Here is a 72,089-nt window from a genome sequence, read left to right on the forward strand (position 1 = left end):
ATGGAAGGCACCATATTTTTTTATGTTACTTCCCTAAATATATGTGCATTTTTAGGCACACTTATACATGCATTTTTGTACACTTTACTTGGCAGGAGTAAAGTGCCATCATCCAAAGTTATTACTTGCATTGTAAAATTCAGAGCAGGGCGGATTTCAAAGGATGGCTGGTGTTTCAGTCCTCATTATTTTTTTCAGAAAGTGTGAATTAGACAGGTTTGCCTTTAAATAGGAGCAGGTTAGAATTTCTTCCTCATCCCACCATCCCTGAGCATCAGCCATGCTGGCTGGGACTGATGGAAGTTGCATCCCAATAACATCTGGATGGCATCACATTGAACCAGTGAACTTTTGTATGGAAAGGTTGCACTCTGCCATTAAGTCGCAGCCCTATATATTTCCTATATCCTTGCAATGGCACACTGTACACTTTTTGGATTTGTTTTCTTGAAGAAACTTCTTTTAAGAATTGCGTCATCTAAGCCCTCACTTTATTCCCTTTTCCTGGATTCTCTTACATGCTTCAGAAACCACTGACCCATGTACAGCAAAAGGACCACACACATTTTTGGTACACCAGCTGTTCATTTGTTTACACTGAGTGTCTAACTGCATGTCATTAGAAGATAACTGGATATCACTTAAATACCTAGAGGAGGAGCCCCAGCATTCCTCTGGATTAACAGTGATCTTTATTAGTATTATCCCTCTTATTTAAATATACAAGTATTAATCATACCAAGTTGGTTGAAAATTTAAGCAAAAGTATTCTAGAAACATCCCCATTTCCTTGATAATCCAAAGTTATTACTTGCTTACTCACAACAGAATCAAGTTTTTAAAAATATGATGTTAATGTATCTTCATGTAGCAGATTTTATATATACAGGATGGTATACAAAGAGATTTTTAAAACTACAATGCAGTGTAAAACACAGCCAACCGTACAATAAAATTAAGAGGAATAAAACCACTAAATACAAAGGTAACAAAAAGCAGAAAAATCTGGCCCCATAGCATCATTGTACAGTCGAACTTCTACTTACCACGCCTCTTCTTATGGTCCTTCGAAGTCGTGACTGCGGCAAACCCCGAAGTAACCGGCGGATTTGCTGCTGTTCATGCATGCGCAGAAGTGGGCAATCGCTGCCTGTGCCTGTGCACAATGGCGCCTCTCCCAGCGACCTGTTTCGACCTCCGGACAGACCTCTGAAATGGATTATGGTCGCAAATAGAGGTTCCACTGTATAATAACTGGGGCTGGCATCACTTCCCCATTTCAAAATGAAATGAACAAACATGCCTTCCACTCCTTTCATGCTCTGTGGACTATGGTCTTGATCCCATTGTCTACTTCTCTGAACTCTAGAACATGGACAGCTAACATGGGCTTGATGCAGCCTCACAAGCAATGTTTTCTTCACCACAAATTTGGTCAGATGTGGAAAAAAGGAAAGAAAGAAAGTGGTCAAAGTGTTTGGCACTCCGAGGGAAATGTAAATCACCCCCTCCGCAATAATCAGAGCAGTCATTTGAGGAGTGGGTAGGGGATGAGCCATACAGATCAGCTGAGGAAGAGTGCATGCATGCATGTCTTGTATGTGTGTGCATGTGGGTGAGGACAGCCTGATAGCCACACCCACTGCCAACACCCACCCACCCACCCACACGTGTGTGCGTGTCTATGTAGAAAAGAAAAACTTGAGAGTAAATGGATATGTGTTGGCCCCAGTGAGCTCACCCACCCCGCAAGTAGTCACAGTTCAGAATCGTTCAGTCACGGAGCTTGACAATAACTTTATCATTTATTCCTCAAACAGGAATTCAATTGCTGTAGGAAACTCCAGGCTCCACCCAGATGTAACTAAGTCCAGTGCCACCTAGTGACTACCCTGTAGAACGACATTATCCATGCAATTCCTAGCACATTTGTGCAGCCACAGAGAAATCCAAGAAGCTGCATAGCACCGCATGAACAAGCTGCTCCCTTTCACATTAATTTTAAGCCAGAGAAAAATAATGTGCAGCGTTAAAAAAAAAAAAAAAGAGGCTTCTTCACCAGTCATCCTAGGTCACTATGACCTTAATAGCATAGCAGCTGTTTCATTTCTACATGGATAGCAGATGCTGAGCTGCAGTTCAAATGTACCCTGCTTGGGTCTTCTTCCAGCATAAGGCGATACACATTTCACACGCATATGTCTTATTTATGCTGGATATTTTGGTGCGTGTTCACAGTATGTTGTTTTTGTTTTTGCAAACAATATGACCGTCTCCATTAATGTCTAAGGCCTCTGCTATCTTGAAGCATGAGTTTAGATGCTGAACAAATTTCTCAGGACACAAAGTTCTCGCTGACTCCCCCTCCCTTTTACTTACGGTTCATTCATAGGCTGGATTTACACAGTGGTTTATTCCATTTCCCTAACTGTTAATTTCTGCATTATATTTGAGCTTTCACCTGACATAAAAGCACTTCTGGAAAACTAATGGAATACACTACTTGTTTAGCATTCATTTCCAGGTTGTTTGATTCCAGGAAAAAATCCATTTGCAGACTCTTTAACTTGGAAAGTAGCAGAAGTAAAGTGACAAAAGTTGGGGTTGTATACTGGCATACAGATATTTTCCGCTGTTTTCATATTAAATTCTATATGAAGCATTGTTTTTTCTTTCTTTTCCATTAATTTTTTTGCAGTGTCAGCCAGCTTTCAGATACATTGTATTTCCCTTAGTTCTGTTTTTAAGTATTTGAAACAATTTATCCCAACAAGTCTTTCCTACTAATGATTTGTGGACTGTTTTAAGTATTGCAGCTCCTGCAGGTACACCAAAATGACACTGACAAACATGTAATATGTGCTGATGAGGGAAAATGTTGCTTGGACCTATATATTTTACAAACAAACATACATACTGTACATACGCTATCTATTGGCTCTTGATCAATGACTTTCCATTTTTTCAAGAATTTGCCCATTTTACAAATAGCTTTTCTGCATTTATTAGGGGGGAGAATTCAGAATTCAGATTATATGAATTTGGCTGGAGTAGGGCCGTGTTCACCCATAAATAGCTGGTTGTTCTGCTTTTGTGTTGATTGAAAGAAGCAGCCTGCAGTGGTACCTTAGTAGTTGAACGGCTTAGATCAGACACCCCCAAACTCGGCCCTCCAGATGTTTTGGGACTACAACTCCCATCATGCCTAGCTAACAGGACCAGTGGTCAGGGGTGATGGGAATTGTAGTCCCAAAACATCTGAAGGACCGAGTTTGGGGATGCTTGGCTTAGATGAACAAATCGGCTCCGAAATGTGGCAAACCCGGAAGTGAGTGTTCTGGTTTGCTAATGTTTTTTGGAAGCTGAATGTCCGATGTTGCATCTGCTTGAGTGCAGGAAGTTTCTGCATCCAATCAGAAACTGCGCCTTGGTTTTCGAACTGTTCCGGGAGTCAAACGGACTCCCGGAATGGATTAAATTTGAGAACCAAGGTACCACTGTGTGGCGTTTGCCCGTTCTTTTGGAAATATCTGTACAGGGGGAGAGAAAGGGTTAATAGGTAGACCAGTAGAAAAGCCAGAGGTGGAGCCTACCTGTTTTTAAAAGGCTTAGCCAGAGGTTTAGACAGTTGGGAAAAAGCAATTGGGAAAGCAGTTGGAAGAGAGATGGAAATAGAGAGACAGTGCAGTTGGTTCTTGTGTGAGGGGAGATAGAAGAGTTAGAGACAGGACAAAATAAGACTAAGAGGGTAAAGGGTAACAGTGTTTCGAATGTGTTTAGAGTTTTTGTGTTTGCAGTAAACTACAATCTTCGTTGTTAACTTGAGAACCCGGCTGAGACTAAGTGTTTTACCAGGGAGAACCTGGTTGGTGGCAGCGGATTAGTGGTGTACAGGTCAATAGTCTGTGAAACGACTGGGGGCTCCATACGAACACCACACACTGTATTATCGTTTATTATCAGTGTCAAATGGGAGGACAAAATCCTGCAGAATGAATAAATCCGAACAAATTGATTTGCCCCAAGTGTGCCAAGTTCAGATCTTTCAAATGTCTCTGGCAGATTACCTCTGGTATGTATCTCTGGGTTACAATAATCTGCCATGAGGTGCTAAGATTGAGTAAAACCAGCTTTTAGTGTCCTGAACGGCATTCAACAAGCTGTTGAAGGATACTGGAGAATCTGTCTCATATGAGGATCCGTCTGAATCAAAATCCATCTGCCATTCTTTTTTGTCAGCTATCACCTGCCCTCATATTCTCTGCCAAGTTAAGACCTGCATCGTTTTCTGCCAGTTGTTGCAGTCTGTCAAACTATTAGTTTGACCAAAAATCTTTTCGGTACAACAGCTGTTGTATAGTTTATTAAGGAGACGGATTGGTGGCCTCTTTCCATTTTCTGTAGTAGAGAGGTGCTTGAGGGAAAACCAAACAAACCCTCAATGCTATTTGACTCCTCTTACAGATTGCAAGTTTGACTGAGGTGTAGACTACATGAAAAACCAATTGCATCAACACCAATCACATCCTGTTGCTGTTATTATTTTGATTATGTACATTGTGGCTTTATATTCTGATTTTATCCTGTGAACTGCCCTGAGTCCTGCAGGTATAGGGCAATACATAAATTTGATAAATAAAATAAATAATAAATGTACTACATGAATAGAGGACAAAACTGGATTTTCCTGGTGTGCTGAACCTTGTTTATGGAATGCAGGCTCCAAACTGATTTATTTGCCAGGTCATATACAGCTCCCTAGCAGGGCTCCAACTACAGGCCTCTGCAAGATTTCTCCTAGTCTCTGGGATGAGAGGGAGAAAGGCGTCTGGAGGACAGTAGTACACATTTAATTCACTGTTCAGTGCAAGCCATTTGGGTTTAGTTAGAACTGAGCAGACTTCCTGACTTCAGAGCATTTGACTTCCCTGCTGGTTAATTTCCTGATTTAAGCAAGAAATAGTTTTCTTTGCTTTATTTGCACAGTGTCAGGTCATGAGAAAACTCCACCAAATCATTCTTTACTAATGGAAGCGCTATGTTAAAATCATGGGAGCTCTTGCTCTCGCTCTGCTTGCTTCGTTGTTAGCAATGAGAGCCATGCTACAAAGTTCAGGAAAGGGCAACACAAATGACAGAGCTTTTGTAGTTTAGCAAAAAAAAGTAAGAGGTGGCATGAGAGAAGTCTGAAATTATGCATGGCATGGAGAAAGGTTTTTTCCCCCTAGGAGGGGAGAGTGTAGGACGAGGAGGTTAAGTCAGTTATGATTCACTGGGCCAAAGATTTTGGGTATAATATACAGCTGAGTGATTGGGTAAAATTATGGAAAGAAGGTTTAAAATTTACTGCATGCAATGCCCTTAAAGAAAATGTGATGAAAATGATGTATAGATGGTATATTACACCTGTCAAGTTAGCGAAAATGTATAAAGTCAGTAATAAATGTTGGAAATGTAAAGAAAAAGAGGGACCATTTTATCACATGTGGTGGGAATGTAAAAAGGTGAAATGCTTCTGGGAGATGATATATAATGAGATGAAAAAAATGTTGAAATGTACATTTATAAAGAAACCAGAAGCATTTTTACTGGGCATTGTTGGGAGTGATATAAATAGAAAGGAATATAAGCTCTTTTTATATGCAATAACAGCAGCAAGAATATTTATGCCCAAAAATGGAAGCAAGAAGAATCACCGACGATTGAAGAATGGAGGATGAAGTTAATGGACTATGCAGAACTAGATAAACTAACAGGAAAGATTCAAAACCGGCGGGACCAGAAATTCACAGAAGACTGGAGTAAATTTACGGACTATTTGAAAAGTATTTGTGAAGATCAGACGATGTTAGTAGGTTTGCAAGAAGTTTTGTGAGGAGTATTATTGGAAGTATTGCAAAAATGGAGAAGAGGAAGGATGATTTGTTAAGAGATGTAAAGGCAATATAAAGTTAAGAAATGCATAAGAAATGGTTAAAACGGTGGATCATCAGAGGTGCTGATGGAAGTCTAAAAAGATTGTATAAGTGATAAGTTTTGTGGTACATTTTATAATTTATATGTTAAAATCAATAAAAAAATTATATATGGAGGGAAGTGTCCCTTTGTGCTTGGGTCCTGCTTGTGAGTTTTCCACAGGCATCTGGTTGAGAAGACTAGTTGGGTCATTGGCCAACAGGCTCTTGTTGAGTTCTTAAGGAGCCCCAACCTCTTCCACTTTCTGTTCATTTCAGATTGCTCCTCCCACCCCACAATTAGAAATGGAGATTTTCAACTATTATTTTCAGAATCTTCCAGAACTGGCAAAACTGGAGTACGTGGAAGATGCTCATAGCCAAAATATTACCATTTGAATTCACTTCCTATATGAGATGTAGCATTGCGTTCAATGAAATTAAAATATTGTGCTTAATTTGCTTCCAAAACTGGGGGTTATAAGCATCTACTCCAGAGTTAATTCCCCAAAGCGTTCTGACTTGGAAAAGTCTCAATCCCTTTGTGCCAGATTTATGTCTGAATATTCAGATATGACAATGCTAAAATGTAATTAACTGTTCTCCCTTGCTTACTGTATGGTGTAAACCGGGGGAAAGTAATGTTTGAAGTTTCCCTAATGGGGGCATCTGCTGGGAAAGGGAGAAATCACCCCTAATTGGGCAAATGCCTACTCAATTTTTGGGTGATTTCATCTTTGCCCAGCAGCCCCTTGTTTGCTACCCCGCATTAAATTTGTTTATTTAAACCATTTGAGGTCTCCTTATAGGACACAGTCCTCTTTCGGAGGCCTAAAAACAAGCAATGGACACCACTCTTCGTATAATACAATTTAATATAATATACAGAATTTTCAAACCACAAAATGTCAATAAGCCAGCAAGCTTCCCTGTAACTTGAGTTAATCAACATTTTAAAATATTATTCATAAAAATGGCAAAAATTCAGTAATCAGCAATCTAAGCAATATTCTAAAAACAAAGGACAACAACCTTAATACAATCCTCTTTACCAAAAGCCAACTGGAATAGATGGGTCCTCAAAGCACATTATTCAAGAGATGCTCCTAATTCTCCCTGGAGACTTTTTGGGGGGACACAGATGTCTGCAGTAGGGAGGATGCAACAGGAAGCTCTCCTCCTGTGAAATTTCTTATGTTATCTCAGGATCCAAAAAAATTCCCATATTTATCTTCATGCCTCTCTTTCCGTAAATACCCAGTGCTAGAAAGTGGGGGAAATCCTAACGTCTACTCCCTTGTCCTCCTCCTGCCCTTCCTTTCACACTGATAATAAACAGATTGCTTCCGGGAAGGATAGTCACGGTTTGTATACACGCCACTCAGCTACATGCAGAGTGTTGTGGAGCCAGTGGGAATTGAATGGGGATCAGCATCTCATGCATCAAGAAAAGGGTTGATGTCATTAATCCTCTCTGACTCAGATAGAATCTGGCAGATAAGCACAAGGACTATGCTCTTTTCCAAAGGGTTAATGCAGCAATTTTTTTTCCACAGAAGGCTGCAGGATTTAGCTATTCAGCTCCCTGGGGAGAATAGTTGCTTTCAAGCAGGTTGTGTAGTGGCAGATGTGTATCGTCCTATTTACTGTTCCCCTAGACCAGCAGTTCTCAACCTGTGGTTCCCCAGATGTTGTTGGACTACAACTCCCATCATCCCTGATCTCTGGCCTTGCTAGCTAGGGATGATGGGAGTTGTAGTCCAACAACATCTGTGGGCCCACAGGTTGAGAACCGCTGCCCTAGACAGACATCGGAATGAAGGGGATGCATAGATTTATGAGGCAGGGGGAGGGAAGGGCTGGCAGAAGGTCCAGCGGGTGCACCTTCCTTGTGGCAAGGGGTTGGTCTTGATCATCTTTCGGTTCTTTCCAGCACTATAACTCTAGGCTGCTAAGTTGCTCTGGAATAGTTGCTGCTATTTCTCATATTCCCATACTAGAGGAAAGATGGAGAACTCTTGACTCACCCATATGATGTGTTGGGTTGTTATACACATGCATCATAGGTGGAATTGAGACTCAGGAGGAGACTTCCAGATAAGCAGGTCCCTTTGGCCTTTGGCCACACAATGGAACTTAGCATCTTCTCACATTTTGAGCCCACCCCCAGGCTCCCTAAGTATCTTCTCCAACCCTCAGGAGCAAATTTAGAGGAGAAAGAGGGAAAGTTGTGTAAATGTAAGAGCCATGCTCATCATTTCTCATTCTTTCATTTCATCCATTCCACTCCACTCCATTTCATTTGTATCATGTACTTTCTCTAAGTATCCAGAGCAGTGTTTTAGCCTCATAGCAACCTGGTGAAGCAGGCTGCTACAGTGGAACCTCAGTTGTCGAACGCTTTAGAAGTTGAACTGTCTTCCGGAATGGATTACATTCGACAACTGAGCTTCCACTGTACTACGGTCTTGCTTTACATAGGACAGCTTTCTCTCTGAAGGGCTGTCTATCTGAAGGAGTCTTCTCTTTGAAGGGCTGCCTAGTTCAAGTCCTGTTTGTAGGCAATGAACCCTAAGAAGGGGCAGTGGGAGGGGCCCAGAAGTTGCTCCTCCACAGTTAGCTCCTGGACAGCAAGCCGAGCCAACATAGTGAGAACTTTTATACTTCTATTTGAATTATCTTAATTACTTCTAAATGTGCCTCTATCCATTCAAATCAGCAGATGCAAATTCAGTGCAAAACTGCATCCCCCACCCAGGAGATGCATTTTGTTATGTGTGAGTGCCACTCTAGTCAGTTGAATTGTCTGAAGCCACTCTTCTTCACTGAGCAGGGATTCGAACAAAGGTTTCGGATCCAAGAATTTTCAACCTCCCAACCCAGCAAGCTACCTATTGAACCATAAGTTGGAGCAATATTTTGTTTTTGTATGGGACATTACTGACAAAGCACAGATGGGATTGTTGTTTTGTTTTCTGTATGCCGTATCATATCAGGAATTATATGAATTGGAGGAGTGGCGACAGGAGGGAGAAATGAAATATTCCCAGCAGGTCTATAGCCACATGGATTAATACCAAAGAGTTCTCAGCATAGAAAATTACATGTGTTTTTCTTTCTTCTGAGTGTCTAGAAAAGCTATTGTAGCAATTCCTTTGCCACCAGGGAGAAAGGCTTCTGTGTTTTTAGCTGCTTTCCAATTGCTATTTATTCAGAGATTAGCAGGGGAGTGGGACTGAATTTGGACCCAACAATCTCCACAAAGTTGGAAAAAGCAAACTTTGGGTACTCAGTTTACAGATGATTATGCAAGTCTGTGGGGGATATGAAATGCCAGATAGGATATACTTAGGTCAACATTAGAAATAATATTACGAGATAAGGCACTGGTGGGTGACACACACACATACAGACTTGGCAAAGCTATGCTGCAGACAGATGATGTTGTATCAAATCCCCATGGATGTTAATCCAACATCAACAACTCCTGAGCCATTGTATGGGAACGTGTGATGAGGGGAAAAGGTCGTCATCTTAAACAACAAAGCCATATTGATTTCAAATGATGGGAAGCCCATTATACTAGTCTTTATGTCTCTGCATTAAAAAATAAATAAGTTTGAAGATTGAAAGTTTTTGATTCTATAATTACATGCTTGTTTAACCTTTAAAGAGCCAAGACTCAACTGGGAAATATCCAGGCTCTATCATCAAGAAGTCTTCAAAATCCAGTGAGAAATTGAAATGCCCTTTCACATACACATCCCTGAAATCAAAATAAAAAAATTCCTTCCAGTAGCACCTTAAAGACCAACTAAGTTAGTTCTTGGTATGAGCTTTCGTGTGCATGCACACTTCTTCAGATACACTGAAACAGAAGTCACCAGACCCTTCTATATAGTGAGAAGGTGGGGAGGGGTATTACTCAGGAGGGTGGTGGGAATGGGTGATTGGCAGATAGCTGTGATGAGCCTGTTGACGACTCTTAACAACTGCAATAGGTCTTACAGGAAAAAGCAAGGGGTGAGAAGGTGAAAAATGGCTTTGTCATGTATAATGAGATAAGAATCCAGAAGTCTTTGTTCAGACCAGGTCTCTCCATGGTTTTAAGTTTGGTAATAAGTTGCAATTCAACAGCTTCTCTTTCCAGTCTATTTCTGAAATTCCTTTGTAATAGAACAGCTACTTTGAGATCTTGTATAGAATGTCCTGGGAGAATGAAGTGTTCTCCTACTGGTTTCTCTGTCTTGTGATTCCTGATGTCCGATTTATGTCTGTTTATTCTTTGGCGTAAGGTTTGGCCTGTTTGTCCAATATAGAGAGCTGAAGGACACTGTTGGCATTTGATGGCATACACAATGTTAGACGATGAGCAATTAAATAGTCCCGAGATGGTATGTGTGATGTTGTTGGGGCCAGTAATGGTGTTGTCCGGGTGTATGTGGCAGCAAAGTTGGCATCTGGGTTTATTGCAGGCTCTGGTGCCAGTGTCCATGTTATGTCTGGTTAAGTCTGTAACATCCCTGAAAGTTACGCAGTGGGGATGTCATTTATGTTATACACAGAGAGCATGGTTGATTCAGGACTATTTTCTCATCTTGGCCCTAGATCACTCTATTTGCTTCTGGGATAGATTACATGATGTGTAATTTAAGTAAATAAAAAGGAAGACAGCAGGATGGCAAAGAATGGGTGGTTGCACTTGCCTGGTGAAAACATAATGGAACATAAACAGCTGCCAAATTTCACTTAAATCTTTAATAGCTGCTTTTCTAAATAACTAATTCTTCCACAGCAACTGACAATAAAAATGATACAACACCTAAAACAAGCCAAGTGAAAAGTAGGACAGAAAAGTATGCCATAACCCAAAAACTTACGTTAAAGAAAGAAAGAAATGTTTTCACTTGCAACTATCTGGGTGGACTTTGCAGCTGCTTCCACACTAGCTGTGTGGTCTGGAATTGTCATATTTTGTTCAGTCACTTCTTCTAGAGAATCCTGACAACATGTTTGCTAGCCTGTTACATTGTAGCCTTTCTGCATAGTCTTCTTCTCTCCCGCCCCCCCAACATGATTTGTGGCAGAAATGCAGTGCAATTGTATCACCAGCCTATTCACAGTGTTAGAGCACTGAGATTTTTCAGGACTTCTGTGCCTTTCATTAAAAGCTTCTGCCTCATGTCTCTGCCCTCTTTAATACTTCCTGTTGAGGGCAGAAGCAGTATAACTGAAGGAAAGCGTCTTAAATATCCTCTGAAGGGTCACTTCAGTTACCTTTAATGGCAGTTCCTGTGATGGTGGTGGGGTCTGAGGAGGATACCATGTGGTTGGTGCTATATTTAACGGGGGAGATTCTATTGCATAGTACAAAGTTGCATTGCTGATGCCTTAATTGTCCTTCGAAAAAAGACCAGTGATGAATGAATGAAAATACACACACACACACACACACACGCTCACAGACACACAGTTTCTTCCTGGGCAAAGTGGATGAAAACCACATTGCTGGAAGCAATCAGAAACAGCTCCCCAAAAGCAGTAATATAGGATACTTGACATTCTGCCCATATACTTCTCATGGATGCCTGTCATAGACTGACTGGATGCAGAGCAGTGGTGGGAGGCACCAACTGGGGACCCTCCCAAGAGAAGAAGGCTCAGAGCTAGGAGATTGGTAGTGGGATGATGAGTGGTCAGAGGGAGAAGAGGGAGAAAACTGGGAGGAGTCGTCGTCCTGGAAGCTGAAGAGGTAACAAGGTTTAGTGAGCAGGAAGAGACTGGGGCAGAGAGCAGTCCAGAACCAGAGGCAGAAGAGGAGGCTGGAGAGGAGAGGGAGGCCAAGAGGCAGAGATGAGTCCAGCTGGTGAGGAAGCCAGGCTGTCTCCCACTCTTGCTGCGACCAGCTTTCCTGCCCCCTTGTCTTCCAGAACCCAAAGGGGTGTGAAGAAGGAGGAGCAAAGACAGGCAAGACAATGTAGCCTCAGATTGCTTGGGAAGGAACCAGGGAGAAGGAGACTTAGGGAGCTGTGGGAAAGTAGGGACCTTCAGTCCTCACAGCTACCTCATAGGGGCAAGATCTACTGGAAAGAGTTGCTGTGCTCTCTAGATCTGGCCTTCTGAGTTGTCTTGTTTCTTTCAACAGAGTCAACTTCACTGAAGCCATATGAGTTATAGCTGACTTGCTCCTGGCGCTTGCTCCTGACAATGCCTTATTTTATCAGTTAAAGCCATTGCTATTAACCATCACCACAGCTGGCAAAGAAAAGACTGCAGTTTGTATGATTTACTACTTGCAGCAGCTATATTGTACTAACGCACCCAATTGAAGGATAGCGTCAGATGGATTGCTGAAGAAGCAATTGCAACATGAACCAACGTGTCTCAGACTCCAGCCAGACACTGTGAATGTTTGTATCTGGGAAGTGCTATTCTAGCACATCCTGGAACTTTCCATTAGAGATGGGGCAAACACTGGAAGCAGAGGGGTTTCACTAACTGAGCACCCTTGAATATCTGTGAGCAGTGAGACAAGTCCACCCTAAGTCAGTTAAGTCAAATTTCAAACTATTGTAAGGTTACAGTGCCTGCTGTAGCTGTAGAGACTAATACAGGAGAGACGTGTTTTTCTTGCAGCTGTGGCAGGTGAAGGTATCCAGCTGTGCTGCTGCAGATGTGATCCTCCCAGTGGTCATTCTGTTAGAATTCCTGATCCATGATTGCAGTCATAAGATTGTTGTCTATCACATGACGGTGTAGGTTTTGACTTCACAGAGTGGGAAGTGACGGAGACAGGATGTAGAATCATAGAATCATAGAGTTGGAAGAGACCACAAGGGCCATCGAGTCCAACCCCCTGCCAAGGATGTTTGTGTTACTGTGTTCCGTGAAGTGGGACTATTGTCCTTTATTCTTTTCCTCTTTGCTGTCTGATGCTGGAGAGAGAGGGAGCCATGTTGCAGTGCTCCATGTGTGTTTATATGTAAATAAAGTAGATTAGCCAAAATGCTGAGTTGCTGAGGTCTGTTACGCAACTGCGAAGACTCTGCAGATCCCTAAGTGTGCAGGTGTCTGTTGGCATCGGTCGCTGTGATGTTCAGGCAAAAGAAAGCTTTTGAAGCTCCCGAACGAAAGACCAGGAGGGAGAGAACATGCCAGTTGGGCATGTGTCTCTGCCAGGGTCCTACTCAAGAGTAGACTGAGCTCCTGACACATTCATCATCTGGTCACTGCTCTGGATGCACAACCTATCTGTCTCCAGGCACTGTGGTCGTCTGCAAGGCATTCCCACATAGTGGAGTTGATGTTGCCAGCCTTCATATCTTGTTTGCCTTTGCAATGCACAGTTGGTCTGCCAACAGGCTTGGTGCCTGAAGCCAGCTCCCTGTAGATCAAGTCCCTGGGGATTCTGTCACCTTCCAGAAGGACTTAGGCTTTCAACTATCATTTATCACGTTAGAAAGCAAGAGTGTGCATCTTGCTGAAAAGAGTAAAATGGGAGTGGGTCAGAACTTGAAACTCTTACTATTGTCACTGGTTTGACCTATTTGCAGAAGGAAGTGGCACAATTTGATTAGAGTTCAGAGTGCACTGTTGCCAGGCTTTAAACCACAATGCCATATAACTAGTTCCCCAGAGCAATTTCAAAGTCGGTCTGCAACAAGACATATGGATGTTGGAGAAATTGGATTCCATTAGCAAGCTTACCTAATTCACACTTCCAAAACAATATATGAACTGAATCTTTTGAAATGTGCTCTTCTCTGAATTTTTTCGTGCTGTTCTTCTCTCAGGCAATGTGTACAAAAATGTACATACTAGAGAAAGTGTGCCTATAAAAACATATAATAGTAGATATACATTAGCATACAAAAATTCATTATATTAGGCAAAATTGCTTTGCGAAAAAACAAGGAAAAATAACACTAAAATGCTGGTGGGTTTTCATGAAACTTTTTCTTTCAGTTACAAACTGATGTGGAGAATTGAAATTAAAATAAGGAATTGAGAAACCTATATATAAATCCCTATATTTGACATATTCCTCCATCCCAACTTGCTGATGGCCATGAAAGGGATTTTCTGCTGATTGCTCTTTCTCTTAACTGTATTGCCCTGTAAAGCTTCTTCCTCCATTGGCACAAAGCGACTGTCAGTACAAATCACTGGAGTGTGAGTGCCTGAGTTGTGTTTGTGTCCACACTCTCTGGCACTGAGCTTTGTTTAGGAAAAGTTACTCAGCATCCTCAGCCTTTTTTATTTTCACAGAGGTGTCAGGAATCCAACCAGTTAAACCACAAGCCTTTGAGTTCATGCACTGACTCCAGCATGCAGCTATTGTAAACTCTTGGGAATCACGTGATGAAACCTCTCTTCAGAGGCTATTAATTCTGGCAGCGGACGGAGAAAGTTTCCAGAACTCAGGAAACTGCTTCGTGAACAGTCTTCTTGGGAGCTTTGGGAAGCACAAAATTATTTGCAGACTCACGTAAGTTGTTCAAGTCTCTTTTCCTTTGTTTCACTGCGCTAGATATAATAGTGTTTTCTTATTATTACCTTGTCTAGAACAACACTGATAAGCTATGTATTCAGATTCTCAGAGCTTTGATGCATTAAGCTTGTCTTGATAGTAAGCCTTCCCCTGAAACTTTATTTGCCTCCCACGTTTATATATTTCTTGTATTTTAGAATGGCTTTTTCACCCTTTGTTCATTTGTGATCCCATACTCTCTTTGTGGTGCTGTCTGCTGGATTATCTTCAGACAAAACCAAAGTATTGCTCTGGTAGAAGCCCAAGTCTGTGAAGCTCTGCATCTTTTTTTCAAAAGGAAAGAAAAATTGCCATATGATTTTTATTATAAGAAATAGCATTTTGTATACTTTTTCTTAGTAAGTCGTGCAACAGACTAGGGCAAGTATTATCCTCATCTTGCAGAACTGAGAGTGGAAGACTGATGCTGAGGAAACTCAATGGCTATGGTGACATTTGAACCAGAATCTTCTCAGCTCACACTCCCAGGCTGCGTAAACACTATACCTTTAGAACACATTCGAAACACATGTTTCCCTCAGAGTATTCTGGGCACTGTAGTTCACCTCTCACAGAGTTCCCATTCCCAACAACCTTCAATCAACTGCAGTGGTCAGAATTCCTTGAGAGGAGAACTGTGCTTTAAAGGTACCATGTGTATGCAGCCTTAGCCACTAAACATGACACCAGCTCTCATAGAATTAGGGGACGGCAAGAGATGCACACTGCATAAAGGATAGACTACACCTCAGGGGCACAACACCATGCTATTCATGCAGAAGATCCCAGGTTCAATCCCTGGGATCTCCAATTATAAAGGAGCAGGCAGCAGGCACTGTGAGGTGCCAGAAAGCTGCTTCCAGACAGGGTGGATGTCATGGGGCTAGATGGAAACATAGTCTGACCTGGTGTAAAGTCATTGAGATGGACCTCCTCTTACCTTCCTTAAAACATTCCTAACTGAGAAAACTGTTCTATTATTTCCAGCATAATAATATGATGGCCCTCTAGATATTGTTGAATTGCAACTCCTACCAGCCCCAACCACTATAGACAAAGGCCGGTATGATGGGAAATGTAATACAGCAATATTTGGAGGGCCACCCTGTCTCCATCCCTGGTCCTGAATATTAGCTCCCACATCCGTAATAAAGGAATAATAATACTTGGCATCTTTCCTGGGCAAAGTATATAAAATACTGATTATGATGATGGTGGTCGTTTGGGATTGTTCCTTTTCTTTTGAAAATAGATAGACCAAGGATTTCCCATTTGCAGCTATTTAGCTTTCTAAAAATGTTTGTATTTATTTTGTTTCCTGGGTTTTGATTTCTGGGTTTGATGTCCCGACCTATTTCCTCTTGCAGGTTCCTGGTTCCCCCACAGTGCTTTGATGTTCACGATGGATCATTTGAACATGACCCAGCCCATGCTTGCTGCTGAAAGCACAGGACCTGCTGCGTCCACTCTTGAGAAAGGCGGAGGGAATGGAAACGAATACTTCTATGTCCTGATCGTGATGTCCTTCTATGGCATCTTCCTGATGGGCATCATGCTGGGCTACATGAAGTCCAAGAGGAAGGAGAAGAAATCCAACTTGCTGCTGCTCTACAAGGATGAGGAGAGGGCATGGGGACAGGCTGTCAAGCCTCTGCCCACCATCTCGGGACTGAGGTCTGTCCAGATCCCCATGATGTTCAGCATGCTGCAAGAGAGCATGGCACCGGCTCTCTCCTGCACCCTCTGCTCCATGGAAGGCAGCAGCGTGAGCGAGTCTTCCTTGACAGACGTTCACCTCACTATTCAAGAGGAAGTGGCTGACGCCGAGCTGGGAGAAACAGGCGAAGTGGCTCTCCTTGATGACAGCAGCGAAGGTTCTTCGGAAAGCATCCACCAAAATTCCTAGCGCTTGCAGGACCTGGAGACACAGCATCTTTTGAATGAGTAGAACTGAAGGAAAACCATTTCCCACTTTGTCTCCTGTCTCGATTTGTCGAGCACCAGTGATGGAAGGGGTGCCTGGAAGCAGGGAGGAGAGGCAGCAAGCAGAAAAACAACTGGGTAGGCATTTGTTGTGCATAGGAGAATAGTTTTGTTATTAAGGACAGGGAGGGATACTTCTCTCCTGGCAAATGTGTTTGCGTAGCCTCTCTGTTTGCTTTAGAATGCTGCATATATCTGGGAAGTAGCTGAGAAACATCAGGGATGTTTTGTGAATGAGCTGCCAGCCTCATGGATCTGGTCTTATGAGTGTTTCACCCCCATAAGCAAGTCTAAAAGAAAGAGTTTCTGTGGAAAATGTGGTCAACAAGGGCAGGGATAATGCAATACCAAACAAAGAGCTTTGCTTCAGCCAATGACTAAGCAGGAGCACAGTTTAATTCATTATTGATTCTCAAATATGTGCAGCTGTGTCAGAAGAAGTAGGTCCATGTGCGAGTATATCTGAGCAAATATTTCTTTCAGAGTGTCCGTGAAAGAAATGAAGCTACATCCATTCATACCAGCAGACCATGATCTCAATCCATGGGGATACTCAAACTCTTTTCATTTTAGTAGCATTTAGAGGGGGTGGGGTAACACAATGAAACAGAGTGGGCACCATGGCAAAATTCTACAAAAACAGACACAGATCAGGCTAGGTCTGCATCATGATGCATGTATTTCTATGTCCTGATTTGCTGTAAGAATGTTTAACCGAATGGCTCCATTCAGCTATCATATGAAAAGCATGAATTAGAGCCCAAATCATACTTCAAGTTTCATAGCAGATGAGGGCAAATCATGGTTCAAATCTGCTTGTCTGCTTTTGTTTTCCATCTGTACAACACTCTTGTTCCAATGAATCAAGATATGGAACATGGCCTGTAACTGGCAATTTAGATTTCACACTGTAGCACCATTATCACAAAACACTGGGCTGGATTCAGACTAAGTTAGTCATGCTTGAAATCAGTGGGAGTTAAGTTAGTAATGATAAAATTGTCCCACTGATTCTAATGGGAACAAAGCGTTACTAGCTTAGCCTGGATCCAACCTTTGGTTTGCAAATGCCCTTCAAACTTAATTCCTGATTCTCATTTGCTGTCTGTCTGCAAACCATAGTTTGTCAGTTCAAATATCATGCTAAGCCATAGGTAAGCTTTTTAACCATAGTTTGGCACTGGTGTCTCTGAAGAACTGAACCACACTGTATGTTCATATTACAAACGCTTGAAACTTGCCAAAACAAAATAAAAAAATTCCTTCCAGTAGCACCTTAAAGACCAACTAAGTTAGTTCTTGGTATGAGCTTTCGTGTGCATGCACACTTCTTCAGATACACGTGTGCATGCACACTTCTTCAGGTGTATCTGAAGAAGTGCATGCACACGAAAGCTCATACCAAGAACTAACTTAGTTGGTCTTTAAGGTGCTACTGGAAGGAATTTTTTTAATTTGTTTTGACTATGGTAGACCAACACGGCTACCTATCTGTAATTGAAACTTGCCAGTTAAACCTCTGCACAATTTTCATAGAGGGTTTAATAGCACTGGGGCAGAGGGGTTTTGCTTCCATCGTGCATTGCACTGGACAATAACGTCAGATTGGTCTCATAAGTATGAGAACAGAAATGCTGCCAAAATGCCTCTCTGAGTTTTCTGAGTTAAATAGCTCCAGAACATATTCATTGCCATGGGATACGGTGTGGGAAAACAGAGCATGAAAAGGGGACAGGCACAAATGAGGCAAAGAGCTCTCATTTCCCACTCCCATCTGAAAGTCTCAGTTCCAAGTTCTGTATGAGTGGGGACAGACTAAATGGGACCTTCACCTCCTCTTTCTGATGTCACTGGGGATACTTTTGTTTGTGCAGAGACTTTGTTGCTCACTGACGAGTGGCTGCAGATCTCATTAAAGGCAATGGGAATATTTCATTGACTCGGCCGATCAACCCGCAAGCATGATTCTGGGTTGCTTTATTCCAAGAGGGACTGTTTTAAGTTTTCAAAGGAGCCAAATTACTTCTGGCATGTTGCCTGGAATCACTTGAATCCTGAAACTTTCCAACTCCGACTTTCGAGTTGTCATGTTTTTCCATTGCTTTCTCCTCATTTCTTTGATTTCCGTACAAATCTACTTGTCACTCTCTCTTTGCTTCAAAAGACAATTGTGTATATACTTTGATACCAAGCTGTATATATTTGTCTTACATATTTAAGTTTAACTGTTCCTTTCTGACAAACACTAATTTTTATTTAAATAAAGTGATCACACTTTTGTGAATTTTCTACGGTGTGTGCTCAGTACTCCAATGGGGTCTCTGTGACTCAGGATTCCCTGGGGCAAATCTCACCTTTGCCATGAACTCTGCCTTGAGTAAGCGGCTCTGTCTCAAACTCAGTCCTCCCTTGCTTTCCCACCACTTCAATATGGAGCTAAGGTTGTTGTAAGGATTGCAACAGACCAGAATTACGGTGGCATGACTTCGACATCAGTCAACTTCTTTCCTCCCCCATCTAGCCTGATAAAGAGTTCTGGGGAACTCAAAAGCTTGCACACAGCGTGTATTTTGAGCCAACATACCTACTTTTATTTTGTGCAACAAGATAATGTTTCTGAAGCACTTGGTAGCACAGAACAAGGCAGTGGGAATTCTAGTTTATGGACATTGTGGCTGAAATTGCCACTGAAAGAAGTGAACAAACAGGTCTGCTTTTGATGGTAGAGTAGGGAGCCTTTTTCAGCTGAATGACTGCATTCCCTCACAGGGAACCTTTTGGGGGTTGCATTCCAGTGGTGGGCAGAGGTAAAAATGTGTGGGGCAGCACCAGATTTAAGGTGATTCCCTTACACACGGTGCCAAGCCGAGCGGGCACAGAATTGAGAAAATAACTGAGAAGATCCATGTGGGGGCACCAAATTCTGGCCTCTCACAGGGTGCCATATTATAAAAGATTACTCTAGTCTTCCCCTGTGTGGGTCAATGAATAAGACTCTTACAACAGGCTGCATTCCAGTCATGCAAAATTCACTCTCTTTTGCACACATCTCTCTCTCTTTCTCCTCCATCAAGGCAGGAGGCATGATAATAGTTCGAGGACACATTTTGGCCATGCAAAACACAAAAAGGCATAGAGCAGGGCTGAGAAGAGGGAGGTCTGGAGTGGAGGAGGGCCAGGGGAGCATCCCAAAGGCCCGATAGATTAAGGGTGCTGCATTTGGCCAGAGGACACAAGGTTCCCACCCCAGGCCTGGGGAGAGTCCTGAGGGCTGGATAAAAAGGCTCAGAGGGAGCTGAATTTGGCCCATGGGCCTGAGCTTCCCTACCACTGTACTGCTACAAGTTTTCTTAACCTGAATGTGGAATGCTGTTCTGGTTGAGCATTTGGACTTGTATCTAATACACAACATGATCCCCTTGGAAGTCTGTGGCGGCACTAGCAGTGATAATCCCAAGCGGCTAGTTCCCAAATTGCCACCCTAATATAACTGGGACATTGCCTCTCCTGGGATTAATGCTGTCTAATGTGAAAGATTACCTTACAGCTTTCCAGCGATGACATTCAAACGCTAAGAGCATCAATATTGTCATCTTAGGACATAGCAGTGGTTGAGCCTGGAAGCTGCCAACCAACACCAGAGCAGACAGACTGAGCAGACACACAGGTCAACTGGTCACAATCTTCCTCACTATGTTATTCTATTTAAATTACAGTTTCTAAATTTGCCTCTATATGTAAGAAGAATAAACTTATGGAAATCCATTCCTTCTTTTGTCCTCTATTTGGGTGATGCATATTTTCTTTTTGGGCCATCCTACTTCTGATGATGTAAGTGGAGGAAATGTGACTGGGCTTGCCTTAGCTAAAGGACTGTTGGGCTGTCTTGGTACTCCTCTGAAGGCCCCACTTGAGTCACTGGACTCTGAGTAGCAGGCTGAAGGGGATGGCATGAAGTGAGGTAGGCTTCTGAGTGTGGCCCAGACTGGTCCGCAGGAAGCCAGTTAGAGACGACATCATTGCAAAACACCTCGCATATACATGCTGGTAGCATAATGGGTTTAAAGTGATTTAATTGGATACCAAAGGATTGGAAAGAAGCCTGCATGCACACTTTCTTGATTTCTGCAAGACAAGAGAACAGAGATGTGCTCTTTTGCACAATAAGTAATGAATATAAGAAAATGAGAAAAGTAATGGGGAAGTAGGTACAAGCAGCTGATGCAAATCAGAATCCCAGCAACCAGCTCCATTGATTAAATAAATAAAAAATTGATAAATGAAATAAGACATTTTTAATATTCTCCCAGATCAGTAATAGGAGAATTGCAATTTAACAGCCATGGCACAAAAGGAAAAAAGGCTGGGAGGGCAGAGGGGGAAAAGCAAGCTCATGTATTACCTGAGAGCAAGCCCCACTGAGTTCAGTAGAACTTACTTCTGTGTTGACATGGTTGCAACAGCACTGTTAGTTACTATCTGTCTTGCGCTCCCTGTTTCAAATGGCTAAGTTGTAGGATTTTAACCTTTTTGAAAGGGCTCCAAGGGTGCAGGATTGTAAATGATGGCAGCAAAGCCTGGAAATGTAGGGCAAGCAAGGCAGAGAGCAGTGGCTTCACCAACTATCTTACAGACCAGACCGATGGCTCATCTAGCCAAGTGTCCTGTTCTTACAGGGGTCAGTCAGATTGTCTGTGGGAAAACCCACAGGCAGGATTCATGCACAAGAACACATTAATGTATGCATTTTTAACAGTCTTTTTAAAACATACATCTTTTTGTATAGGTCTCTTTGGTCAGAAAATCACACTGCAAAATTCAGAAGTCAGTGAATTTTGAAGGATAGCTATTTTAGTTTGTATGTTGTTTCAGGAAATGCAAATTTCGCCATTAATATGCATTCCAAACTGAATTTCTTCTTCAACCCTCCTGCAAGGGACACACAGCTTTGCTTGTACTATGATCCACTGGAAGTTGTCAGGGCTGCGAAGGGAAAAGTGATGGCCCACTCCATGGCAAAACAATGGCTTTTGAGACTCGGATGATCAAAACGTATCATCTGAAAATGTATGTTTCTCTAATGTCTGCTCTTCTGACTCCCAACTGTGCATGGAGTCTTCAAACATTTCCATTCACTTTGATTTTGGGTTGTTATGAAATTAAGCTGGTGACCTTTAGCAACATTGGAAATAATACGAAATGAAAACAAACACTGAAGTTCAGCTTAACCTGATCCAGAAATTCTTGAAATATTTTTAACAAGGGACGTAAGCCAAAAACTATATAGTATATATGAATTAGCTGACAGGTCCACAATAAAATTCTCTCCAAGATCTAACATAGGCCTGACTTGCCCTGGCTACATGCCGAGGTGAGCTGGGGGGCGGGCAGGGGGAATGCAAAATGTGCTGGACTTCCATAAAATATGTCTCATTTGCTTGGGAGAAATAGGCCTTGGCACAAATGCAATGCATGTTCACATCTGGCCAGAGTAAACATTTAAAAAACCCTCTTGCTTAACTTGACTAGTTAATTGGCAATGACATGGAAAGCAAAGTGGTTTCCTGGATGCCTGTTGACCTGAATACCACCCCTTACTGTCCACCCCCTGTCCCCTGCCAGAATGAAGGCAGTTGTGGTACTCAGGGAAAGGGATGGCAAAACAACATGAGCCCAGCATAGACTTAGATTTCAGTGAGGTGATAAATTTAGGTCTCTGGGGACAGACACTTCAGACTATAGGCAGGGACTTCTGTGGTGGAATGCTCCTCCATGAGAAAAATATTCCTGTACATAGAAAATGACAATTTCAGGAAGAAGGCCAGGCTACAAAGCCTTCTGCCAGTCACCCACAAGGTGTGGCCAGAAAGTTCAGTGAATGGTCACAGAAATTGGACAGTGAGAAATATTTAAACATACAATTGGCATCAGAAACCCACAAAATGCTCACAATTGTGTGCGGAGATGAAGCTTGTTATGTACTGAAGTTCTCACCCTGGGCCAGCAGGGGGATACTGTAGATAGTTATGCAAATGAAGGATCGAAAAGTGACGTTCAGTGATTGGATAGTTTGTATGCAAATGAAGGATCGAAAAGTGACGTTCAGTGATTGGATAGTTTTAGAAAATGGCAACAGTTACATTGTTCTGGAGCTCTATATAAGCAGGCTGACTGAGCCCCTCAGCTCAGTTCTGTTCTGACATCTGAATAAAGAAGAGCTGTCTGAAGAATCGCTGTGTCGTCTGCTATGTTCGCCCACAACTTAACAAAGCTGCAACTCAAAAAACAGTGTATGAATGGTTTAAGCATTCCCGTGAAGGGAGGCTGAAATATACTCGTAGTCGAGGGTGGATTTCATGCTCTTTATTCAGCTCATAGTGGTGAGGAGGAATGGCAAAGACCCATTGCTGAAAAACTGACACACAAGATTTGCTTAGTCAAGGGTGTGGGTAATTTAGACTTTTACCTTGTGTATGGCATGACACTATAACCTACTCAAATGGAAAAGGGTCTATAAACACCTTTCTAAAATCTTGGTTTTTTAACTATGGAAGAGAGATTAAATGATTGATAGCATTGGTCACCAGTCTTTAAAATTAACTGCTTATCTGGGCACTACGGACATTAACCGCTGGGCAAACCTAGGATGGGAGAAGAAAAGCAAAGACGAATACAGAACTTAAGATCCTTGATGTACTTTGCTGTGCGAACCTATAAGCAATGACTTGTACCTCTTTGTTCTGTTTTTTTCTTTCATTTGTGTTCATTTTTATGCAGTGTTCGTTACTTAGCAAATAAATAAATAAATAAATAAATAAATAAATAAAGGTGGTTCACATGAAATGATTCATGACTGGATCTCCTACATCATCGTCATCATTAGCTTTAAGGGCCTGCCAAACCAGGTCAGGGCTGTGGTGCTAGAGGGTGCAACATAAACTCTTCTCCCCATTCACAATTCCACATCTAATGCTGTTACTGGCCCCATGGGGAAAACATACAGGTCTCTTCACACTAATGAATGCAGAAGGGACATCCTCTTATTTTGCCTGGCTTGGGATGGTGCAGTGAGTTGATCCTCTTCCGACAGCTAGCCTCTATGTGCATTGGGAGGGTTTAGGTGAGCGCAAACACCCCCCCTTAGCTTTGTCCCCTGTGCTCTTTTTAAATCTTAACATCCTTCATTGAGGAGACTAGCTATGTTTCTGTATGTGGTTATTTTTTTAAAAAAATCTACTGCAAATGCTAGATCAAGTGCTCTGGGCTTGCATGGAATAGTGTCCTTGACGTAGAACGAATTATCAAACCATATGAGACCTCATAGGGGACTGATATCTGTCATTGCAGAGGAAAAAACAACAACCATTGAATTACATTTCTGCTCTGAAGCATGGGAAATTTAAATATTTGAAGTTGGATCCAACTAGGTCATAGAGGAGACCCACTGAAATCAATGAACTTCACAGAGTCATTACCACCTTAACAGTTGAAAGCAGGCAATTTTATAGCTTTTAGTAACTTGTAGTTGCAGATAATATTTCAGAAAGCCAACATGAATATGCAGCAAAGGGAAATTTTCCTTGTGGGTTTGTGGGGCTGTCTACAGTAAAAGCCCTTTGTTTCCGGGGGTGAGAAATCCTATAGTTGTAGAGCGGGAAGGGACTCCAAAGGTCATCTAGACCAATCCCCTGGAGTGCAGGAATAATCCTTCCAGATTGTTTCAGAATATTGCAGGAGGTTGGACTAGGTAAACCTTGGGGTCCCTTCCAACACTACATGTATATTTCCTATGTTTTTGGGTTCAGCTAAGTTTTATTCAGAGTACACCCACTGAAATTAAAGAACATGACTAAGTTAGGTCAATGAATTTCAGTGCATCCACTCTAAGTAAAACTTAGTTGGCTACCACTATTGGTACGTGTGTTCCTCACGTTGCGTGGCGAGTCCCCCCCCACCCAGTGGAAATAAAGACACATGACACAATTATTAAGGTTAATGGGCTAAACAAGGCCACAACTTTATTGGTTACAGGTGATGAGTGGTATTGGCTTAGGCATTGGTCCTAACCTATTATATCCGGCTTCAGCCCGTCTGCTTGAAGTCCGGGAAGGGTTAACCACCAGTAGGGGGAGTCCTGCTGATGCACATCCATTAGGAACTCCCCCGGGGTTGCTGCTCGGGGGCATGCCTTAGGCCCTCACCTCCATAGGTTTCAAACAGGACCACGCCCCCCGGAACCCTTTATCAGACTACCCTTCAATATGTGGGGCAGGTGATGGTGCTTCCTCCCCTCTTCCATCTACAAAACAACACCAATACCAATGCCTAACCGCCAATACCAAGAAAGTTGTGACGATTTGCTATGAGGTAGGCGAAAACCAAGTGGCTGGTGCCAATTTGCCAAGTGGAAAAATTCCTACCAGGCCCCTCAATGGTGACCAACCAAGGTCCATAGAAGAAGAAGAAGAAGAAGAAGAGGAAGAAGAGTTTGGATTTGATATCCCGCCTTTCACTCCCTTTTAGGAGTCTCAAAGCGGCTAACATTCTCCTTTCCCTTCCTCCCCCACAACAAACACTCTGTGAGGTGAGTGGGGCTGAGAGACTTCAAAGAAGTGTGACTGGCCCAAGGTCACCCAGCAGCTGTATGTGGAGGAGCGGAGATGCGAACCCGGTTCCCCAGATTACGAGTCCACTGTTCTTAACCACTACACCACACTGGCTCACACATAGCAAGGTCAAGGAACGAAAACCTTAAAAGGCGGGAGGGTGGGAAACAGGAACAGCTGGTAGGTGGGAAAAGAGGGAGATCCCCGGCTGCAACCGCATTAAATAGGGCAGGCCACGCCCCCAGAGCCAGCTGATTGGCTGGCCAGGGGGTGACGTGCCCGGGGATTCCCCCAATCATGTGGGGGTTGGGCTCCAGCCGCCGCGCGTGTGGTGAGGATGTGAGGCCCGCAACCCCACCTTTCATATAATTCCGCCTCCTACAATTACAGTGGCACATACAGTTTTACCAAGCAATGCTTCTGTGTGGCCTATGTTTGTTTCACATTTACAACAGCAGAGGATGTGCTAAGTAACATAGCCTGGATAAAAAATAGGTGCAATTTCGGAGCAGAGTTCTTCCTACTCCAAACAGACTAGGAAGCTTACAGATGACCATTTATCACCACTCAGTGCCTGTAACCAGTCGGTAATAATATGTGCTCATTGTTTGGTAGAACAGCAGACTCTTACCACATCACTTCTGCAGCAGGATAGGAATGTAGAAAAGCAGACAAGTGGTAAGATGACCTCACTATGTGTAAGGAAAATACAGACGATGAGCTACCAGTCATTCTGAGCACACCATGTTAAGTTCCCACTTGGTAAATGATTATTCAGACTCACTCAACTTGTGCATAGTAAGAGGAACGGCAGATTTTTTAAAAAAGCAGGAGTAATGTAGGAACAAGACTATGGGTTACATCCAATGTTGCCATCCCACTTGCAGTACAAACTTCTGGAGCAGATTTTGGGGTGCACAGATAGAGAGAAGAAGAAGGGGAAAGTCCAACTGTGTGAATGGAACACTGCTCATGCAGTATTAGATACAACATGTACATATTTGTCTAACACCATCGCTGAGCAGATTTGAACCACTGACCTTCCGATCAGCAAGCCCAAAAGGCTCAGTGGTTTAAACCACAGTGACACCCGTATCCGTTGCTCTGTCCCAGCTTCTGCCAACCTAGCAGTTCGAAAGCGCACCAGTTCAAGTAGATAAATAGGCGGGGAAGGTAAACAGCATTCCTATGCACTATGGCTTCCATCACCAGAAGTGGTTCACTCATGCTGGCCACATGACCTGGAAAGCTGTCTGTGGACAAACACTGGCTCCCTTGGCCTGAAAGCAAGATGAGCACCACACCCCATAGTCGCTTTTGACTGGACTTACCATCCAGGGGTCCTTTACCGTTACCTGCACATTTAATACCCCCAAACTATGTTGTCATTGGAGTGAAGGCCTTTGGACACAGGTAGGAAGCCCAGAATCTGCTACATTCAAGGATGTTCATCCCCAATGTTCTTGGGGAAGGGCTGTAGCTCAGTACTACTGCACACGCTCTGCATACCAGAGGTTCCAGGCGGAATCCCTGGTATTTCTCAGTGGAGCTGAGAACAATTCCTGCTTGAAATCCTGGAGAACCACCACCAGGCATTGTTCACAATACTGAGCTAGGTGGTCCAATGGTCTGACTTGGTATAAGACACCTTCCTAAGTTCTTATGTTCTATCGATGGTGAGAGAAGCTCAGTGTATGTTTGTAGAAATAAACCTAGCATCAAGGGAGCAAAGGTAAGCCAAGGCTGGCATGGTGAGGGCATCTGTCCCCCCCCCCCATATACATATTACATGCATGCCAAAAAATACGGTTATACAAATGATACAGGTTACTAAATATCAAAAATAATAATTAGCAAGAAGAAAAAATACAAAGAAAATGATACATATCACAGAGGGGGGAAAAAGGAAAAAATAGAAAACTTAGAAAAAAGTCAAAAGAAAAGTAGAAAAAAATAACTTCGTTTGACCACTATACAGTTTATATGATCGCGTTTCTTTAGTTGTCTGTAAACATTTTAAGCTTTATGGAGAGACCATTTGTTTACTTATGGAATTTTAAGTCTAGACTAAGTCAATCATAATTTTGGGAACCTACTTTCTGTATATAGTATATGAGGGCATCTGTTTTGAATTAGCTGACTTCTTTTTGAAGACCATATAACACTGGTCCTGAAAGACCTAAATTGGCTTCCAGTACATTTTCAAGCACAATTCAAAGCGTTGGTGCTGACCTTTAAAGCCCTAAACAGCCTTAGCCCAGTATACCTGAAGGAGCATCTCCACCCCCAGACACTGAGGTCCAGCGTTGAGGGCCTTCTGGTGGTTCCTTCACTGCGAGAAGTGAGGTTACAGGGAACCAAGCAGAGGGCCTTCTCGGTAGTGGCGCCCGCCCTGTGGAACACTCTCCCATCAGATGTCAAGGAAATAAATAACTATCTGATGTTTAGAAGACATCTGAAGGCAGTCCTGTTTAGGGAAGTTTTAAATGTTTGATATTTGTCATGTTGGGAGCTGCCCAGGGTGGCTGGGGAAACCCACTTTATTTTGATTTTTCTGTGACATTGTGAAATCTGCCATAGACACCACTGCTCTGCCTTATGGTAATGAGTTGTACAATTGCAGTGAGATTTCTGAAGCAGGTTTATCATGATGAGAAAGTAGGCAGAAAACAGGCTCGCTTACTCATCGGTTCTCAGTCCTACCAGATATGCTCATGGCTACGGGCTTTGTGGTGATTAGAAGAACAAAAAGCTCATACTCCAAACGCTGCTTTCTCACAGTACGTTCCCCACAGGATTTCCCTCATGCCTGAATCCCCCACCCACTCAGGCACAGAGAACTATAAACTAATTAAATACTGTATTTTGGAGGCTGGGAAAGAAGGGAAAAAATGTTGTTATTGCTGTAAAATGTTTGGCTAGTACATAGATAATTTAGTGAATTACAAGCACCAAAAACAACTAGATAACTGTAAGCTATGGAATGGACATGACCCAGATCTCTGTACTAGACATTCATCTTTGTGTTATTTGCTTGAGAAACCCCAAATCTGAGAGACTGCCATAAAGCCATAAAAATGGTATTGTTGGAAATTGTTGTTTTTTTTAAAGTTCAGGGTTTACTTATGCCCAAGTATTTAGAACAGTATAGTTCTGAGCCATTCCTTCTCCCTTGCTCAATTTATTCACCATTGTTTGTCTGTTACCAATAATTTAAAAATTTTTTACTCACATATTTATCAGCACTAGTTGCTTCTGCTTCCAGCTGTGCGCAGCTATTAGATAACTGACAACCAATGGATGCAGTTCAAAGCAGAATCAATGAGAGATTGAGAAGCAAGTGCACACAAAATGGAATATAAGAACATGAGAAAAGCCTGCTGGATCAGGCCAGTGGTCCAGTTAGTCCAGCATCCTGTTCTCCCAGTGGCCAACTAAACACCTGAAAGAAACTAACAAGCTGGAATCAAGCACAACAGCACACTTGACTCATGTGACTTCAAGCAACTGGTACTCAGAAATAGTACTGTCTTCAACCATGGAGGCAGATCACTGTCATCATAGCTAGAAGCTATTAAAGTGGCAGCCATTTTGTGTGTGCCAACCCTTACTCTGAAGTTAGCAGGGAACATCTGGAACTGAGAACTTTATTTTTGGTTCTCGCAAGTCTTTCCTTTAATGCCCTGACTTTGTTACCACAATATTCAAATGCCTTGAGTTCTGTGGAGTCAGGATCAGGATCTATCTACCACAGTGCTGAGGCAATTATACTCACATGCAGTAAACATATCTAATTGATATCACTGGAGCTGCAGGCAAAAACCTCATATCCTCCCTTTCTTTTTCCACTGTGGAAAGTTACACATTATTTCCTTGAGCTCTATCGGGGAGATTAATGGTTTGTGAAAGAACATTTGGGATTTAGATTGTCATCAAGAGACTCATAAAGCAAACATGCAAAAAGTGGAAATATAGCTTGGTTCCCTCAGTTGTAAAGTATGAATGCCAAGTTGCATTGAGTGCTGGCACAAAGAACCCCATCTTCCTCCCATTAAAACAGGGTTAGTGGAACTGACAACCTAGTGTCAGGAATACTTAAAAGACTGCTTGGAAACAAATTGGATTCTGTTTGCTGTAAATTTCCACGTGAGATTGCAAGGCCTTTATACGTCACTAGAGAGATTTGGTCAGCGATTGGGAACATTTTTCCCCCCTTGGAAAAAACCATTGCTAGATCTCTTTCCTTGGATCAAATGTGAAGCGCAGCCTGGAAAATGATTAATTTGCATGGGTGCTACATAATATGGGTCATAGTTACACATATCTGCTCTGTCTGAGCATGCTTGCTTGTCTCTCTGGACTGGCCTTTGGGCTTCTCTCCAGGGAAAAAGGAATCCTGCGCATCGTTTACTCATAAAGAAAAGGATTGGGTGGGAAGTCAGCCATTAGAAAGTCAATGCTGGGGCCCTGGAGATTTGCACTGTGCTCTCTAGGATAGGGGGGAGCGGGGAGGGGGAGAAAGATTGTACTGACTATGAGAAAAAGGGAGGGGGCCCTGCATAAGCCAACAGCCCTTTAGAATGCACTCCTCCATAGGAAAAGCAGAGATCACAATCTACTCCACAAAACTATGTATAAACAGTGCGACAGATATGTCTCTCGATGTCATTGCTATATTTTAGATGCTGGGCAGTAATCCACTTACTAAAACTTGATACTCCAAAGATTTTGGCATCAAAAGAAGCACACACTCTGAGAGCAAAGTCCCTCACATCTGCTCCAGACCTGCTGCCACAATGGTTGCAGGGCCTGTGGAGGCCATTAGAGCACCATCTGGTCAACACTTATGGGATCAGTTTCCCTTATATTGGCCTGAGGATGTGGGCAGGGACAGTTGCAGCGGTGAGGCCAATCACATGTTCTGTTGGCCCATCTTGGCTAATATCTAGCAGGGAGGGCCCAGGAAGTGTTGAATGATGCCCACTGCCTTGAAAGAGGCAGTGATGTGGCCATTCTTGACAAGGTCCTTCCTGGATCCTGAGTTATTAGATAACTACAGCCCGCGTATGAATAACACCCTTTTTTCTGGACATGGTGTTTTTTGGGTTTTTTACTAGTAAGATTGTATTGTAATGCATTACAATAAAAAACAAACTAATCTAAATGAAAAGAAAGAGAGAAAAAGAAGAAGAATTCCAAGTCCTCTTTCAAAGTTAAATCTTAACTTGTCCCACACAGAGAAAGGTGAACCCTGCCAGCTCTCACCTGGGAGCCTCCCTTTCTTTTCCCGCCCTCCCACTCTGAGAGATCTTCCCTTGCACAAGGCATGGTGATCGAGATAGTGGTGGCCAGCCAGCTGCATCATCATCATCATCATCATCATCATCATCATCATCATCATTTATTTGTATCCTACCCATCTGGCTGGGTTTCCCTAGCCACTCTGGGTAGCTTCCAACAAAGATTAAAAATACATCAAAATGTCACACATTAAAAACTTCCTTGAACAGGGCTGCCTTCAGATATCTTCTAAATGTCAGGTAGTTGTTTATTTCCTTGACATTTAATGGGAGGGTGTTCCACAGGGTGGGCGCCACTACCGAAAAGGCCCTTTGCCTGGTTCCCTGTAGCTTTGCTTCTCGCAGTGAGGGAACCGCCAGAAGGCCCTCGGTGCTGGACCTCAGTGTCCGGGCTGAACGATGGGGGTGGAGACGCTCCTTCAGGTACATATTCAGACATGCCTGGATAAGGAGGATTAATAGGACCCATTTCACTCTAGCTTCAGGTCTGGTTTGGCTACTGGTGCAGAAGATGTAGTTCAGTGGTACAGCACCTGCCTTGTATGCCCTGGGTTCAATCCGTGGCCACATCTGATAGCCAGGCTGGGAAGGGAGACTTTAGCTTCCTGCATTGAATGTGGTTGGACTAGATAACCCATGGGGTCCCTTCCAAATCTACAGTTCTGTGATTCTGTGATTCTCATGTTACATCTCATGTTACCTAGTTACATCACTAGGCTGTGAACTATAATTGCTAAGGTAAGATTTAAAGTTGGTGCAGTGTTGATCTAGGGTTTTACTGTATATGTCTTTTTCTGTTTGCTTGAATCATTGTTCTTTTATAGGTTGCTGGGGCTTGTGCTAATAGATATCCAGTTTCTTTTAGAATCATGCCACTATTTTGCTGTGAAAATGATAGTGACAATTCATCAGTCTAGGCTGTTGTTTTGAGTTCTTTCCACAAGGTGGAGGAGCAGGGCTTATGTTCACTGCAGCACAAATTCTGCATGTGGACAAGAATCTATTTGAATAGTGACACCTTAACAACAACCCCCCTCCAGAATATTTTTCAGTGAGAATAACAGCAATCTTATCATTCATTCCTGAATACCTTTTATTTCTTACTTCCAATCTAGTGTATTAATCAACTGGTGCCCTTTCCTCCCATCATGACTGTAGGAACCTGTCACCCTCCTGTCTAAAATCTTGATGGATTCTTCCCAGTGAGTCATCCAGAAGATATCAGTTAGTTGTGTTTAAAAAAAAAAAAAATTCCCCCTACCTTTTCTGTGTACACTTTTACTCTGACAAGTGGGCTTCAGCTAGTTGCTGCAACATTGCTGCTGCCAACCCAAAATGGCGAGAATCTGCAGCACCCCAAATTCCCCATGAAGAAGACAGGTAGTTTGACCCTGGGGAGGAATGGGGGGTAGGCACATGGGGCACAACCAGCCAATCATGAAGGTTCAAAAGCTGCCTCTGCCCCAAACTCTTCTTTGTGCAGAGCTCTTCCTTTGCAACATGGGCTTTGCTAGTTGCCTGTTTGGCAGCTGAGCAAGGATTTCTGAGGGAGCCTCTAACCGGCCTGAAATATAATTAATACATTTTTTTCCTTTAATTTTTTTGGGGGCCCCCAAGAGAGTTGAGCCCTAAGCTATAGCTTGTTTAGCTTATACGTAAATCTGGCACTGGAAGGGCACCATGTTGGTTACCTCTGTCCTATCATCTCAGCAAGGACAGTTTTGACTTTTTCTCCAGCTGTACTATTCCAATATGACGGCAACATGCCGACTAAACAATTGCCACTGTACTGTGTAACATTGCATTTGTCAGTGTATGAAGTCCACACACACACACACACACACACAGAGAGAGAGAGAGAGAGAGAGAGTATTTTCAGCCATTTTATAGAACGAGTCAGGTATCAGAGGAGAAAGTGCTTCTCAACCTAGCCATGTTTGGACAGTATGGTGAAACCTAATAAAATGGCCTCTTGCTGAAAATTATATTAACAGGAAGCCTGTAAACCAAGTCACAACAAACCCAATCAAGGTTCCCACCAGCTACATTTTAGAGGAGTCATGGGTGCTCTGAGGCTGCACTTCTTTCATTTTATTCATTAAAACATGTATAACCTGCCCTAGATATCAGGATGGGCTACATAACTCAACTAAAAAACAATAACTCCATACCCTGCAAGATTTCTCCAATGAAAATAGGGATGTCCTAAGGAAACGCGGGACATTCTGGGTATGAAATCAGAAACCAGGACGGCTTCTGTAAATCTGGGACTGCCCCTGGAAAATAGGGACACTTGGAAGGTCTGTGACATTGCCCTTAGTTGCTAAGATTTGTTTTATTTCAGAAACCTAAGAAAGGATTGCTTCAATTGCACAAATAACAGGAACTGTATGAATAGCCTCCTCCCAACGTGAATGTACTGGTTTCCTTGCCATCTGCACCCTGCATCAGCGTTACTCTGCTACAGCTTGATGGTAGAACCGGCCTGTAGCTGTTGCATATTGTGAGTCACTTATGGGGGGATATCTCAGGTGCATAGCATTAGCTGGCTTGGAGCTACTAAGAAAATAAATTGAGCAGCCTGCATGAGCAGTTGCTCTGTGCAAACATCACTAATTCAACAAACTGGTTATCAAGGCCATTACCTGAAATTAAATGTGGTTTGGATTGGTGCGTACATTTTGGAAACTGATCTAACAAAAAGAAGAAGAAAGGAATAGAAACCTTTTTCATGGGGAAACTAAAGATAACCGTTGTCTGACATTCCTCTTAAGACTGCTGACTATTGAGGAACTTAGCTTTGATGTTGGAAGAGCTTACTGGATATTTTTATTCTCCCATAACTCTGTTTGGAAATATGAATCCTTTTAACCAAACTTGGTTGGATTTTTGTTTCTTAATCAAAGGTGACGTGCCGAAAAAACTGTCACAAAAATGTAGGAATTTGGCTTGAAGTTTAGTTCCAATAAAACATAATTTTTATACCTTATTTATCTGCTCCCTCTGTTCCCGCCCCGATCCAGTGACCTAGATTCTTTACATCTCTGCTTGGGATGCCCATAAAACTGCCTCACAAGGCCTGAACTGCAGTGAGAGTTGGATGTGGAGCTTTTATAGGGCACTTTGTAGAGTGCCAACACTTTCAGTACTTTCCATGAACATGGTTTAGAGGACATTAACTGCAACTGGATTTTTGTCTCCGTATAACTGTTCTTAGTTCTATGTGCTACTGACACAATAATGCACCCTAAAGACTTAGTCTTTAAACTGACTGATAGTGTAATCTTTTCCTCACTTTCTTCCACCGAATGCTGGTAATATTGCTACTAAATCTACTTGCCCTGGTGGAGTCCTCAGCTATGCTGGTTTTGGACCATGGTTGCACAGTGGAAAGGGGCTGGTGGTTGTGAGATTTACAAAACAAATAATGAGCCGCAAGCAAAACAATGTACATTGAATATATGAGGATGTCCCTTCAGTAGAAAGACTGAAGATAACTTTACAGCAATAATCTTGGGGGAGATGTGAAAAATGTTTAACAGTTTCCTTTGCTGTGATTACTTGGGATGGATGAATCTATCAATTTTGGTTTCTCTCAGTTCCACTTCTTTTCAAATCTTAAATCCGGTTTGCCACATTTCCAAATCAGTCTGTGATTTATTTATTTTTAATTTCATGAAAATTCACCAGCATTTTAGTGGGAATTTCGCCTAATATGCATATTTGTATTCAATTTTCTCTAATACAAACTTTTTTTTGCGAAACAATTTTGCCTAATGCAACACATTTTGTATGTTACAAAATATATGCTAATATATGCATTTTTATGCACATTTTATCCTAGCGCTTGCATTTTGTACATGAGAACTGCCCCAGTCTGAATTTTGAAGGAGAGCTACATTTCAGTTCTTGCCAGATTTCTTCCCCTGTGCTAGTGATTAGATGTATGTTGGTGCTTTGGGGCTACACAGGAGTCAATGAGGATGAAAAGTAAGCTTTAATGCTAGTTCTAAATAAGAAGCTAAAATTGTCTTACTGTTTTGGAAATCAAATATATTGATATTCTAATGTACAACTGACCCATAGAACATTTATTTATTTTGTTTTTGATTTCATTTCATTTCCTCCTAGCTGCTCAGGGTGGTTTACATGATTCTCCTTCTCTTCATTTTTATCCTCACAACAACCCTGTGATGTACGTTAGGCTGAGAGACTTTGATTGGCCCAAGGTCACCAAGTGAGCTGTATGGCCTAGTGAGGATTTCTACCCTGGCCACCAAGGTCTTCATCCAGCATTCTAACCACTACACCACACTGGTTGGTGTCTGTGCAGAAATGCCACAGCCTGAACCTATTTCACTGCCCACAAAAGCTTGAAATGCAACTATCTGTTGTCCTTTCATACCAGTGTTGCACTACAATCCTATATATGCCTGCTGAGAGAAATAATACCCATTCAGTTCAATGGAACCCACTACTGCTGTAGGGGGCGGAAGGGGCTTCAACCCCCTCAATATTTCTGGGCAGGGGGCTGAGCCCTCCCCATATTGAGGGGCCTGCTGGCACTGGGCGGGGGACAGGAGGGGTCACATGAGGGTGGGCCCCCTCAATGTGTGTGTGTGTGGGGGAGTTGGCACCCCTGCTCCTTGGTAAGTCTACATTTCACCGTTGCCTAAAAGAAGTCAGTGGTGTCTGATTTTGGGGATCTGCCATAGATCATTGTCAGAAAATGTACTTGTGCAGACAGCAGGGAAGGAAACATACACACAAAGTACTGTTTGCTGAGGCTCATTTTCCAGAAGAATGCTACAAGTTTACATTGCTCAACAGCCCTTAACGTAACGGATCCAGCAAGAAACATAAGGTACATAAACAGAAGCGTGTTGCAAAATGAATTAAACAACCTCAATCTGCCAGAGACATAGACTAAATATCTAGCACTGGAACACATCATTGTGAAGGAATCATTGTGTGGTTTCCCTCCCTCCTCACAATGAGGCTTAGATGGATGATGACAATCTAATCGGTAGTACTTGCGTGTTGAGACCTTTAAACCTCCCCCTTAAATAGATTCAGACAAGACTCAAATTTTGGTTTGGTTTTTGGCAGAAATTAGGCCACAACTTTATTGATTACAGCAAGTGAATGGTTGCGTAGGCTCTGGTTCGACTATCTCCACCACTGAAATGCCTCCCTGGACTCAGGCACGGGCACAACCCCCTCTCAGGGGTTGACTAAACCATCAAGTCCCTGGATTCCTTTAACAAAATACCCTTCACATAGGGATGGTGAGAGCATTCTCCCATCCCTATCACTTGAACCAGAGCCTATCCGCAACCTTACAAGTTGTGACGGTTTGCTATGTGGCAGGCGAAACCCAAATGGCACCAGCCGATCAGCCAAGTGGGGAAATTCCTGCCGTGCCCGTGTCCCAATGACAGACGACACACGACAGCATAGCAAGTGCACAAGTCCTAAATATAGGGAGAGGTGGGTGGGTGTTCTGATGCACACACTAAAAGAGGAAGCTCTGGGTCACGTGCATAGGTATATATAGGTCCCTTGATCCATTTAGCTTGAGTCCTATTGGCCTGATTGAACCCTGCATCAAGGGACCTACCAATCGGGTGTTGTGGCTATCCAAACGTACCCACCCACAACACAGGGTTAGGTTGCCAGGTCCCACCGCAACATGTGCCTCTTTAAGGGAGGACCCAATTTGCAACTACTGATTGCTATGTAGTTCCACTTTCTCAGCCTGGATAACTTGGGGCTGAGAGCATCCGCTTCACTTTACTCCACACCACCAGACCACTTGCCCTCTCTCTTGTCCAGGTGCTCAGTACATCTCTAGTTGCAGGGCTGCATTTCACCTGCACCGAGGGGTTGCAAAGGTAGAGAAACCGAAGTTGACATTTGCCCATCCCTACTCCCAACCCCTACTTGCCAACAAAGGTCCGTATAGTAAAAGCTATGGTTTTCCCAGTAGTGATGTATGGAAGTGAGAGCTGGACCATAAAGAAGGCTGATCGCCGAAGAATTGATGCTTTTGAATTATGGTGCTGGAGGAGACTCTTGAGAGTCCCATGGACTGCAAGAAGATCAAACCTATCCATTCTTAAGGAAATTAGCCCTGAGTGCTCACTGGAAGGACAGATCCTGAAGCTGAAACTCCAATACTTTGGCCACCTCATGAGAAGAGAAGACTCCCTGGAAAAGACCCTGATGTTGGGAAAGATGGAGGGCACAAGGAGAAGGGGATGACAGAGCATATTTAAATTGGGGAGTGGGTGTGGACTTTTTGGGCTCATGTTCTGCATTCACCCTTGGCCAAACCTCCAAGGATGGTCACATGTCAGTGGTGGGTGTAGCGAACAGAGACACGCGCACACAACTCTTCCTCAACTCATTCATACAGATGAGCCAAGGAGTGCTTTTGTTTGGATTTGTTGGTTTGTTTTATGTTTTACTTTCTCCCGTGCTCGCTTCAGCAGCACATATACTATGTTTTACTTTCTCCCTGCTCATCAGATTTTGGAACTGATGACCAGGGAGAGGGCAAAGTGCATCGCCATCAGGATGAAAGGCTGGACAGATTTAAAACAAAACAAATTCCTTCCAGTAGCACCTTAAAGACCAACTAAGTCAGTTCTTGGTATGAGCTTTCGTGTGCATGCACACTTCTTCAGAAGTGTGCATGCACACGAAAGCTCATACCAAGAACTGACTTAGTTGGTCTTTAAGGTGCTACTGGAAGGAATTTGTTTTGTTTTGACTATGGCAGACCAACACGGCTACCTATCTGTAACTGGACAGATTTAAATCTTTCTGCCCACATCTGTGTTGTGTCTACTTTAATCTCTGCCTTTTTTGCTACTGCTGCTGCTACCCCAAACCATTGGGGTCTGGAAAGGGGCAGAAATATTTGTTTGTGATGGGTGTTAGCCATCCTTGAGTTAGACTCCCCCCCATATAGATGTATTTTCAGTGTAGCCGACACAATAAAAGATGAAACCTTATACAATGGAATCCAAAACTTAAAACTGACCTCTAAACAGGATGTTTTGTACTGATTAACATTTTTAGTATATTTGCTTCATTTTAATTGAGTGTATTGTATGCCAGCGTCCCTGCAAATCACTTTGACACTCCTTTTGCTTGAAGCTTTTTACAAAATCTAGGGAAGTCGGGGGGGGGGGGAGTCCGGTTGATGGCATTCAACTGGCAAACCTTCCTGGGCCAGAAGCAAGATGCCACCACCAAGAAGGTCCTTTTACACAATCACCACCTGCCTTAAATCAGAGGGTCCTAAGGAGAGCCTCCATAGACTATCTAAATGGGAGCTTTGATGAAGAAGCAGGGATTCCTTCAGATTATCCAGATCCTAAGCTGAGACATTCTCAAGGATATAGTGATATTCTCCATGGCTTAGGTCCCGAGTCTGTCTTCCACTAGGATCGCCAAGTATCTCTGAGCAAAAAAGAGAGAGAAGAAATTCATCATAGACAAATAGGACAAAAGAGGACACAGAACTGCCTAAAATCTGCACATGCCAATTTACACAAAAAGCTGCAAATATTTCAGAAATAGTTACTACAATGTAAATAGAAATGCAATATGTTATGTACTGAAGTTCTCACCCTGGACCAGCAGGGGGATACTGTAGATAATTTTCACTCAGGTCCACATATGCAAATAAGGAATTGAAAGTGATGTTCAGTGATTGGATAGTTACAGAAAGTTGTTACTGTTGCATTGTAGTGGAGCTCTATATAAGCAGGCTGGCTGAACCCTTCAGTTCAGTTCTGTTCTGGCCTGTGAATAAACAAGAGCTGTTTGAAGAATTGCTGTGTTGTCTGATATGTTCACCCACAACTTAACACAATACATATTGTCATAGTAAGGAAGACTGTGACCAGGTGAGCCATGTTCCTGCTCAATCTGTTGCCCAGGTGCAAACTGTTGATGGGCAACTTTCAGGTCGCCACTTCCCCCCTCTTCTGGCTTTTTATAGTTAAACTTTAAAGCTAATGAAACTGAGTATTCCTGCATCTAGAGGACACATGGCCCTCCTACCTTCCACTCATGCAAGGGGGGTAGATTTTTTTTGCCGGCTATCAGTTTTTCCCCAGCTGCCAGTTTTTGCCTGCAGAGTCTCCAACCCCTCACATACAAATTTGGGGTGACACAGGGGGCTGCCGGGAGAAGGGGGGTGGGAAAGCCCCCATTCCTTTGATGGAAACCTGAGAGTGTTGATTAACAGAAATGAGAACAGTAAAACAAGTGAATGAAAACAATCTGGAGCCCAATTTATTCTTCAGAATGAAAACTCCAATAAATTTAAAGTAGGAATATATTTGCAAGCAGAGGTTGCACCTCCCCTTTCCCCAATTTCTATAAAAAGCAAAAAAATCAACTTGGCCTCTACTGTGATTTACCATTTATGTTTCTTGAGCCCCTTCTGAATAATCTCTGGCTATAGCCCATTAGATTGCAACTTGCATTGTGACATGCTAATGTTTCTGTGGAGAGAGAAATAAAAAGAAATGATGCCATTTTTAGTGTCGAAACATTGAAATCTTTATCTTACGATGGGGGAAATGTATTTTCTATTGTGTGGGAGTTATAATTCCTTGTCAGGAGGAAAAGCGTTGACTGCTATCATTGTAAATTTCTGTCTCACTCAGTTCAGGGAAAGCTTTCTGCTAATTAAAAATGGCAAACCCTTTGTGAAAGTGACAATAAAAGAACAAATAATGAGAGAGGGAAAAATCAGATATCATTGAAAAGCAGAACAAGAGCAGAGTCCTGGAAAAACCCCTTCTGCATTAAAATCTACAAGTGAGAATCTGCAACAAAATGTTGCCGCTAATCCCTAGCCCTGAAAAGAAGGGGAGAACCCTTTCTCAGCTGGAGGGTTCCATTCTCTTACAGGCAACTTTCAAGGTGGATGGGTTGCATCCCTGTGGTGGGTGGGGCCAGAGACAAAAGTGGGTGGAGCAATAGAGGCAACCCTTACTTGTATACAGCAGGGCACATTCTACCCATGCAAAGGCGAGAGGTTTCTACAGACACAAAGGCACACCTCTCTCCAGTCAGACAAGCAAGAGGCATTGCCACAGGAGGGCCTGAGTCAACTCCTGGGCCTGAGCTTCTCCACCTGCCTTAGGATGAGCACTCCTGTTGTGTACTGAGTTGAATAGGATCCAAAATGCAGCAGTCTGATTGGTCCTAGAACAATAGGATCCAAAATGCAGCAGTCTGATTGGTCCTAGAACAATAGGATTCAGAATGCAGCAGTCTGATTGGTCCTAGAACAATGCAGCAGTATGATTGGTCCGCAGGAGCCACCCAATCCAGCTCCAGGTGGAAGTGAATCCACAACCTGATTGGCCTACAGGAGAATCCCAGAATTAGCCAATCATGTGTGGCCCATTGTGTAAATAGTGTATATATAAAGCAGATATTGTGGGGGAACTTCCATTCCTCCTCCCCACTATGAGCTGAATAAAGAGCATGAAATCCACTCTCGACTTGGAGTATATTTCAACTCCTATTCAGGGCTCCACACAGACACCATGTAGCATCCATGGAGGCTGGTCTATTAAGGCAAATGTGCACTGGCCCACCAATCTCAGGCTGCCTTCAGTCCGGACCCCACTTACCTACCTCCTGACTTACAACCAGCCCAGGGGGTGGAACTGCCCCTCCTCCTTAGTCCCAGGTGGTAAATTCTACAAAGTTGGAATTATGGGAGGAAGGGTAGAGGGACCCTTAATGAAATCCACAAGTCCCACCTTCTGAGCCTCCAGTTTTAGCCAAATGATGCCACATAGCGTAGAAGGTAATGGAGCCAGGCTCCCACTGTAATCTATGTACTTTTAATCCGTGTGCTTTGCTGTTTTTGTTCCCACCTGTCGAAACTCGGGGCTGAAAAATCTGTTCTGGCATTTGGATCCAGCTTTCTGCATATAGTATATCCCTGTGGGTTTGATGCAGAGGAGAGGAAAGACTTGAACCTGTGCCCACCTCTTGATGTGTGAGGAATTCTCTTTGTAGTGCTGCCCTGATTCCTTTCTGGCTTGTCTAATGTATTTCTTTGCGGGGGGCAGGGGGGGAATACTTCCTCAAAATGGAACATTAATATCCCCTGGTAGAGGTCTATAGATGTGCAAAGTGGCACTACCACTCCCCAGAGACAGTGCCTCCGTGAATTTTGCCTAAAATACTGCTTTTGCTAAAACACTGCATTCTTAACCATATTTGGACTAAAAACGAGCCCCTGTGTTCTTAGTGGCACGGCTGCTGCCAACTTTTAAATACAGCTCCCTGGTTATCCTCAGTAGGGTGTGGATCGTGTTGCTGTGAGCTGCAGAGAGTGGAGAAATGGCTATCCTCCTCTGCTTGGAATGGCTGTTGATGGGACAATGAGCAGTGATGGGCCAGTTGGCGTCCCTTCCTGAAAGCAGCCTGGAATGTAGCTTCAGTCACACCCACAAGCAGAGTGGGAGAGGGTTCTTGAAACTGTTACAGTATATGCAGCTGGAGAATAGGGACTGTGGGTTAAAAATCCCCCCATATAGCTCCAGCTTCAATTAAATGGGCAGAGAGTGAGAGAGCAAGAGGGCAGTTCTGGATTTGGGCAAGACCAGTGTCAGCCACTGCTGACAGCTACTCTAACTCCCACTTATCGTATTTTTCGCCCTATAGGATGCACCGGCCCATAGGATGCACCTAGATTTTTTTTGGGGGGGGGGGAATAAAGGAAAAAAATTATTTCCCCCCCAGGCACGGGGCTGGGGTGGGGGAAGTCCGAGCTTCCCCCACCACAGCCCGCAGAACAGGCAGCTCTCCGCAAGCCATTGGAGGCCAGCGCGAAGAAGCGCCGGGCTCCCACAGCTTGCAGAGAGCTGCGCTAAGCCCGAGCTTCCCCCGTCCCCAGCCCCCAGAATGGGTCCCAGAGCGACCCCGAAGCTGCGCGCAGCTTCGCAATTGCTCTGGGAGCTTGCAGGGGCTGGGGGCGGGGGAAGCCCGAGCTTCCCCTGTCCCCAGCCCCCAGAACGGGTCCCAGAGCGATCCCGAAAATGTGTTCAGCTTCGGCATCGCTCTGGGAGCTTGCGGGGCTGGGGGCGGGCCTCCCCGTCCCCAGCCCCCAGAACGGGTCCCAGAGCAATCCCGAAGCTGCCCTCCAAACCACGTCGGGAGACAGCGGGATATCGCGCTGCACCTCCCCGCTCTTCCCCGAGCTTGCGGGGCTGGTGGCAGGGAGAAGCATGCTTCTCCCCACCGCCAGCCTCCAAACCAGGTCGGGGGACAGCGGAATGGCGGCGTTCCGCCTCCCCGCTATCCCCCGAGCTTGTGGGGCTGGCAGTGGGGCTCTCCTGAAGCCTGGAGAGCGAGAGGGGTTGGTGCGCACCGACCCCTCTCGCTCTCCAGGCTTCAGCGAAAGCCTGCATTCACCCCATAGGACACACACACATTTCCCCTTCATTTTTGGAGGGGGAAAAGTGCGTCCTATAGGGCGAAAAATACGGTACTTTTCTTTGTTTCTGAAATGCTGTAGCTGAGTAACAGGGCATCTGCTTTATATGGAGAAGCCCACAGGTTCAATCCCCAATGTTTCCAGGTGGGGTTGGGAATACCCCCTGTCTGAAGCCCCATAAAGCCCCTGCGAGTCAGTGTAGACAGTACCAAGCTAAATGGACCATTGATCGTGATTCAGTAGCTTCCTGTGTTTCTGTGAGCTCCAGCCAGCATGACAAAAGCTCAGGAACCTGCCTTTTAGGATAAACCACGACCACGACCACCACCCTCCTCATCACCCATGTGCTAGAGTTCTTCCCAGGAAGCGCTGGGAGTCTCTCTGTAGTTGCTAGGCAACCATAAAGTGCTTTTTACGTTGTCTTCCTTCCCCAGAACCGGTCCCTGGTTCGGATTTAAAGAGCACTTGTGGTTTAGAAGCTAACAGCAATTCCCATGAATTGGAAGGGGAAATTCCCATGATTGGAGGCACAGAGAACAAGGCTGTAACAGAAGTGCTTGTTTCCATTATCGCCCAGTTCACACGGTATTTCCCATGTGAAGGTGCGACCAAGGATGTTTGGAACTGCTTTGGTGGAGAGGCAAGTTGGGGTAAGAAAAGCTTGCTGCCCCAAAGGGCTAGTGGTATATGGGGGAGGGGACATATCACACTCCTTCTGGGATAGTTTGTCCACCTTCAGCTTTCACTGAAAAGAGTGGGATCAATGAAGGATGATTGGGAAGGTGTATAAAACACCTGCAAGGATTTCAGGGCAAATACTTATTCCCAGAGTTCCCTGGGAAGAGGGATTGATTGATCCAATGGCTCTGGGAGTCGTTACTCTATGAGGGAAACAGGGATCTCCTAACAACTCTCAGCATCGTTAGTAAACTACAGTTCCTAGGAAGCCATGGTTGTATTATTTTAAACATTAAGTCGGACACGACTAAACGACTAAATAACAACAAAAATGGAATTTATTACCTGCCCTTCAGCAGCAGGTTTCCAGGTGGGTTACAGCGATTGAACATTCAATGTTAAAAGCAATTAACACAAATTATAGTCATGGGAATAGAAAATAGAGTTGGTCCTGTAAACAAACACCCCAGGCATCAAAGGCCAGGAAATGATGATGGTGGTGATGATGATGGCTGCTGCTGATGTTATTATTTATTCCCTTCCCATCTGGCTGGGTTGCCCCAGCCACTCTGGGCAGCTTCCAGTACATATACAGGCTAGGACCCGCATACCTATGGGACCGTCTCTCCTGGTATGTCCCACAGAGGACCTTACGGTCTTCAAACAAAAACATCTTGGAGGTCCCGGGCCACAGGGAAGTTAGGCTGACCTCAACCAGAGCCAGGGCTTTTTTGGCTGTAGCCCCGATCTGGTGGAACGCTCTGTCACAAGAGACTAGGGCCCTGCGGGACGTGACATCTTTCCGCAGGGCCTGCAAGACAGAGCTGTTCCACCAGGCCCTTGGCCAAGGCACAATCTGATCCCCTCCTTTGGTAATCTTCACAGAACTCTCGCCCAATGATTGCCATTAATTTGATTTTGAATTGATTTTAGAATGAATTGATTTTAGAATGCTGTGTTACTTTTATTGTTGTTAGCTGCTCTGAGCCCGGCTTCAGCTGGGGAGGACGGGATATAAATAAATAAATAAATAAAATAAATAAAATAAAATAAAATAAAATAAAATAAAATAAAATAAAATAAAATAAAATAAAAACATAATAAAACATCAAACATTAAAAACTTCCGAGTACTTTAAAGTAGTATCCAGTACTTCAAATGTATAGCGCACAGAAGGCCATAGTCTAACCTGATGTAAGCTTTGTACCAGCAAATCAGGTTAAAAGCCCATAAATAGGTGTTCCAGAGGAGTCCTGTAGCCGTGGCCTTGTTGCAACACAGATGCTAGTGATAACAATGGAGACCAACAAATTTACAATGGCATTATGCAGTCCACCTCATCAGATGCCACACAGGTGCTGGTGTAGTTGTTTGTCTGTGTCATTGTTTTGAACCTTCACTCCCATTAAAGAGAAACATAGAGAAGCCATGGAGAAATATCTGCAGTAAAAAAATGTTTTACAGGATGTAAGCACTTTTGTAGCACTATCTGTTCTTAATAGAAATGGCTATACACTGTGCTTTGCAATTTTTCACTTTAAAAGACTATATTGCTGGTTTGATTCCTCTCCTTCCTCCCACTTTTGCATCTTTCATGTGGTCTTCTTTCTGACTCTTTGCTCTTTTAATCACCTCCCCCCCCCCACAAAAAAAGAACACTGCACACACCGTTAGATAAGCCAGAAAGATATGTGCAGGGCATTGTTCAAAGCTTAATGTAACTCTGCAAAGATAACTACCTTTCCCCTCCATAATGCTTGCAGATTATGGCTCAAAGAGAACTAGCTGCGATAACTGTGTGAAGTCTTTTCAGCCTGGGGGGGAAGTACTGCAGCTATTAGCTGCCCTGATTTTTCTTAGATAAGGCAGGATCGTTTTTGGGTTTTTTAAGAGAAAAATTATTACAGTTGTGCATGGTCTTGAAATGGGCAGTGTGCACACAAGCACGATAGCATTAGCCTGTGGTGCCCTTTTGGGTTGGGGAAAGTGTGCGCTCTCTCTCTCTCTCTCTCTCTCTCTCTCTCTGTGTGTGTGTGTGTGTGTGTGTGTGTGTGCGTGTGTGTGATGACAACGGGCCATATAATACTTTTGGCATTTGTGTAGCAAAGGTGCAGGAGAGTGTGGCAAGTGTAGGAAAAGATGGAGATTTATTGCCACACGGTTGCTTACCCAGGTATGACTGTTGCTTGCTTTAATTGAGTTTGCAGCTAGCTAGGTCCAGATGTGTTGCAACTGGTTGTGATTACTCATGGGCGAGAGTCTTCACAATGAATGCCCTAGTCCAACTCCTGCTCCATGCACAGTGAACACTCTGCAATATAGGGCACAACTTCGGCATTCATGGCAGATGGCCAATTGGCTGGAGTGGGTTGAGAGAGCCCTAGATTGCTTCAGATTGGATTGAGACTACCCAGAGGGATTTGGGGTGGTCAAAAGGAGTGGGAGGCCTGTGTGGACCTCTTTCTCCCCCCACCTCCTGGCCACATGCTTAACTAGAGATTTAAACTCTCAATAAACTCTGTGCAAGACTCCTCAAATTGGTTTGGGGCCTCAACGGCCTTGGCCCAGTATACCTGAAGGCGTGTCTCCACCCCCATCGTCCAGCCCGGACATGGAGGTCCAGCGCCGAGGGCCTTCTGGCAGTTCCCTCCCTGTGAGAAATGAGGTTACAGGGAACCAGGCAGAGGGCCTTCTCAGTAGTGGCACCCACCCTGTGGAACGCCCTCCCATCAGATGTCAAGGAAATAAACAACTATCTGATTTTTAGAAGACATCTGAAGGCAGCCCTGTTTAGGGAGTTTTTAATGTTTGATGTTTTATCGTGTTTTAAATATTCTGTGGGGAGCCGCCCAGGGTGGCTGGGGAAACCCGGATTGGAGCAACTCCATACTGCTGGATCAGGTGCCAGAGATGTTTGCGGGGCACAAACAATCCTATTATCCTACTGTTTACTACATCAAGTTTTGGAGGCAGCATGCGTATGACTACCAGTTCCTGGGGATCATGAGAGGCTACGTGGTTCTCATGTCCTACTTGGGGGCTTCACTTGGCCAACATGGGAGCAGAACACTGGACTGGGTAAGCAGTTGGTCTGAAACCTCAGGACTCTTACCTTCTTATATTCTAACTGGAAAAAGTATGCTGCCTTTAAAGAAGGAAAAACAGGTGTAGGAACTCTCTCATGGTGGAGATCACTGAACTTTGGTTGCAGCAGCAGGGACTCTCGTATTAGGTTCTTCTGTGAGAATGATGTTGACTGAGAGGCTTTCCAAACTGAAGCCCTAACGAGGCGGAAAGCAAGTCTGATATGAAGCAAAAGTACTTTTCTCAGGGCTATTTCTTGCTGTACAGGTATTCTCTCACTTCAAGAAATATATTTCTTTGGACCACCAAGCGACCCAGTTCAGCTTGAGGAAGTAGAAGGCGAGGGAATGCCTCAGGGTTCAAGGAAAAGTGAGCATGAGCTAAGTAATTAAGTATAGCTATAGTGGATAGTAGGAGGGGAAAGTGAAATCTGTTGGCACCTACCAGGGAATGGGTGAATCTGTCAATTTCAGAATCTCATTTTTCCAATCTTAAATTCTGCTCTCCACATTTCCACATCCATTTGCATTTTTTTAAATAAAGATATCACAAAAATTCGCCAACATGTTAGTAAAAATTTCTCCTAATGCACACACGTTTGCATGCAGTTCCACCTAATATAATGCATTTTTGTATGTTTTTCAACAAAATTTTCATAATTCATGCATTTTCATTCATTCATTTTATTTGTATGCCACTTTCCCCACAAAAATTCATACTCAAAGAAGCTTAGAACAAAGAAAAAGGGATGCATTTCAGACAAACGCTACAAAAACAATTTCGTATTAACATAGCAAAAATATAATAACATACAAAAAAGCTCCATTTCAATACTATAAATATACCAAGATTACTTAAACAACTTGTAGCATCCAATAGCAAGAATAACAATTCAATTTTTCCCAGTATAATTCCCTTTTGTATGATGTTTACATTAATATATGCATTTTTTAAATTGCATGCTTTACCCCAATATACGCATTTTTGTAGCCATTGCTTGGCTGGAGAATTGCACTACAATATTCAGAGAAGTGAGGCTGTAAAAGGATGGTTGTGTTTTGGTTCTCCTATTGTTTGGAATGTGTGGCTCAGGTAGGCTTGCCTTTGAATGTGAACTGGAACTGAATTTCTCCCCCATCCCTAATGAAAAGTGACCCTGTAGTGGAAGATGCTGGCAAGATACCAGGAAGCAAAGCATAAAGAGTGAAGAGAAGAAATTGCAGCTGTAACAGAGGATGGAAACCATGCCTGTCAGTGTCAGGATGTAACATTTTCCATTCCATCACAATCTCATTAGGCTGTTATGCTCACCCCACTTCTCTGAGCAGTGAGAAGTTCCAGGGGAACTCAGAGTTTGTTGAGGTTTAGCTTCCTTTGGAAGGCGGTCACTGGAGGCTTAAGGCATTCAAAGCTTTGTAATACATGAGTTTATTTACAAATATACAGATTGAGCATAGCTGGAGGCACAGCTTAAATTTTCAGACAAAAAGGCCAATGTACTAAACCACATTGGATCTAGAGAGGTAGCCAGCAGAACTCCCAAAGACTATGATTTTAAGCAAGCCCCAAATCTCAATTTTCTCTGTTACTCCCCCTGTGTGCAGATTAGTCTATTGTTTCTTTTTTATACACAGACTTGGTCTACATCATGAAACTATGGAGCCTGCATGGCTTGGTGGACTTTGTGCAAAATGATATAAAGTTCTTGCTGTGACTTAAAAAAAAAAAGTTATTTAAATGCATTGCTATCCATTATGGCGTGGACAAATGCAGTTCCTGCACAGTCATTCTCAAGGTTAACAGAGTTTATAGCTTTGTTGCTGGCACCCGTCTGTCTCGGGAGACAATGGAGGAGTACACCTTCAGGAGTGAGGTCAAACCATTGGAGAGTTACAGCGCCTGCTGTGGCTGTAGATACTGATATGGGAGAGACGTGTTTTGTTGCAGCTGGGGCAGGTGAAGGTGTCTGGTTGTGTTGCTGCAGATGCAGCATGGTTTTTCTTCTCTCCACAGTAGCTGTTACAGTCATGACAGTGCCGGATTTACGTATAAGCTAAATAAGCTATAGCTTAGGGCTCCACTCCCTTTGCCCCCTCCCAAAAAAAACTAAAGGAAAAAAAACCCTGGATGTACGTTTCCAAAATATAAGATTAAAAACCCCCCAAATAACATGGCTTTAGATACCTATTAGGTACATAAATTACCAAATAGCAAATATTCAACACAAAAAACAGTGACAATTTGTTGTTGACAAAGGACAGCTGGACATATAAAGGGCCCCATTACCTTCAGTAGCTTAGGGCCTCATCAAACCTAAATCCGGCCCTCGTCATGGCGGTCTCATTTGTTCTTCTACAACAGGGGTGACCAAACTTTTTTTAAAGGGGGGCAGATTTGATGAAGTGAACATACGTGAGGGCTGGCCAAAGTTGTTGAGCTTTTTTTGGGAGGTAGGGCTGGTTTAGGCCCCCGAAACAGGCTTTGGACATGCCTGTTCTAGAAGATCCTAACACTGCAAGAGGAGGCATGGTGGTGTGTCATGAGAGAGGAGTTGAAAACGGCTTTCATCAATTCTGTTGGGATTCCTGTCCTGGAGCTTTACCACATTCCTAGAGTTGATAGTATCCTTTAGCTTATAAAGCAAGGGAGTGACATCTAGCTGTTCCAAGACAGGCAGAGCCTGGAGCACTCTCTACTTGCAGGAAAACATGGTCTCTAAATTCTTAGCAGCAACCCAATTATGTTTGTGCACTTCAGGAGTGCACAACCTCAGATGGGGACAGGTGGAATGAGGTCCTTCAGAACTCTTTTAACTAAGTTTTGGAACTGCGCCTAGGTTACACCCAGACCACTGCCCTTTCTCTAGTGATGTTATCTGGTTGGATTGTGTCCTTGTATGGTAATAGGAACATATCTTACTAGCCTGGCTAGAGTAGGGAGAGTGGCGTGTGTTGACCATTCCCATCTTTGCCACACCTGTCATGGGTACATGGCTCCTGGAAGGTAGCCCAAGAGGGAATGCAGCCCCTGTTATATGTGGGATGTGAAACACATAGCAGTCAAGTACAACATTCCTAGAATGAACATACTAGGGGATTCTTTGTATGCGGTCAGGAGAAAACTTCCTGTTTCCTCCTGAGCTGTGATAAACTTCCTCAGCATGTGACTAGATGTGGGTGTGGCCTAATCTGGCCTCCTCTGCCTGGGTAACAGGCTCTCCTCCATTCTGTCTTTCTATGTGTTAGGAGAAGTGACTGCTCAGTCTGCAGTCACTTAGGAACTAACTCCCTTATGGGATAGTTCCACATGTGTATAGTATATAGTTTTGTAACCTAAGTCTGCCTTCAGGGATCCAACTGTGAACTGAATGATTGTGAGTAAACTACTTTTATCTTGACTTTAATAAGACTGTCGTGTCTATTCTTTTTATGAGGGAGTAGAAGGGGTCTTACCAGGAATCCTATATTTAGAAGCTCAAACGAGCTTGCCACAAGCAAACCGCTGTGTATTAAAAAGGGAAATGCACTCTGCTAAGTAAAGGGACTTGCTAATGCAAGTTGGGAAGGATATTATTAAACAGTATATCCTCTGCTGCCTCCCTGAACACATTATAATGGAAGGAAATTCATTGAGTGGCGGTAGCAAAAGACTGGCCTCTATCTCCCTCAGGATGAGTGGCATATGATGGAGACCTACTCCTTCCACATCTACCAAACTGTGTAAAACTACTAAACAGAGGGGGGCTGAGGATCACAAGAGTCCTGTGATAGCAGGACTGGCCATGGTCATTACCCAGCAACAGGATTTCATTTTCTGATTGGGATTTTCTGCCAGATGTTGGTGGACAGCTTCCAATTCTCCTCTTACTAATTATCTGAATAGTGTGAGACTTCTCAGTTCTTGCTTTCTGTTTCATCAGCCCCACCAGAGATGTTGCTTCTCCACTGCCACCAGTTTTATTGTTGTAGGATGCTTATTTTCCATCATGCCAGGGTGATTTCTGAATTCAATCTCTCTTGCAACACGTTTGGCAGCCTCCATCCTCAGTAATGAAATCTGGACTTTTTCATTCCTTCAGAGGAGTTTGCATCCTGAGGAATTTCAGTGCTGATTCATGCTCTCCCTCCTATCTCACTTTTTCACATAAATTTCAAAGGTTCCAAAGTGGAAGACAGTAAACTGGGATTGTTAATTTTTCTGCAGACCTCTGACCTGCCTCAAGCAATTGATGAAAACCTACTTGGAAGGCAAATGGATTCTGCATGACTTGGCAGGCAAATGGGGGTTAACATGTTCAATTGAGCACTTCCACTAAAAGCTGGAAGAGATAGTGGAAACTTAGGTATTGGTGTTTCCAGTGTGTGCAGGCAGCAATTACGATATTGGTATGGAGCTACTTTGATTTGAATAATTACATAATCTGAAAATTTATTTCACTAATCTCTAGGATGCTGGGTCCTGATGATCTCAGGGAGCATCTCCTCTTACAAACCCACAAAGTTTCAACCTACTAATCAGGCACTGCTTGAACTTCCATCTTCTGTGGAAGCTAGTGTCACATGCACACCACATATTTAAGGCATATGGCATCATGAGTTTACCCCTCACAGAGCTATAACTCCCATCACTGCTTTAATTGTATGGCATGGATGTGACTTTGGTTGATCTCCATATGGAGAAGGACCCTGTCTGTTACAACCTTAGGCAGAGGCACCAGGTTGCCAACAAGACTGAGGGAGCGCAGCGCGTGTCACGTGTGATGTCTTGTAAATGTCACACATCATGTGACGTCACACATGTCTCCCGACACCATGCAGGCTGGTGCAGCCTTCCCCTAGACTGTGCTAATCCCTGCAGGGTCTCTCGATGCTGAAATAGAGGATTAAACAATGCAGAATTTGACTGGCTTTTGTTATGTTTATATATATTTATGATAAAAATAATTTTTAAAATCTTATAGATTTGTTGTGAGGATAAATGCATATGATTCACAACTGCCTTCCTTGGACACAGATTAAGTGATAAATATACATAGTTCAACAATGAGATAAACCATTTATGTTGATGGCTGCTTCCAAAATATGTACTGTATATTCAGTAACTGAATTAAATACCAGATGGTAAATGCATGAAGGACACATGTTTCTGTCAGCCCATCTCTGGCAACTATTCTGTTTGTTGCCATCAGTGTGGCTTCTGTATTAAATTGCTGCACTAGCTTCAGATAATAAATACAATTTGGCTAATGTGGGCATAATCTGCATCTCCCTCAGCCCACTGAGGCACAGCTGTGTGTATGGAAAAATATTATATGGGGTTCAATGAAACTCTCCTTCAACTTTTTGCCTATCTGGCCCTTGGCTGCACATGTATAGGGCTTGTGCATGCTGGAACAGCACAAATCATTCCATTTGCAGCTTAAGGGTTAATTCTGCTAACATTAAAGTCAACTAGCCCAAATGGGTAGGAGGGTTGCTTAGCAACCAGGAAGACTGGCATGATGTTTGCTAAGGTAGCATGGCCCCTGATTGGCTGTGTAGTTCTGAGGGATCCCCCCCCCCCCGGTTTACTTAAAGCCTAAGGTAAGAAAATAAGAAATACAAAATTTCTCTGTTCCTTTCTCCTAAAATTATATACTGCTTCCAATCAGTTACCTCAATAAAGGATTTCTTTTCTCTCTGGACTCCATCTCGGCTGTTTATGTGACTTTGCTAACTGTGCAATGGCTGTTCCTTTCAACAGGTACATGCACATCCGAACATCACATATTCCTATGAAATACTTGTAGTCTGAGTGACAGTAACAGTTCCTTTCAGAATATTTCTCTCTTTCAGGTACACATAAAGCGTAGAGCTCAGTGTAGCTCTAAGGAAATTGTTCCATCAGAGCATATTGTTCCATCAGACCTGAAATAGCGAACTCGCCTCTCCTCCACTCCTGCTGGTTGTTTTGTGGGTCTGCCTGACCCTCCACAGTAGATTTGGGGAAAGTGATGGGGGAGGAGAAGGGGGAAATCCCCATTGCACTAGTGGGAGTCCTTACGCTGGCTTCTGCTAGCAGAACAGGGTAGCTGAATCCAGGTTATTTTCAGTTTCTGATGAAATAAACGTATTGCTTTTCCCCCTGTTGTTTTTAAAGTGTCCCAAATTACAGTAAGAAGTTTATGGAAGTCCTTAGGGCTTCCGCTGTGAGAGAAACGGAAGGCAGTGCAAGGGAAATAATGTACTCCCACATTCACCATGGGAATTTCTGTGTACGTAAATTACAAATGATATAGCTGGTTAGCCAGATCCTCTGATTGCTCTCCCGATGGAAACGGTTGAACCTGGAAGATGAAAATCTAACTGTAAATGAGGTTAGTATAGATGTGGTGGTATTAACAGAGTGTGTGATAGCCTGAAAAGGGATTAGATGTGGCGTTACAAGATTCAATCATGCGAGAGGAAGGGAAGAGAAGATTTCAAAGTGATATGTAAAATCTATTTCAAGTTGCGATAGGAATAGGTTATCAGTTTCTCTTGTCGCTGCTTCCTATATCAGGCTTTCATGGTATTTGTGGCAAGTAAGCTTTAGAATGATATCGGAAGAAATCCTAAACATGCTTGCCTGTGAGCAAGCACCACAGAGAGAAATCCAATTTGTTCACAAATTTCTCTACTTTGCATTTTCCATGGGTTGGGTGCACTTTAAATGTATAGTGTGGAGCACAGAGAGGAAAAACATCATGGTGCACCTGTAACAATAAAACTGGACACCTTCACCTGCCCCAGCGGCAACAAACATGTATGGGTCTGTACAGCATCAGCAGGCACTGTAGCTCTCAGATTGTTTGACTTTACCCCTGAAAGGCACGCTATTCCAGTGTCTTCGGAGACAACAATGCTATCCAGCTCCTGATCCTAGTCCTTCTCCTCAAAATGATGCAACCTTGTAGACTTTTAAGAGATAAACTTAAACTGAATGTGTTTGATCTTGATCTGGCTTAGAATGATGTACGTTGTTGTTATAGTCTGTGCAAATTGTTCCGTTTGCACAAATTATTACAGGATCACACCCTTCCAGATCAATCCTATGAGCTCAGTAGGCTCATAGCCCTAACATTGGTGCAATATTTATGGAGTGTAGTTGAAATCCTATGGACTCCCAGCTGTGAAATCGCTTTAATACGTGAACACTGATAGTAACACTGCCATTGACCATGGTAACATTGCCATCTTCCAGCAGCCTCAGCCCTGTGTTTCAAATATATCCACCTCCCCCCCCCCCCAGTAACAACCAATGGAAGCAATCAGTCCATGCATGGTAATAGGAGAACACCTGTATGGCTTGTCAGACACAAAAACATCACAGTGAACTCATGAGCTCACACTAATGTGGTGCAACAGACATGGGCCCATAAACTGGTACACTTCAGGATGCAGATGACATCCTGCAGATGGGGACCTGAATCTCCTTTACACTTCAAACACACAGAAACTGTGGATATCCATCCTTTTGAACAGTAAACACACAGAGATTTCTATGTGAACAGATTGGATGACATTGGCTAAAAAATGTACACCCTGATTTGTTTGCAGGTAGATTAGACAACACTGTGTAGAGCAAATGTTATCCTAAACGGCCTCAGGCCAGTATACCTGAAGGAACATCTCCACCTCCATCGTTTTTCCCAGACACTGAGGTCCAGCGCCAAGGGCCTTCTGGCGGTTCCCTCACTGCAAGAAACAAAGTTATAGGGAACCAGGCAGAGAGCCTTCTCAGTAGTGGCGCCTGTGGAACGCCCTCCCACCAGATGTCAAGGAAATAAACAACTATCTGACTTTTAGAAGACATCTGAAGGCAGCCCTGTTTAGGGAATTTTTAATGTTTGGTGTTTTATTGTGCTTTTAATATCCTGTTGGAAGCTGCCCAGAGTGGCTGGGGAGGCCCGACCAGATGAGCGGGGTATAAGTAATAAATTATTATTATTATATTATTATTATTATCCTACACTTTCCAGTGCATTTTCTTTTCCCTTTACTTATTGCAAAATCTTTTGAGGAAGCGGGTTTGTTGTTCAAGACCTCCCAATCAGCTTTAATTGTGAATCTCATCCCAAAAACAGTGGGAGTCAGAAGCACCCAGTGTTAGTGACATTTGGAGATGGGTAGGGTTGCTAACCATTGTCTTCCAACAGGGCTCCAGGGTGGAGGCTGCTTCACAGTTATCAGTACACAGCTGTTGAAGTTATCTCAGGATGAGCACTAGATTCATTAGTTTAGTGACTGACTGACTGACTGACTCATTCCATGTTCCATTATTTTCAAAGAAGGAAAACAAATTTAATGATTCAATATTTTGAGTTCACCTCACTCTTGCCTTTCCCTTAACCAGCTCAAACCAGTTTTGTTGGTTCGATCAGTTCCTGCAGCTGCTTTTGTAGCTATGACAACCTAAACCCCAAAACAAAGGTTTAAAGCCTGTTCTTTTCCAGTCAGTTGATGGTCATTCTTAAACTGGGCACTGAGGCCTGTAGTACATGAATCATCTTTTACCTGGTGTTTGAAGAAGGTACATCCAGCACCACTTTGGTCTATTTTGAGAAGTATGCTCACATCTTAAATAGCTTCTCCTTTTCACAAGCCGTTTTTGTCTTTTGAAAGCAGACTTGGAATTCCAACAGCACAATAGCTTTATTTTGGTACCGATTTCAAATGTGGGAGCTATGGAACTCCTCTATATATTTTTGTTTGAGAGTAGCTAGGTGAAGAAATTCTCACTCAGTAAAATATAAGATATCCTCCTTGTCAAAATGCTACTCCATGAGCACTGAAACTGGGAGCTATAGAGCTTCTCTCTCTGTATAATCTGGTGGTAGAGAAGGTTCACTTGCTGTAAATGAGTAGCCACGGCCTCTTAGTTCCCACAAAAAGTAGTGATGGACACCAAACGGGATTCATGGAGAATAAGGCTGTCAATGGCTTGAAGCCATGATTGCTATGTTTTACTTCTGTTGGAGGCAGTCTGCTTCTGAATACTTCTTACTGGAACCTGCAGGAGAGGAGAGTGCAGGTTCCGTTTACAGGCTTCCTATAGGGATCTTCTTGTCCACTGTGAGTTCGTTTATCTGTTAGAGGCTGCAGGTAGAGGGTAGGGAAAAGCCAAAAGTGGGTGGGGTTTTATTTCACCAGGGTCAAAGACCCAGTTTGGCATCCTCCTATGTGCATTTGCGTACACACACATACACAGACTGGGAGCCTCAATAGCACCCCTCTGGAGGCTTGACCCGGGGCAAAAAACCTGGCTAGGTACCCCGGAACCAAGGCACCCCTTTTCTCTCTTTCTGTGCCCCCTATTCTCTTTTTCTGAGACCCCTCGTCTTCCTCTCTTACTACTCCTTCCTATTCTTCCACTCAGTTAGGCTGCCAGGGAATAATAATAATAATAATAATAATAATAAATTTTATTTATATCCCGCCCTCCCCAGCCGAAGCCGGGCTCAGGGCGGCTAACAACAATCAACAATCAAACCATCAGATATTCACACATTCTAAAAATATTACATTATAAAAATCAATTAAAATCAAATTAATGGCAACTAATTAAGCAAGATTCTAAGCAGGTTGCCAGAGGAGGGAGTCAGGCTGCGCCCTGACCAAAGGCCTGGTGGAACAACTCTGTCTTGCAGGCCCTGCGGAAGGATGTCAGGTCCCGCAGGGCCCTAGTCTCTTGTGACAGAGCGTTCCACCAGATTGGAGCCGCAGCCGAGAAGGCCCTGGCTCTAGTTGAGGCCAGCCTAACCTCTCTGAGGCCTGGGACCTTGAGGATGTTATTATTTGCAGACCGTAGGTTTCTCTGTGGGGCATACCAGGAGAGGCGGTCCCGTAGGTACGAGGGTCCTAGGCCGTATAGGGCTTTAAAGGTTAAAACCAGCACCTTAAACCTGATCCTGTACTCCACCGGGAGCCAGTGCAGCTGGTATAGTACCGGTTGAATGTGATCTCGCAGCGAAGACCCCATAAGGAGTCTCGCCGCGGCATTCTGCACCCGCTGGAGTTTCTGGGTCAGTCTTAAGGGCAGCCCCACGTAGAGCGAGTTACAATAATCCAGTCTGGAGGTGACCGTCGCATGGATCACAGTGGCTAGGTCAGGGCGAGAGAGATAAGGGGCCAACTGCTTAGCTTGGCGGAGATGAAAAAATGCCGCCTTTGTTATAGCTGTAATCTGCGCCTCCATAGAGAGGGAGGTATCGAAGATTACACCCAAACTCTTAATGGACGGTGCTGGCACTAATTGCACCCCCGCAAGAGATGGGAGTTGCCCCCTCAATCCCATATCATCCCGCCCCAGCCAGAGGACCTCTGTCTTCGAAGGATTTAACTTCAACCGGCTCCCACGTAACCATCCAGCCACAGCTTCCAGGCATCTCGCCAGTGTATCGGGGGCCGAGTCAGGATGGCCATCCATCAACAGATAGAGTTGGGTGTCATCGGCATACTGATGGCAACCCAGCCCAAAACTCCGGACAAGCTGGGCGAGGGGGCGCATAAAGATGTTAAAAAGCATCGGGGAGAGAATCGCACCCTGAGGCACTCCACACACCAAGGAGTGGCGCGATGACAATTCCCCCCCGAGCGCCACCCTCTGTCCCCGACCAGAGAGAAACGAGCGCAGCCATTGAAGGACTGTGCCCTGGATTCCCACGTCGGCAAGGCGGTGGTCCAGGAGTTCGTGATCGACCATGTCGAAGGCTGCTGACAGATCTAGAAGAATCAGCAGCCCCGACCCGCCTCGATCCAGCTGCCTACGGAGATCATCTGTTAGGGCGACCAGAGCCGTCTCGGTCCCATGACCAGCACGGAAGCCGGACTGGAATGGATCCAGAGCAGATGTTTCATCCAGACAGATCACTCTTGCTAGAGGTCTGAACTGATCACTTGCAGAGCTGTCTGCCCCCTATTGCTCCTTCCATTGTTCCACCTGTTTCAGCTTTCCCCCACATCCCTCCCTCTCAGTCTCTTCTGCTCTGCTCCAAGCTCCCCCCCCCCAATGAAATTAGGCTTCAGGTTGCCCACCCCCGCTGAACAGACTTTCTATGCTTCATTTTGCTTCCTTACCAGTGGATGGAAAAGCATTGCGTATTTTAAAAGTCAAGAATATGGTTAAAAATACTCCCATTCCTTTTGTGTAAACTAGCAAAATTAAATATTTGTATGGTTTGCTTTTTATAGGCATGATGTGATGCATCATTATAGTCATAGCAGATTTAACAGATGTTATGATATTTTTTCAGTTTTCACAAAAACGTTTAGAGCAGTTTCTTACTGGATTGCGCACGCACACACACACACACACAGAATGAGTAAACAGAGTTATGGCGTTTAATTATGTTTCTCTTAATTAGAGATGGGACTTGTAGTCAAAGTTAAAATCTTAGTACTTTCAGAGGTAATTACCTTCTGATTCATGCCCCTTACAGATACAAACATTTTGTTTCCTCCATGTTTTGGAAACAACTTAAAGGCCTGAAAGAGATTTTGCTATTAGGTTTACATGGAGACTGTTTTCTTTAGGTGACATGTTGTTATGGTTTCTTGCTGACCATTATTTTGTTAGACAGGTGGCTGGTTAGACATTCAGACTGATGGGAACTAATGGTTAAGAAGTAGGAATAAGGTCACATGGCTCCCCCCAAAGAATCCTAAGAACTGTTTGTTAAGGGTGCTGTCCACAGAATGCAAGAGGGCAGGATTCCGAAGGACGTGCTCTATGGAGAGTTGGCTTCAGGCACCAGGCCTGTTGGCAGACCAACTCTGCATTACAAAGGCATCTGCAATTGAGACACAAAGACTGACAACATCAACCCCACCATGTGGGAATCCCTTGCCAATGACTTCAGCAGCACAACCTTCCTCTGCCCCAGCTGCAACAAACATGTCTCTCCTGTATCGTTCTCTACAGCCACAGCAGGTGCTGCAACCTTCCAACAGTTTGACTCAAATGCCCGTCCCCCACCGCTGCCAAAGGCGCACTCCATTGTCTCCCAAGGCAGATGGATGCCAACAATTTGTATGTATTGACATCATATTGTGATTTCTTCACATTTATGAAAGTTGGTGTTTTCTGGTATGGTGTTGTTTTATTCTGTTATGGTCTATGGACTAACACATTCTATTCTATTCTATTCTATTCTATTCTATTCTATTCTATTCTATTCTATTCTATTCTATTCTATTCTATTCCTGCCTCATTGGAATGCTTGCTCTTTTTCTCTCTCATTCCCTGCTTGTCTATTTGTAAATAAAGCAAGTATTAGAAACAGCATGAGTCTTTTGAGTGCCCCCTCACTCAAAGGAAACCAAACACGAGTCACGTTCTCATTGGAGCTTCTAACTTCTTATGAAAATGGAAACAGTGCAATAAGGCAGAGGTTCCCTGTTGTTTCAATCAGCCCTAGACTGGGCCAAATAAGAGACTTTTTGGTTTTTATGCTTTATCATGTGAGCAAAACTGTAAGTTTTGGGTAGCAACAGGAAAGAACATGGGTGGCGCTGTGGTCTAAACCTCTGTCCCTTGGGCTTGCCGATCAAAAGGTAGGTGGTTCGAATCCCCGCGATAGGGTGAGCTCCCATTGCTCGGTCCCAGCTCCTGTCAACCTAGCAGTTCAAAAGCACGCCAAAAAGTGCAAGTAGATTAATAGGTACCGCTCCGGCGGGAAACTAAATGGCATTTCCGTGCACTGCTCTGGTGTCAGTGTTCTGTTGCGTTAGAAGGGGTTTAGTCATGCTGGCCACATGACCTGAAAAAACTGTCTGCGGACAAACGCCAGCTCCCTTGGCCTGTAAAGCAAGATAAACACCACAACCCCAGAGTCGTCTGCAACTGGACTTAATGTCAGGGGTCCCTTTACCTTTAGGAAAGAAGCATGAAGACTGGTCATTGTGCATTAGCCAGGCTGCCACCAGGCTGCCACTATTTTATGGGAGGGATTCATGCACATACTGGAAATTTAGGTTTGCGCAATTAAAGTGGATTAAAGTGCTCTGTCATCCTAGCGCACCAATTTTACTCTTTTGTGGTTAGGAAACTAGCATGGTGATGCAATCCAAAGTACAGGATGGATGAATGATTCATGGGAAAATGTGTAAATACTCCACAAGCAAATCAGGCTGAATGCTCAATAAATAGATTATCTGGAGGAGCCCCTTGATCTGTACAAATGTCACCAAAATTCTGTATATTTTATTAAGCTGAAACATGAACTTAAATTCAAGAAGGTAACTTGTGTTCTTGTTTCAGTTGAGTAGAAGCCCTTTTAGAAAGCAAGACCTTTTTGTTGTTGTTAGATGGACAGTCTGGTACAGCAAATGGCTTCTCTTCTCTGAGAACATTTTGGTTAGTCTATGCTGAGCTTAAAAAGTCCCTTAGGGGTTTCTTTCCCTGCAGTCAGCAGCAGCAGCAGCAAAAAGAAAGATGTGAGTGGGAAGTCTTCATTAATCCTTGCTGCAGTTCTTCAAATAATGACGGCATCATAAACAAATTTGCAATGCAGCTTATTGGTTGAATGAAGTGTCTTGTGAGGATATGCTTGACGCAAAGGGATAAGCCAGTTACCAACTTAATTATGTTCAGATTAAAAACACTAAAATGTAATCTTCAATATCAGCTAAGCAAGATGACATGAGGTGCAATCAAATTTGGTTACTCAAAAATATTGGCTGCTTTCGGATGTTGTGATAAATTATGGTTTACAGTGGTACCTCAGGTTAAGAACTTAATTCATTCTTAACCTGAAACCGTTCTTAACCTGAGGTACCACTTTAGCTAATGGGGCCTCCTGCTGCTGTCGTGTCGCCAGAGCACAATTTTTGTTCTCATCCTGAAGCAAAGTTCTTAACCTGAGGTACTATTTCTGGGTTAGCGGAGTCTGTAACCTGAAGCGTCTGTAACCTGAAGTGTCTGTAACCCGAGGTACCACTGTATTGTGTTGTGGGAATGAGCCCTGGGAAGTCTTGAGCTTGTGCACCTCTCCTCCCCTCCCCTCCTCCAGTGTGTCCACAAGGTGGCGATCAGGAGCATTCACATCTGATTTCATCAGGCTACAGGGGTCAGCAAACTTATTCAGCTTGGGGCCGGTCCTCAGACCTTGTGGTGGGCCAGACTATATTTTGGAAAAAAGAATAATGAATGAATTCCTATGCCCCACAAATAACCCAGAGATGCATTTTAAATAAAAGCACACATTCTACTCATGTAAAAACGCGCTGATTCCCAGTCCGTTCGTGGGCCGGATTGAGAAGGCGATTGGGCCGGCTCCGGCTCCCGGGGCCTTAGTTTGCCTACCCATGAGCTACAGTTTAGTGTTATGTCTGACGCTAAATTATGGTAATGTTAAGTACAGTTTCTTGCACGTTGGCAGCTTTATAACCCATGGCTTAAAGTCAGCTTCTTTTAAACAACCCATAGTTAAGAGTATGCTCCAGTCACTGAATTTAGATGACAAAATAAGCTGCAAATAATAAAAAAGGGAAGTTAAATCTTCTGAAGTCTTCCTTGCAGCTGCGCTTGGTGGGGGAATGAAAAACCCCAAGGCTTGCCTAGACTCGCTCCTGTTACAATAAACCATGGTTTATGAGGCTGAAAGAAATACCCAGACAACATTGTGTAAATCTAGTACCTTGTGAAGGAAGAGAGGCAACTGGTTCTGTGCAACAATAATTATCAATCTTCTTCTGCCCTAAGATTGTATACACTTGAATTGTACTGATGCTGGGGAAAACTGAATCACATTTCAGATGCTGCCGCTTTCCCATAAAACTTCTTCTTTTGTATGAATGGGTCACACACAGGATAATTAAACAACTTTAATGTGCCTTTATCTTGCCTGGTTTCCATTATAACAAGTGGTGACAAGCTCTTGTAATGCTTTTACCTGAGCTCCAGCTCTTAAAAAGCAGAAGAGATATTCCTTCGAATAGTGTGGGGTTGTGGGTGGCTTGTGCAATCAGCAGAGCAGTGAAAGGTAGGGAAGGGTCTGAGGTTCCCAAGGTATGCAGGGAAATACCTGTTCAGAAAATGGAGGCAACCCATCACCCCTCCTAATGAAGGCTCAGTGTCTACAAAGCTCACACAGAGACAGAACATTAAAACAGTTAAACGCCCTGAAGGTGGCAAGTGGAATTAGTCAATGTCCTCTTAATGGAAAAAAGGGTCACCCTCTTGACAGCACAGGAAGCAGGGGTGGGAGTGTCCCTCCTTATATGTTGTACTGCTCAGGATAACCTTGTGAACATCCCTACATGTAGCATTTGAGTTCATGATTCATAGAGATGAGACTTTTTTGCCATACAGGAAATGATGGAAAAAAGCACTGGGAAGTGTGTGATAATGCTTGACACGATGGCATCTAGCCTCCCTGCAAACAAATCATAATGGATGCTCAATAAACACGTCATCTGAAAAACAACAACCCCTGTTTGCCTGTCACAGTGCAGCTCCACACCGTACATTTAAAGCACCTTTGAAATTGCAGTTTGTTAAAGGTGCTAGGAATTGTCACTTTGTGAGGGGGAAACTGCAGTTCCCAGGATTCTTTGGGGGAAGCCATGTGCTTTAAGTGTGTGTTGGATGTGTGTAAAATGTACAGTGTGGACCTACTCATTCTTCCCCCCCCCCCAAAATAATATTTATTAAAGTTTCAAAAAAGTTACAAAAGTAAGGAAAAAAAGAGAAAAAGAAACACAAAATACAAAATACAAAAAAATTAAAAATTAAAAACATTTAAAAACATATCAACCTTTCCATGTCTTGACTTTCATTTACTTGTTTCCCAGACCTCCTCACACCTCCCTTTTTTGTATTCTAGTTCAATTAGTTATTTCAGCAAATCCTTTCCATTTTGCTTTTATCTTAATAATTTATCTTAATATATTATAACTTTACATTCTCACTTATTAACAATCCACTTTTAAATACTCCTTTATAGCTTTACTGCTAAAACCACATAATTTCATTCCAACATCCTTCTAACATTCCTTAATTTTGCAATGTTTCTGTAAATAGTCTTTAAATTTCTTCCAATCTTCTTCTACCGACTCTTCTCCCAGGTCTCGGATTCTGCCAGTCATTTCCACCAGTTCCATGTACTCCATCACCTTCATCTGCCATTCTTCCCAGGTGGGTAGATCTTGTGTCTTCCAATACTTTGCGATGAGTATTCTTGCTGCTGTTGTGGCATACATAAAAAAAGTTCTATCCTTCTTTAACACCAATTGGCCGACCATGCCCAGGAGAAAGGCCTCTGGTTTCTGCGGGAAGGAAACAGAACTGTTAGATCCCAAAACTAAGATTCTGTCAAGAATGTATAACTTGCTGTTGAAATGGAACACTCAGGATGAAATGGTGAAATCTGCTATGATAAAATGGGCACAAGATGTGGGACACAACTTTATGCTGGCTGACTGGACCTACTCATTCTTACCACGCTACACTGGTAGCTTAATTGCCGCCCGCGTGGTGCAAAAAAACCCAAACAGAATGCAATGTGCCATTCAGTATAAAAGGAATGTGAGGGCATCATTTGCCCTTAGTGATGCCCAGTGCTTTTTTTCTAAAAAAATATATGTTTAAGGGTACTCTCATTTTGACTCCTCAAGAAAATCACCATTTTATAGTTCAAATCGGGAAAAATAAATACAGTGGTACTTCAGGATGCAAACGGGATCCGTTCCGGAGCCCCATTCGCATCCCGAACGGAACATCAGATGTGACGGCGCGTCTGAGCATGCATGGGTCACGTCTCGCCACTTCAGCGCATGCGTGTGACGTCATTTTGAGCGTCTGCACATGCGCGAGTGGCAAAACCCGGAAGTAACGTGCTCCATTACTTCCGGGTTGCCGCGGAGCACAACTTGAACGTGCTCAACCCGAAGCACATTAAACTCGAGGTATGACTGTACAGTAAATGGACAAAAGTACAAAGATTCACAAAATGTTTAGGGGTATGTGTACCCCTGCGTACCCCCAGAAAAAAATGCACTGGTGATGCCGCTAGATAGCCTGTGATGTGGCTTTGTGCCACCAATGACTAAATACTTATAACCTGCTTCCTAGCCCTAAGATGCTTACAGAAGATTCTCGAAATAAACCTACTCAAATCTAGTACAGGGGCAGAAGCTATAGGATTATTTTCTTCCCTTGAGAAAAATAAGTACAGTCCAAAAAGTTGGATTAATAAATCTCTTTCGTCTACCCTATTGATTGTGTTTCTGCATGCCGCTGCCCAGCAATTTGGGAGGGCAAATTGGGAACCCCCGCACACCAGTGCACTGCCCCTGTTGCTCGCCAGGTCTCTGCCACCACCATCATGTACCCATCTTCTGCCTTGCCTGCCTGCTCCCTTCCCACCTTCTAATTTTCTCCTTCTCCTCCGCTGCTTTCTCCTCTGCCTCTTCTGCTGCCACAGTGGCCAAAGAGTCTTCTGAGAAGGTGATCATGAAAAGGTCACACCAGAGCGGAGGCGCTTTGTTGTGCCCCTTTCACGATTACCAAAGCAATCCCAGAAGGCACTCTGGCGCTCTTCAGGAGTGACCCTGCTGACTCATGCCAGGGCACCAGTCTTAAATGGACATTCTGGCATCAGAACCGAAGCCACAATTGACTTCTGTGATCCGGGATGTCCCACTTAAAATGGAACAGTTGCGGGGTATCTTTCTGCTTCCAGTCCTTTTGGGGGGTTCCTGTTTTTTCACTGCACTCTGAAAACTCAGCACATTGCTATTTTTTTAAAAAAAACACCTGTTACTTGTTGAAGCAAAATCTATTTTGGGAGCAAAGGGATGTTCCGTGAGTGGAATGCTGAACGCACGCACAGATGCTTTCCATCATTAGCATTTCAACCATTTAAACATTATCACTTGAGAACAAAATATTTATATTTGAAAGTGGATGGGGGTCAATTCTTTATGCTAATCACTTGAACTTAAAATAAGGTTTGCTGTTTTCCTCCTGGCCCTGCTGACACATACATTATGGAGGGTAGGTTTTGTAGGAAATCTTCAAATTAGTAAATCAACCCACCTCTCCAAACATGATTACTCATCAGAAGAAAAATTATGGGACTGACCTCCAGCAGTGGCTAATAATAGAGAAACTGCAACCACTAACATATGAATGGTAATGTTTCAGGTGGGTGATGATGTACGCTGTCTGTGTTATTACGTAGACAAAATAGCTGGCTGGGGTCCCCACCCTCCTTCTGAACATTGTGTCCAAAAGAAATTGTCAGGGTCACAGTCTACTCCATGGGGAGCTTTTGCACCTATTAAATACATCCTCTGTAATCTGTAAGAGGATGCATTAATGCTGTGTGTGTGTGTGTGTGTGTGTGTGTGAGAGAGAGAGAGAGAGAGAGAAACTGTGCCTGTTCCTTTATTTAAAGTCATACTGAACATTTTTTTCTGAGGTGTTTGCATCATCATCATCATCATCATCATCATCATAATATATGTATACCCCGCCCATCTGGCTGAGTTTCCCCACTCTGGGCAGCTCCCAATTGAGTGTTAAAAACAATTCAGCATTAAATATTAAAAACTTCCGTAAACAGGGCTGCCTTCAGATGTCTTTTAAAAATAGGATAGCTGCTTATTTCCTTGACATCTGATGGGAGGGCGTTCCACAGGGCGGGCGCCACTACCGAGAAGGCCCTCTGCCTGGTTCCCTGTAGCTTCACTTGTCACAGTGAGGGAACTGCCAGAGGGCCCTCGTCACTGGATCTCAGTGTCTGGGCTGAACGATGGGGGTGGAGACGTTCCTTAAGGTATACAGGACTGAGGCCGTTTAGGGCTTTAAAGGTCAGCACCAACACTTTGAACTGTGCTCGGAAATGTACTGGGAGCCAATGCAGATCTCTCAAGACCGGTGTTATGTGGTCCCGGCAGCCACTCCCAGTCACCAGTCTAGCTGCCGCATTCTGGATTAATTGCAGTTTCTGGGTCACTTTCAAAGGTAGCCCCACGTAGAGTGCATTGCAGTAGTGCAAGCAAGAGATAACTAGAGCATGCACCACTCTGGCGAGACAGGTAGGGTCTTAGCCTGCGTACCAGATGGAGCTGGTAGACAGCCGCCCTGGACACAGAATTAACCTGTGCCTCCATGGACAGCTGAGTCCAAAATGACTCCCAGGCTGCGCACCTGGTTCCCCCCCCCCCGCCTACCCCCTGTCCCCCCCCCAAATTACTTCTGTCTTGTCAGGATTCAACCTCAATCTGTTAGCCACAATCCATCCTCCAGCCGCCTCCAGACACTCACATAGGGCATTCACCACCCTCACTGGTTCTGATTTAAAAGAGAGGTAGAGCTGGGTGTCATCTGCATACTGATGAACACCCAGCCCAAACCCCCTGATGATCTTTCCCAGCGGCTTCATATAGATATTAAAAAGCATGGGGGAGATCTACAGCACCTGATATAAATCTAAGCTGCAAATTATTTTATGCTTCTTTGCAAAGTGGGTTTTCGCCCACAGATTCTCATTGTTTGTTGCTGGTTTAAAGCTACTATTGTGTACTGTGTGTTTAAGAATTTGTTCCAAACCTCCCAGTGAATGTTTATGGATGGGAAGCCATATAAATCTAATGAAAGAGAAGTAACAATAATATACCAACATTTGGAATTGCATGCATGAAAGCCCTGGAGGCCACCACCGTAAATAGTAGCTATTGTATGTTATATTTAAAAGAAAGGTTCTTATGTAAGTATGCTAGGATTAGGTTCACAGTAACACAAAATAGGAAGAATAAGATGAGGAATTGAATACGTATCACAATCCTTCCCAAAAGGTGCTGTAGTTTATTTATAGACTGCTTTTGGGGCACAAAGGGTGCAAAGCAGTAAACAGCAAGATACAATTAAAGTACAATGAATGCACCAAAACAATATAAAATAGCAAAAGCGCCAAGTACCCACCAGTCACACTGGATATCCATTTGTAAGATGAATTCATGCTCTCACTACAGGAACAGATCTTGGGCATTCTACCTCTCACTCGGAAGCCAGGTTCACACACATGCCAGCCCCTGCCCAAGCCAGCTGCTGCCACCTCTCCCCTAGGAACAAGGTCAGCTAAGACCAATCACCTTGTCACATCCTGAAGGAACAACCAGAAAGGGAAGCCTTGTTGGTGGCCCACCAGGGCTGGCCTTGTTGTTGTTGTTGTTTAGTCGTTTAGTCGTGTCCGACTCTTCGTGACCCCATGGACCAGAGCACGCCAGGCACTCCTGTCTTCCACTGCCTCCCGCAGTTTGGTCAGACTCATGTTTGTAGCTTCGAGAACACTGTCCAACCATCTCGTCCTCTGTCGTCCCCTTCTCCTTGTGCCCTCCATCTTTCCCAACATCAGGGTCTTTTCCAGGGAGTCTTCTCTTCTCATGAGGTGGCCAAAGTATTGGAGCCTCAGCTTCACGATCTGTCCTTCCAGTGAGCACTCAGGGCTGATTTCCTTAAGAATGGATACGTTTGATCAAATCCAAATAAATAGTCTTCCTACCTGGAAACCAACTACAGCTGTGGCAAAATTCTTACTCTTTATGGCTGGGTATAGCCGGGGGCAGCGAATCCCCTTTTGCTGCTTGAGGTGAAACAGGAAGTGCCACCCACCTCAGCTGTCTCTGTTGGAATCCCTGATCTATGATTGCAGTCATGGGATTGGTGTCTATCACATGACAGTGTATGTTTTGACTCTACAGAGTGGGAAGTGATGGAGACAGGATGTTTGTGTTACTGTGTTCCATGAAGTGGGACTATTGTCCTTTGTTCTTTTTCTCTTTGCTGTCTGATGCTAGAGAGAGAGGGAGCCATGTTGTAGCGCTCTGTGTGTGTTTATATGTAAATAAAGTAGATTAGCCAAAATGCTGAGTTGCTGAGGTCTGTTACGCAAGCTGCGAAGACTTTGTGGATCCCTAAGTGTGTCGGTGTCTGTTGGCATCGGTCGCTGTGATGTTCAGGCTGAAGAAAGCTTTTGAAGCTCCTGAACGATTGACCAGGAGGGAGAGAACACGCCAGTCGATCATATGTCTCTACCAGGGTCCTACTCGAGTGTAGGCTGAACTCCTGACAGTCTCTGCTAAGGGTGCCACCGCCATGCCACCAGCCTCTGCCCATGCTGCTTCTGCCAGCCCTGTGTGTAGCCAACAAGCTGCTGTTCTCCACATATAGCAAAGTTCAGCTTGTGTCATATTTGTAACTTAAAAAAAAACAAAGAGTTCAGATGTTCAAGACTGTGTTGAAGGGTAATGAAAAATGTTGTTTCAGAGCCAATCCTCTGTACCTCCTTTATCCAGCTTCTGGGTCAGATTATTTAGTATGCTCATATAGTAGAGGGACGGTTTTAATGACTGAGCAAGGTTTTTCCACTGGTAGTGTGATATTTAATTAGAACATCATGAAACAGACCATATAGACATAATTAAGTACACATGCTTTAACCTTTCCTGGCAGAGCACAGTGTGTTTCAAAAGAGGCAACCACAGTAAAGCTTACTAACTGCATTTTTGGTTAAAGGGGGAAAGGACAAAATGCCAATGGGTGGAGAAACGTCCATTTAAAAGCACAATGTCTGTCAATTTCACTTCTATAATTTATTTTAATCTTATAAATTCCATATTATTTCAGAATTGGTATACTGAAGGGTACATAGATGTAAAATAACATACATAAAATGCCAAATGCCTCCTCTCCCTACACTGCAACTCCTATCCAGTTCTTTCTTCCTCACCCTTCAGCTGCTTTTAAATTTTATGGATTTTTTCAGTAACTGAATATTTGTTGATCTGTTGCATTCATGTCCCAGCCTTCCTTCCTATCTGCTACCCAAAACACACAAACTAAGCAGCAAGTGCTCCACAGTTTCAGGCATCAGTACCAGTGCCTTTTTTCTTTTTGAAAAAAACATGTTTAGGGGTACTCTCATTTTGACTCAAGAAATTCACCATTTTATAGTTCAAATCAGGAAAAATAAATACAGTAATAAATATATTGGCATGAGTTTATGTGCACTAACATCTTCCCGATTCCTCTGCTTGCTGTTGGTGTCCGTCGCCAGATGTCGTCCTTTCAAAACCATGAATTCACTGAAGGCTTAAACAAACTCAACGGAGGGCCTACCAATTTTGTAAACATCCACATTCCACACTGCTTCACACATTAAACACTCGCTTCCATCTGAGACTCAGGAAACAGGAAATGAGGGCGTCATCAGGGATAGCAACGGAACTGACGATTCACCAAGCTAGAGAAGAAACTATTTAAAAAATAATAATTTTTAGTTTCTTCTCCAGTTAGATTCACAAAATGTTTAGGGGTATGTGTCCCCCTGCATCCCCCAGAAAAAAAGCACTGATCAGTACTATCACAGTGGGGGTGTTTGGCCATATGAACGCCATTTCCAGACCATATGCCAACAATACTCCAAATTACATAACTGACTACTTCCTGACACAACTGACTAACTAAGGAAAAGACAATTTCCAGGAGAACACTTTCCTAGCTACATGGATACTGTGGCTTCTGCACTAACATCACCCACAAAGATACATTATTGTTGGTATTGCCATGGGCACTCACATCTGCACAAACTCAAAGACTCCAAGTTCAAGCCCAGCAGCTCCTGACAGTGTCTTCCATTGTAGGCTTTTCTTTTGCAGCGTTTCCCAAACTTGGGTCTCCAGCGGTTGTTGGACTATAAACCCCATCATCCTTTGCTAGCAGGCCCAGTGATTAGGGATGAAGGGAATTGTAGTCCAAAGACAGCTGGAGACCCAAGTTTAGGAAACCCTGAAGTAGAGGATGCTTCCAGACTGTCACCATTTTGCAGGAAGGATTCAAGCGCATAACAGGGATTTTAAAATTTTGCAATTAAATTGGACTAAAGTTGCCCTAGTGCAACAAACCCTCTTTTATCAAAGAAACAAATAAACAGCAACAGATATTTTTTTGCAGTTAGAACAGTAACGGAGAAATGCATTGGCAATTAAAGCCATTTCTGACCTAGAGAGGAGGTGGTGTTGTGGGCTTCACGCCCCCGCCACGTGCGTGGGGGCTGGCTCTCAGCCTCCGCGCGATTAGGGGAATCCTTGGCCACGTTATCCCCTGGCCAGCCAATTGGCTGGCTCAGGGTGTGTGGCCAGCGCTATTTAATGCAGGCGCAGCCGGGGATCTCCCTCTTTTGCCGCTCAGCTGCTCCGGTTTATTTTTAGATGCTCTGGTTTGTTCCTCTTGGGGTTTTTGCATTGGAATTTTTTGCCTTTTCTCCCTTTCCTTTTTCTCCTTTTAGGTCACCTACCATTTATCATGCAAACAGGCTGAAGCCGGATAGTTGGTTAGGACCAATGCCTAAGCCAATACCGCTCATCACCTGTAACCAATAAAGTTGTGGCCAATTTTAGCCCATTAACCAAAAATAACAGTGTCATGTGCCTTTATTCCTACTGGGGGCGGGGGTAGGAACTCGCCACACAAATAGAATATGTGTAACCAACCTACAAGCAAATCAGGATGAATTCTCATTCTCCAACCACCTTTAGCTGTTCCTATTTTATCTGTAAGCTGCCTTGAGTCCCAGTCAGGGACAAAAGGTGGGATATAAATAAATATACAACAACAACAACCAGTAAACAAATAACGTGAATGCTCAGTAAGTCTAACCAGCTTTATGCAGACAAATCAGGATGAATGCTGAATAAGCAGCTTGTTTGGAGGAACCCCAGGAATGACTCCAAATAAGCAACATTTCCCAAGAGTGGTATGTTTCCTTGATGCACAGTTTGCGGGGTATGGAGGTTACATAGTATAAAGGAATCTTTTTGAATTGTAAGAACTTCAGTACTAGAAAAGGGCTGATTGTCCCATAAAGGCTCACCTAGCTCCCTATATTACATATCTTTAGGCTCCAGGTGAAAACGTTTCTCTGTAACCAGGTTTTTGGTTGATTAACATTCTATGTCCTTTTAAATATGTTTGTGGAGGGGATGGGGTTATTGCTTTGCTTTTGTTTTACTGTGCATTTTGTGTTCTCATTTTGTATTTTTTATGTTGCGAAGCGCCCTATGATCTTTGGATGAAGGGCAGTATACAAATTTAATAAATAAAAAGGAAGTAAGAAAGCTACAAGGCTTTGTAATGAATCTCCACTTGCCAGTTTCAATTGCAGTATTTTCAGTGGGTGCTGCCAGTTTTGCATATTAATGGACATGCTGCCTTCTAACAAGCTAGTCACGACAATTTGCCCTGTTGGAACGGTGTCGGGAAAGCCCTCTTGGCACCAAGTGATCAAAACCTTCCCTGTTGTTTTGGCAGACATCGCATCCGAGCAGTCGATGGTGGCTGTTATTGCACAGCTGGCAGAGTAAAAATCAGAAGGAGGAAAGCACAGGGGCCTTCAACCCAGCTATCATGCTGCCCATGCAGAGCGATTGTATCTGTATGAGTGGATTGACTCAACAGATGCATCCACTCCCTTCTCACCGATGGCCAGCTGTCTAGCACTATGTGAACAATTCCCACTTCCATTGTGCTGGATGCTAAGAATTAGAGCTGGGAATTATTCAGGCCATACCCTTTGCACACATGATTCGGAATCCAGTAGGGGTGTGTGTCATAGCTGTCAAGTGTCCCTTATTTGAAGGGACAATCCCTTATTCCAGCGCCATGTCCTGCTGCTGTCCCTTACTGATGGATGTCCCTTAAATGTCCCTTAAATGATGTCCCTTAAATTTCAAAGGAAGCAGCTCCTCTCCCTCCCTCCCTGCCGGCCAGGGAGGAGGGAGGCTCCAATTGTGTTGCTTGGCTGTGTTGCTCATCCAATAAGCTTGCATGCCTTGTGCTGATCAAACTGGGGAGCTTGCATGCCTTGTGCTGATCAAATCGGCTGCGTTGCCTGGGGACTTGCCTTTGCTCAGCGCTTCCCAGCAGAGAGGTGACGGTGGTTTTCCTTGAGGCTTCGTTTGGCTACTGGCTGGGCTTTCTGCCTTTGGCTCAGAGGGGCTCAGAAGTTGAACATACCTGTGCTGAGTGCTCAGATCAGAATTGGATGGATACGTCATCGACGGCCCACTCACCCTTGCCGGCGAAATGGTCTGCCTGGAGTGGGGGCACATGGTGGGGGGAAAGGAAAGGAGATCTCGTGGGAGGCAGGGGCTTTTGAATTTGTTTTGGAGGCTCCTTCAGTTGACTTATGGGGGAAAAGAAAGGAGCTGGTTTACTAAAATGGTGGGTGACTGGCGATCTCGTGGCGAGGGGGGGAGGCTGTGTGTGTGTGGCTAGTTAATGCAAGCTGAGGGGTTTTTGAATGCTGGACGCCATTTTGTTGCACGTGCTGCTGCAAACTTTGTAGTGCAAAGCCAGGCCGGGGAGCCATCTTAAGTTGAGGCTGCATAGGCCTTGTGGTGCATGTGATTCAGATTCTATTCAGTTGAACCTCTGGTTACAAAGTTGGTTGGACAGTGTTCTCGAAGCTACCAGCATGAGTTTGACCAGACTGCAGGAGGACAGGAAGACTGGAGTGCCTGGAACAGGTGAGGCTGCAGGTCCCTTATTTTGGCTGCTGGTCCCTTATTTTCAAGGCTGCTGGTCCCTTATTTTCAAATCTGTAAGTTGACAGCTATGGTGTGTGTGCATACATAACCCTTGGCGATGGTAGGAATCATAGTCTTATCCACAGGTGGCTTAATAATCAGATTCAGATGAGGAGCAACTTTGACAACTGCAGATACTCAGGAGCAGAGGAAGAGAGCTGCTCATGTGAAATTATGAAGTATTCTACATATGTAAAAACGTCTGCATGAATATGGGTTGCATAGGAGCCAACTTGTAGGGGCCGAGGTCCCTTCAGCCCCCCAATAAAATATTTAAGGAGCTGCCCCCCAAGTTGATGGACATTGCCATTCAAATGGTGTGTATGCGCCGTCTTGTGATTGATTATGTGGGGCAGGGCTTACTCCTCCCACTATTTTATTCAAGTTGGCAGCCCTGATGGGGTTGTGTCCAACCAAGTGGTCCCATTCATTCACAGGCTCCCTCTGCTTATGCAATGGGGCTTCTCTTCCATCTGCACACACCCAAATCTGTTCTGGAGGCTCCTCAGCTCTCTGCAGCAGATTTGGGGGGCACACAGGGAGAGGAGACAGAAAGTTCGCCTGTGCAAGCAGAAGTCCTTGCGAGGATTGGACACCTTGGCTACAGCTCTACATTTCTGGCAGCACAGTTGTCACAGCTGAGATAGGCATTGAGTCAGTGGGCAAAAAGGCAGAGCTCTTCATTTCAGTCACTATGCTCAGTTTCCCACCCTCAAGTAACATAAACAAATGAGTAAATGGATGGGGGATAATTAGGATTTGAAGTATGGAAGCAGATCATAAAAGCTTTCTAGCAATTATGTAAATAATGTGGATTATCTTTATTTTGAATCCATGGCAATGCTGAATGACTTTTCATGGT

General features: G+C 43.8%; 1 protein-coding gene across 1 annotated transcript; it reads left to right on the forward strand.

Annotated features, from left to right (window-relative positions):
• Positions 1–3,650: 3,650 nt before the first annotated feature.
• Positions 3,651–17,037, forward strand: KCNE4 (potassium voltage-gated channel subfamily E regulatory subunit 4). Its single transcript, XM_081861669.1, has 3 exons — positions 3,651–3,748; positions 14,223–14,442; positions 15,852–17,037. Exon 3 carries the CDS (start codon positions 15,878–15,880, stop codon positions 16,388–16,390), a length of 513 nt encoding a protein of 170 aa, XP_081717795.1. The 5' UTR covers positions 3,651–3,748; positions 14,223–14,442; positions 15,852–15,877; the 3' UTR covers positions 16,391–17,037.
• The last annotated feature ends 55,052 nt before the right edge of the window (positions 17,038–72,089 follow it).

Source organism: Podarcis erhardii (assembly GCF_964252035.2).
Source record: "Podarcis erhardii genome assembly, chromosome: 5".
Classification (NCBI taxonomy): domain Eukaryota; kingdom Metazoa; phylum Chordata; class Lepidosauria; order Squamata; family Lacertidae; genus Podarcis; species Podarcis erhardii.

Excerpts from the sequence above, each read along its gene's own strand:
- KCNE4 (XM_081861669.1), top strand. The coding sequence starts at position 15,878 with ATGTTCACGATGGATCATTTGAACATGACCCAGCCCATGCTTGCTGCT.